Source organism: Rattus norvegicus, chromosome 16 (assembly GCF_036323735.1).
Source record: "Rattus norvegicus strain BN/NHsdMcwi chromosome 16, GRCr8, whole genome shotgun sequence".
In the NCBI taxonomy this organism is placed as follows: Eukaryota; Metazoa; Chordata; class Mammalia; order Rodentia; family Muridae; genus Rattus; species Rattus norvegicus.
Genome location: NC_086034.1, coordinates 83,625,789 through 83,697,677, shown reverse-complemented (window position 1 = coordinate 83,697,677; position 71,889 = coordinate 83,625,789). Strand labels below are relative to the sequence as shown.

The window sequence follows — 71,889 nt, the reverse complement described above, 5'->3', positions numbered from 1 at the left end:
TAAAGTCATCACAGAGAAAAGAGCCTTCAGTTGAGGAAATGCCTCCATGAGATCAACTCTAAGGCGTTTTCTCAATTAGAGATCAAGGTGGGAGGGCCCAGCCCATTGTGGGTGGGGCCATCCCTGGGCTGGTGGTCCTGAGTTCTATAAGACAGCAGGCTGAGCAAGCCAGGGGAAGCAAGTCAGTAAGTAATATCCCTCCATGGCATCAGCTCCTGCTTCCAGATTCCTGCTATGCTTGGGTCCCTGTCCTGACTTCCTCCAATGATGGACTATGGTCTGGAAGTGGAAGCCGAATTAACCCTTTCCTCTCCGACTTCCTTTTTGATCATGGTGTTTTTGTCATAGCAATAGGAACCCTAACTAAAACAACTCATAATTTTTTCTATTTCTCCTTCGCAGGGAGATCCATGTACCCTCCCTATACTCCTCCTCTTTACCTGACCTCTCTGGGTCTGTGGATTATAGCTTGAGTATCACTTAGTTAATGGCTAATGTACCTGTATGAATACGTACCATATTTGTCTTTCTGGGTCTGAGTTACCTCACTAAGGAGGATTTTTTCCCCTAGTTCCATCCATTTGCCTTCAAACTTCATGATGTCATTTTTTTAATGATGTCATTTTAAAAAAAATATTTATTTATTTTGTGTATGTGAGCACACTGTAGCTGTCTTCAGACACACCGGAAGAGGGCATCAGACCCCATTACAGACGGCTGTGAGCCACCATGTGGTTGCTGGGAACTGAACTCAGGACCTCTGGAAGAGCAGTCAGTGCTCTTAACCACTGAGCCATCTCTCCAGCCCAGGGTCATGCTTGTAAGCAGCTGAGTAATACTCCATTGTGTAAACAGACCACCTTTTCTTTACTCATTCTTCTGTTGAGGGTCACATATGTTGTTTCCAGTTCCTGGCTATTAAGAATGAAACTGCAGTGAACCTGGTTGAGCAAATGTCCCTGTAGTAGGATTGTCCTTTGGGTATATGTCCAGAGGTGCTCTGGCTGGGTCTTAAGATAGAGAAGCCACCACACTGATTTCCATGGTGTCCGTAAGAGTTTTCCCTCCCACCAGCAATGGAGGACTGCTCCCCTTGTTCCACATCCTCACCGGCATGTGCCTGTGTTATTGATCTTAGCCATTCTGAAAGACAAAAGATGGAGTCTCAAAGTGCTCTTGACTTGCCTTTCCCAAATGGCCAAGGATATCGAACATTTCTTTACGTGTTTCTCAGCCTTGTGAGGTTCCTCTATTGAGAATTCTCTGCTTGGGTGTGCACTCCATTATTTGCTTTTTTGATATCTAGTGTTTTGAATTCTTTATATATTTCGGATATTAGTTATTAGGTGTGATGGTGTTGGAAAAACTCTTTCCCCACCTTTTTATGCTGCTGCATTGTCCTATTGATGGTGTTGCTTGCCTTATGGACGCTTTTCAGTTTCATGAGGCCCCATTTATTGTTGGTTTTGGAGCTAGAACTACTGTGTTCTGTTCAGGGAGCTGTCTCCTGTACCAATGCATTGAAAGCTATTCCCCACTTTCTCTTCTGTCGGGGTCAGTGTATCAAGTTTTATGAGGAGGTCTTTAATCCACTTAGACTTGAGCTGTGTGCAGAGTGATAAATATGGATCTATTTGCACTCTTCTGCACGCAGACATCCAGTTTGAGCAGCAACAATTGTTGAAGATGTCGTCAGTTTTTTTTCCCCCAGTGTGTATTTCTGGCTTCTTTATCAAAAATCAGGTGTCCATATATGGTTGGATTACTGTCCAGGTCTTCAGCTTGATATCATTGATCAATGTGTCTGTTTTCATGCCAACACCATGCGGGCTTCATTACTGTAGCTGTAAAGCCCAACTTGAGATCAGTGATGGCGATCCCCCCAGCAATCTTTTATTGTTTTAGCGATCCCGGGCTTGCTTTTATCCATGAAGTCGAGAATTGTCCTTTCGAGGTCTGTGAAGGATCGTGTGGGATTCTGATGGGAATTGAACTGATCGAATCTGTAAAATTGCTTTTGGTAAGATGGCCATTTTCACTGTGTGAATCCTGTTGCTCCTTGAGCAATGGGGGAATCTTTCCATCTTCTGAGATCTTCTCCAATTCTTTCTGCAGAGACTGGAAGCTCTTGTCATACAGATCTTTCACATGCTTGGTTAGAGTCACACCAAGACGTTTTTGTACTATCTGAGGCTGTTGTGAAGAGTGTTTTCCCCTGAATTCTTCCTCAGTCTACGTGTCATTTGTATTATAGGAGGGCTACTGAGTTTTGTTTTGTTTTTGAGTTAATCCCTGTACCCAGTCGCTTTATTGAAAGTGCTGATCAGCTGTAGGATAAAAATTATGTCACTTATGTATTGTCATACATCTGCAAATAATAACACTTTGAACTCTTCCTTTTCAATTTGTACTCCCTCGGTCTCCTTCTAGCTCTAGCTAAAACGTCAGGTACTATATTGAATAGCTATGGAGAGAGTGGACAACCTGGCCTTGTTACTGATTGAGTTACTCTCTACTTAATCCCATGTTGGCTGTAGGCTTGCTTTAAACTACTTTTATTATGATGAGGCTTGTAGTCCTAACCTGTCCAGTACTTTTATCATGAAGGATGTCACACTTTGTCAAAGGCCCTCTCCGCGTCTAGTGAGAGGACCATCACACCTTAGAGTTTCACGTTTGTTAATTCAGTGTTGAGTAAGATGCTGGGCACCTGCATTTCTGCTGACAAAGAGATTTGCAGTGTTGTATCTTCCCCTGTGCTCTGTTTTTTTTTTTTTTTAATCTTATTTGTTGTTATTTTAGTCTTCCCAGGAGAAAGTTTTTCTTCTATTCTTATTTTAACAAACCGTTATCAAGAATGTGTGCTTCTGTGGCATTTCTGTGAGTTTTGAGAGCATATGGTTCTTTTCTTCCTCCCATCTATGAGGAGGGGCAATGGTATTGAACCAACATGCTCGCACAGAAGTCGCTGGTTTGGCTTGCTGTCATCTGTGTGGGAACTGCGCACATACACAAATCTGTACCATTGACACGCGTTGCTCATGACGTCCTCTGTTATCACAGCACGGAACGCGTGACTGAGTCTGTCCACATCGGTGAAGTCCAGCTCACAGGCACCCTTGCAGTCGCCCTTCCCACCGTTTGGTGATCAGCTGTGTCCGAACAGCTTCTGCTCACACTAGAACAAGCGGAGACAGAATGGAAACGTAAGAAAGGGGTGACACGGGCTGGAGAGATGACTCAGTGGTTAAGAGCACTGACTGCTCTTCCAGAGGTCATGAGTTCAATTCCCAGCAACCACATGGTGGCTCACAACCATCTGCAATGGGATCAGAGGGCATCTTCTGGTGTGTCTGAAGACAGCAACAATGTATACATTAAATAAATAAACAAACAAACAAACAAATAAGAAAGGGGTGATGTGGCCATAGCAGAGGCCACAAAGCAAGAGTAAGAGCAGCTAGTGTGTGGGCTCGCATGAGAAAGAAGAGGTGTCTGATGAACATGGCCCTTGAAGGCAGATGCGCTGAGGCAGAGGAGAGGGGCTCCTGAGCACACACAGGGGCCGGCCTGACTTTGTTGGCCCAGTCTACTCCCTCTTCCCCGCAAAGCCTGTTTACTGTCTACCGGGTGAATTCACACTCATTTCAGACATTTCCCGGTTTGTAACTGCCGTGCACATTTCTCCCACAGCCCCAGCAGGCACAGTGACACAGCAGACACTCCAATGGCACCCAGAGCAATGGGTTCCAGCCCCTGCCCAGCTGCCTCTGTGGGGAGCCTGGGCAGTACAAGCCTTTCTTGTTCCAGCTTCCTTATCTCACCCACGCAGACCCGCTGGGTCTTCCGTGCTCCACACTAATCTTGTCTTAAGCTGGTCTGTGCCGGGATCTGGCTGCCCCGTGCCAGGGCCCTGGCTGCCATCTGTATGGAATTCTTGGCCTCTCCATTGCGATGACTGGAGGTCCGCTCTGAGCCCCACATCTCTATCAGTTACTAAAGAGGCTTTTCTCACCCCTAATAAGCTTGGGGGATCGAGAGTGCTTCCTGCTGGATCTGTCAGTTCTGCATGGCTTTCTGTCTTCCCGAGTCCTCTGATTTCTGGTCAAAAGTCAATGTGTGGCAATAATAATCATAATAACCTTATAATGTTAGTAACGTAACACAGCATTTGTACAGGAACCCTTTTTATAATCTCCAGTTTCCACTGGAGACTAGTTTTACAGATGGGGAAACTGGACTCTGATTGGCTGGGAGCTGGGAGCTGACCGGAAGCCTGCCCACCACACTGCCACGCCCCCACTCCTATGCCTATCCTGTCGCCTGCAGTGGCCCAGTCACTTCGACAAGTATTATGGCTGATATAAGGAGGACACCTGGGGAAGGTCACTGCACAGTCGCCGCTGAGTTGGCCGGGCACGCTGAGAAAGGCATACTCTAGAGCTTGAATTTGGGTCAAGCAGTCTTATATCTTTGCTTTTTTTATCCACTGAACCACTTCACCTGCACACGCCAGAATTCTTTATTCTCAGCTGATGGAGGGGGGTGGGAAGTGGGGGACTTTTCCCTTCCTATGCAATTCCCTCCATCTCTCTCCTGCTTCAAAGGGCGTGGGGGGACAGAACAGATAGAGAGGGAAGGGAGGCCATGACAGTCTGCGTGAGTTCTGATGGGAATGACCCTGCAGATATTCCCATTGGCTCAACTTCTCCGAGGACATGGTGGAGAGGCAGCTCTGTCTACCACAGGCATACCCTGGGGTGAACAGTGTGATCACGACACACTGCATTCAGGCCTGATGAGCCTGGGCAGCACCGGAAACTCCATGGTTGCGCTCCAGCTTGACGCTCTAGATCCAAGGGAAGAGCTGGGTTCTGCCATGCGAGGCATTTCCGAGTTCTGTGTCCGTTACATATTTTCCCGTGGGTGGGTTAGGCAGCTCAGGGACGCAGGGTTTGTATCACTTCGTGGCTTGAGGGGATTCCAGCATCATGGAGGGGGAACGGACAGGGGAAGAGCCGTGGTAGCTCTCGGAAGCATGTAGCTAACTCCTCAGCTCACATCTTGGCTGAAAAGGTAGCAGAGAGAGAACAGGAAGTAGGGCGGGTTATAAAATCTCAGGGCCCACCCGAAGAGGCCCACTTCCTTCACCCAGGCTTCATCTACGGTCTTTGAAACCTGTTAAAACAGACCATCAGGGGGCGATCAAGGGTTCAAATGTCAAACCTGTGAGGCTGTTCCCTTTCATCCCAATTGCTCTCAAGAGCAATTTATCGGTTTAATTGTTTTTTGTTTGTTTGTTTGTTTGTTTGTTTTTCAAAGAACTGGCTCTTGGAGTCATCAATTTTTCTTGCTGTTTTTCTGCTCTCATCTTAGTTTAATCCCTCATCTTCATTATTTTCTCTCTCATTTCCTTCAGATGTGGCGTATGCCTTGTTCAATCCCCAGAAACGAAAGATCAGATCTGTGGTTAGGAAGCTCAGCTTGTTTCTGATAAAAAGAGTTCCTGGTATAGATCTCTGGTGTAACATTTTATATTTCGAATGCATCTCCTCTTGTCTCCAGTTAAATGTTTCCCACACTTTTTTTAGTATAGTAAATATTCACTTTAATTCAGTTCACAATATTTTCACTTGACTTTTAAAAAATCTTTTATTAATTTTTATTTATGAGTATTCGTAGCTGTCTTCAGACACACCAGAAGAGGACACATCAGCTGCCCATTGTTGGAGCCATCTCTAAGCTGGTGGTCCTGGGTTTTATAAGAAAGGCTGAACAAGCCATGGGGAGCAAGCCAGTAAGCAGCACCCCTCTATGGCCTCTGCAACAGCTCCTGTCTCCAGGTTCCTGCTCTGTTATAGTTTCTGTTCTGACTTATTCTGATGATGAACTATGATACGGAAGTGTAAGCCAAATAAACCCTTTCCTCCCCAAGTAGCTTGTGGTCTTGGTGTTTTCGTCACAGCAATAATAACTAAGACACTAGGGTGGGGGCAGAAGGTTCACACATGGCTGTGGATTTGATTATTGGCCTTTTCCAGGAGCATGTTTTGCTTTGTGAATTCTGAGTTCTTTGGATTCATGTATGTTGTACTGTGCCTTCTTGGTGACCAATGCTGGCTCCCCAACCCTGGTAACCATTCTGTCCTGCAGTTTACTTCACTTGATACTACACAAGCCATCAGACTTCCTTCCCAACCATGTTTGAGTCTTTTCCTATATTGTGTATGAGGGCCCAAAGTGTGCACACCCACCATGGTTCCTGTGTGGGCATCAGAGGATACCCTGTGGGAAATGGTTCTTTCCCTCTACCATGCTGGTTGGGGGGTTGAGCTCAGGCTTGGTAGCAGGTACCTTTTTAGATAGGCTATCTCTGGTCCTGTTTTTTTTTGCATCTAATGCTTTGACCCTCTGCTTACAGCTAGTTTTCTCACTTTACAGTAGGTTTCTTGTTGACAGCATATAGTTGAGTCTCTGTGGCTGCCCCACTTGGATATACTTTGCTAATTAATAGGTGAGTTTGTACTGTTTATATCCCATGCACCGTTGATATGTTTGTTCATTATGCTATTGTCACAGGTTTGATATTTGCTCATATCTGCTCTCTTGATCTCTCTAATCTGTTTTTATTCTAACTACTTGGGATTTTACTGAATCCTATCTTCATCTGTTGACTTCGTCACCACTTCTACCCTTGTGTTTTGCTTTTCTTGCTTTGAGTAACTGAAGCCGAGCTCTCCTGTGTCTCCGTCCTGCTGTCCTTCAGACCTGACTTGCTTGACTCTCAAACTAGGGCAGCCCCATTCCCCATTCTCATGCCTGCTCCTGCACCCTGAAGATTATAGAGGTTTTGTTGGTCTTCATAATTATGTGTGGTAATTCATTAAAGTAAAATTTCTCAGTAAGAACACTGGCCGCTCTTTCAGAGGATTCAGGCTCAAGTCCTAGCACTTACCAACAAGGCTCAAGTCCTAGCACTTATGTGGCAGCTTATTACCAACAGATCTAATACCATCTTCTAGCCTCCATGGGTACTATACACGTGTGTGGCATAGACATACATACAGGTAAAAACTCACACACATAAAAATGAAATTTTAAAAACCTCTCTCTGGGTTGTGTGTACATACATGTATACAGTGTGTATGTGTCAGTTTACTCTGTGTGTATCCTACTGGTTCTGTTCCCAAGTGATACTGTGTAGATTCTTATTTTGGTCCCTTTCTACTGTAGAAACCTTGTGTTCATGGTCATGAAGTATGGACATGGACACATGTGTTAAGACACACATGGTAACAATCAAGCCCTCAACCAGCCCATAAACAAGTGTATTACTTTAGTCAGAAACTCAGAGCAAAGGAGAATGACTGTCTCTAGAGGAGTGATCAAACAGCACATTGGACAGGCCTGGGCCCTTCCTTCAGATGCCACTCTCAAACATTTAGACCCCTTAGGACCTGCCGATCACACAGAGGGACTCTGGTAACATGGTGGCAAAACATAAGAGGTGAGAAAATGTTCATCTCTTAATCGGTCTCTTCCAACTCAGCCTCACGACGGGAGACAGTGTGAAGCCTTACTTTCTGCTCAGCATAGATTCCTGAATCAGATTTCCTCAGAGCAGCTCACGCTCCTGTATCAGCGGCTCAGTGTCTCCTTAGGGGGAGCGCTGTTCCTTCTCTGAAGAGTATGCCACAAGGACCCAGTGCCTATAGGAGTTCAAAGCCAGTGATGTTTGAAGGCCTGGCAACCCGGAGATGTGACCATCAAGAACAGAGACGTCTCCATGCAGGCCCCATAATGAAGGCCAGAAAGCAGTCACCAGGGCCTAGGGAAACGATGTGGTGTTTGGTGATGGTGTTTCTAAAATAGTGTGACAAGCTGCCTCAAAATAAGTATTTTTGCATATCTAGTGGAGAATCACATTTTTGCTATTTATTTTTATGTATTTTGATATGTTGACATAGTTACAGTGGTAATTGCCATCTTTGTGTATTTATTGAAAACCAGCACTAAGTCTGTATTTACAGGAAAACGCCATAGATGTGAGTAATAGCACAACTCCATGTTTGTGAACTGACAGTGTGGAAATCCAGCAATTATCACTACAGCTGTTTGTTAAAGTTGACAATAGATAAATAATGACCAGAAATCAATCTTTTCATTAAAATTCAAGAAACAAAAGATATGTAAAGGAATTTCGTGGTTTCTTTAAGAAGTCCAGGCCGTTCAGAAGAAAGCAGCTGTACATACAGTTTCCACTGCTACCGTTCAAAATGGTCTCTTTCCACAGCTGTGGGTCAAAATAAAAGTGTTATGTTCTGATCAGGGAGGAAAGGATGCAGCCCCCTCTCCTGCCCAAGGCTCACTGTCCACCTTTCTCCACTTACTTTTCATGATTAGGGAGCATGGACACGCATGCACATGCATGTGAACCTACATACATGTTTCAGAGGGATGCAGTCAAACAGTCTCGCACATGTCCACATACATTTGCATACATACACACAGATGTATTCAGACATTTTCACTCACATGCTCACACACATGTCCACATACATTTGTACACATGCTCACAGATGTATTCAGTCACACACACGATCACACATGTCCACATACATTTGCACACATACACATGTGTTCAGTCTCACATGCTCACACACATGTCCATATACATTTGTACACATGCTCACAGATGTGTTCAGTCTCACATGCTTACATACATGTCCACGTACATTTGTACACATGCTCACAGATGTATTCAGTCACACACATGATCACACACATGTCCACATACATTTGCACACATGCACACAGATGTGTTCAGTCTCACATGCTTACATACATGTCCATGTACATTTGTACACATGCTCACAGATGTATTCAGTCACACACATGATCACACACATGTCCACATACATTTGCACACATGCACACAGATGTGTTCAGTCTCACATGCTTACATACATGTCCACATACACTTGTACACATGCTCACAGATGTATTCAGTCACACACATGATCATACACATGTCCACATACATTTGCACACATGCACACAGATGTGTTCAGTCTCACATGTTCACACACATGTCCACATTGACTTGCATGCACACAGATGTGTTCAGACAGTCTCACACTCATACATACACGCACACAAAGAGATGCATTATAGTCTCAGGGACTCGTGGTGCTTGTCTCAAAGTGCACACCAGAATTATTCTGTCTACCCACAGGACCAACAGGTTTGCTCATGTCCTAGAAAATATCACCCAGACATCGGCAAAAGCCAAAGGCAAAACACAGGCTTATGTTTCAGATCCTAACTCCCCGGACGCACCGAGCTCAGTCATCTGCCCCTCACATTCTCTGTCGTGGGCTTTTCCAACAGAGCCAAATGCAGAAATCTCAATCACAGCCCAGCCAGGCAAAGCAAGCCTGACTTCCCTCCCATGCATCTAGAAGGAAAAACAGAACTTGTCGCTCTAAAGCAGCCATAGCAGAGGAACGCCACTGCCTGGGACACACATCTCCAGCATGGATGATATCTCTGGGTCCCACCTTCACATGCCCATCCAGAACCAGCTGTGCCTAGAAGGAGCTTGTTCAGGGAGATCCCAGTTTCCTGACTTTACAGAGAACACACCAGTTACAGCTGAGTTACACACCAGTCTCCACCTAAGGCCCATAGCCAGTGCAAGCCATCCCTCTCCAGCCGCCCCCTCTTCTCCCTACACACACACACACACACACACACACACACACACACACACACACGTGTCCTGTGAGTGTCTATCTCTATGCACAGACTTGGGACAAGGTAGTCACTCAGGCTGGAAGGACAGGTTCATCTTCACAGCAGGTCCCTTATAGGACACACAGGACTTTCCATTTTAAGGCTGGAGACGCTTTCTTCCTTCTCCTGTCTCCTTAAATGGTCCATGCTCTAGATAAACCACACTATCCCACAACAGAAAGACCACTTAGAAATTATGGCTTGAATGACCACCAGGACCAGAAGCACGTGAGCGTTCCCCAAATGGGCTGGTACACACTTCCTGCCTTCATAAGATGGTCCCTGGGGGGTTCTCCATGCTACTAGACACTGCGACAAACTCCAGTTGAGCTGCACCCCGGGAAGGCCTGTCTCGGAGGGGCAGCCCAAGCTGGGTTGTGAGAATGAAGGTGCAGGTAAAGAAAGGGACCTCAGGGGCTGGGGAGGGGGGTACATCTGTTAGCATAGCAGCGAGGTAGGTGATAAACTGTCAACCTGATCTTGGCGTGTGTCCACCTTAGGATGTGGTGGGAGGAGTCACTGCCCCTCTTAATCCAGCCATTATGGCAGGCAGCGGCCATTGATAGAGCATCCATTCCGGGCGCTGGATCTGTGAGTGGGGTGTGGATGTCCTGGCTTAGAGACACACGTCCTCAGCAGTAGTTCTAGAAACAATTTCTGCTGAAACCTCCTCACTTGTTAGCCTCGTCCCCGCTTCTGCTCTGCTTGTGATACCCGGAATGGGGTTCCTAGGCCACAGGACTTCAATTGCACCCCAGCTTCAAGTGGTTCAACCAAGCCAAGCCAGGGGGATCGGTGTAGCCAAGCACTTTACAACGATGGCTTCTTCAACTATTCATGCAGGGTGGAAGTGGGCGTTCTGTGTCTCCAGGACTACTGAATGCCTGTCTCTTAGATGGTTAGGAGAAAAGCACGTCTGTTTGTTTGTGTGTATGTATGTATGCGCTCAGTTAGATACGTGTGCTGTGTACAACTATATACACATTATATACCTCCTGGGTGTGTTTGTATATGTGTGTGTATACAAATCATATGTGCATTTAATATGAATGTGTATCATATACAAGTGCATGTATCCAGTTGTATATTATACACGCATGCATGTATGTATATGCATGTACATGCTGTGCACATATATTTATCCATTACACAAGTAAATGTACAGATATGCAATTATATATGTAAGTATATGTGTATATTTATCCATTATATATCCATGATATCTCTATTATATGCTCCTTTTAAAGTCTAGATAAAGGACAGGTGTTTAACTCACCATCTCGCTAGCAAATTTCCTAAAAGAATAAACAGAAATTCAGAACAAAGCTATCCTTCCGAGGAGTGAGCCTCCCAGATCACACACAATGACTCTACCCAAGCAGATTCCCCCGGGTCACTGGCCATAACTTCTGTGACCCTTCATCTCCACTTTGCCGCATACTGCTGGCTCATCCTCACTCTGGCTTTATTTGTGGAAAACCCTCTGCTAGCCTTTCTGGGTGTTTTTTCTGATGAAAGCAATGTGGGAACATAGCTGCCACCTTCCAGGGAGGTCTCTGAGGCACAATGGCCAGGAGCAGCAAGTCCCATTTCATTGCAATGTGTGATGAGTTCTCTGCAAGAGGGGCCTCTTGGGTCTGAGCAATTGTTGGCAACTGCTATCCTGAGGTGAACCGAGTCCCGAAAAGACACACTCGCATCTGGATCCAAGGTATCTGTTAGCATATCTGTCTCTGCAGACTTCCCTGGATCGGGTGAAGCCTCCCCGGATAGCGTGAACCTGTCTTAGTAAGAATAGCAGCCTGGAAAAGGGAATCTGATTGCACACTAACAAGGTCCTTTTATATCCAGGGTTTTCTGCAAGTGGAGGGCAAACTAAGGAGGAAGAATGCAAGCCCGGCTTCTCCTTCACTGGCCTCTTCTTTCCAGACCGATGTAGGCAGCAGCCATGAAGCTTCAAATCAATGATGGCCTCGTGGCATGAAGGTGGGTGCAGCTGGTGAGGTCTGGATGGAGGTGTTCTAAAGGAAAACAACGACTTCCTTATTTATAGAAGTACTTATTAGAGAGGGTGACTCCCAATGGGCTGGATCACTATAGACAGACGTTCACTTGCTCTGCCAGTTGTCAGTTTGGAATCCAACCTGCTTCCATGGATGTGGGAAGCAGGCTTATGTGATGTCAATGATTTAGACCGTCCATGGTGATACTCAACGTATCTGCTGTGGTGTCACGTAAGTCACAGAACACTTGGGGGCCCAGAGACTGTCAGACAGTAAACAGGACAGAGATGAAACTTTATCCTTTTATTTTCTAAGGTAGAAGCTTCTTCCTATTTCTACCTGCATGACTGTAGGTTTAGGACAACGCCGTCAATTTCCTCTGCTCAGGAGCCCAGTAGCTCAGCATTTATCTTAGGATAAGGGCTCCAAGAAGTTTCACCTTCCTGGTTCGCATAGAACCTGCGTCCTCCCTGTAAAATCTTATTTTGCGATTATTGCACTTTTAAAAAAAATCATCTTCGTGCCGCAAAGACGCAAAGTCCAAAATATTTCTGTTCTTGATTGTCAGCCTCCTTTCTGGGAGATGGGGGGAGAGAAGACAGAATAGACAAGTTGTTCTGTCGAATCAATACGGTGTATTATCACAGCAAGCTCATAATTCAGGCCACAATACCTGTGTTCTCGGCGCAGCGAGGAAGTCCGTGTGTTGAGAGGCGCTGCGGGCGACTAATAGCAATGGAGTCGTCCGGGCTTGTCTTGAGGCAGCAGGGCTGGGGCTGACGTCCACACACAAGACTGAGGCAAGCATAACTCCCCTGACAGCCCGGGTGGGTGTGGAGAACAGTTCTGTTAGAGGCTCTGCAGTCAGTCCACTGGGGCACTGAGGAAAGTACGGGCTTCTCTTGGGACAGGGACAATTTGGCTAACAGTGGCAGCCACTTAAGAGGCCACAGACAGGGCACCTCCCTCTAAGCCTCTAAGCATATCTCTCTCTCTCTCTCTCTCTCTCTCTCTCTCTCTCTCTCTCTCTCTCCTCTCTTCTCTCTCTTTCTCTTTTCTCTCTCTCCCTTTCTCTCTCCCTTTCCTCTCTCCCTCTCACCCTCCCTCCCTCCCTCTCTCCCTCCCCCACCTCTCTCCCTCTCTCTCTCCTCTGCTTCTCTCCCTTCCTCTTCCTTATCCATCCTCTACTCCTCTTGCCCTGAGCTCCCCTCTCTGCATGCCTCCCTGTGGATGGCACTGGTCAGTGTGGCTCCCTCTTCGGTCACCCGTGGCCTCTTTATCAGAAACAGCTTTATAACACAACAGAAGAGACCTCTGCTGCATATGCTTCACGCTGTATGCACAGAACAGACACGGAACCTGCGGGCCATTTAATGTAACGTTCAGGAGTCTTTTGCACACACACCCCAACCCCTCTGCAGTCTTTAGAACTTAACCCGCACAGTCACTCCCTGCGAGAGTCAACTGCAGAGTTGACTGTCCTCGGTGGAATGGCTCACTAAAGGTCACTGTAAAACTGCCAGGCTTCGTGACCCAAGTTTTATATCTGGGATCCAAAAGCTGGCCTCTGACTTACACATATATGCTGTAACATATACATATCCAGACACCTACTTAAGAAAGAAAAGAAAGAAAGAAAGAAAGAAAGAAAGAAAGAAAGAAAGAAAGAAAGAAAGAAAGAAAGAAAGAAAGACAGACATAGTCATGGCTATCCCTGTTATATTTTAGCTTTTTGAAACAGGGTCTCTTCATGTAGTCCTGGCTGTCCTGGAATTCTGTAAACCAGGTTAGCATCAAACTCACAGAGATCTTTCTGCCTCTGACTCTGCCTCCTGAGTGCTACGATTAAAGGTGTGTCCCACCATATGTAAGACATTTTTAAAGCAAAGGCAAAATGAGCAATGATCAGGTCGCCTGCCAGCCAAGACTTCGCATACACCCAGATTATGCTCAACCACGTGCCAACCGATCTCCCCTGCACCATTGTCTTGAGCCTTCCAGGCAGCTGCCATAGTCAAATGTCCCAGTCACTACTGTCTTCACATATGGGGCCCTTATGATGTCTCTTTGTAGGGACCAAAAAGGGATGGGGATGCTATATAAAACCATGGCTTCCAGCTGCTCTCCAAGCCCAGTGAGGTCCAGCCATCCTTGGAGGCTGAGCTACCTACCAAAGAGCAGAACACACTGCCTTAGCAGGGACTCAGAGGAACCCAGAGCTCTCTGCACAGGTCCCCAGCAGGGAAACTGCTGCTTCATGTATGACACTGTGGACAGGAAGCAGAAAAAGGTGACAGGTAGAGCAGGTTGCAGAGGGGGAGGGAGAGAGAGAGAGAGAGAGAGAGAGAGAGAGAGAGAGAGAGAGAGAGAGAATTTTCCAATTACAAATTACTGGATTATGGATGGACATGTCTGGGCCGTGTCTCACTTTCACACTTACCTGGGCAGTCTCCTGTTGGGCCTCCTGACCTGCCTCATGCCCGTTGACCAGCAGGACCCAATGCCTGGGACCACATGGGCCTCTCATATCCATCCACCCACTACCCAGAGCCTCCTCCATGTTTCCTTGGCCAGAAGCTTCCTGAGTTCCAGGCCCAGCAGCTAAGTGCTCCAAGGGTCTCACAGTCCTCGAGGGACTGTAGGAAACTGAAGAAGGGGGCCGCTGTTGCAGAAAAGGAAGGATTCTGTTGGCACGTGCTAGGGCAGAATCCAGTCTTGGGGGACACACATGGCCTACAGGAAGGAGTTAGTTTTAATTAAAGCTGCTAAAAGTGGGGCCAAAGAAACCGAGGTTGGGACAGAATGTGGTCAAAGGCAAAACTTGTCAGTCTCCTGTGTGCCACTGGTGTGGGGCAGCTGAAGGCCAAGGGCCTCCTGGAAGAGTTCCCAGCCCAGCAGGAAAAAGCACTGAGGGCACGCAAGGGGTCTTCACTGTTGTTTTCAGTCCCGCACCTCTGTGTTTCTGCAACCTCCCCCACCTCGCCTCAGAGACCACTGCTATCTTTGCACCCAATCTCCACCTCAAGATACCAGCTAAGCCATTTCCAAGCCATGCTCTACAGGAGAAACTGAGATCAACCTAGGGTTTGTGGTCCCTGCAGGGTCACATAGAGAAGCGCATCCTTGTCTGTCCGTCTGTCCGTCTGTCCTCCTCTCCTTCCTTCCCCCTCCTCTCACCTCCCACCCACTCCCCTCTCATTCCTCTCCCCCTCTCTCCGCTGTACTTCCAGGCCCCAGAACTTTCAGGCTCCCGGCCCTGGGAGGTCCCTGCTCAATTGAGATAAACACTTGCATTGGTTGGATGTAAATTATACCCATTTGGAGAAACTGAGGCTGTTTCTCCCTGGACCAAGACAGAATCAGGAATCCCATGAAGCCCCTGGAAATCAGGGTGTGAACCTAGCAGCTGAGATGCTGGAGGCCATCTTGGTTATAATCACAAGGTACACGCTGCTCCGGGGAGGGTGGGGGGCTAACCTCTGCTCATTTGCAGGATGCATGTTACTGGAAATCTGTTCTGACTGGAGCAGAAGATTCCCCAGCCCGTCCTTGGCAGTTTTAGGGGCTTTAATTTAATTAACTTTAAAAGGCCCAGAACATATTGGTAAAAGGTACTCCCTGGTTGCAGCCATAGGACTATTAAGAACCTGCCCAATTATGGGGGAGGGGCGACCCCTCGCACCTGGTAATTAAAATTGCTAATCACCAGCAATTATCCAGCTGAGCCTGGGCAGGGGAGAGACCATTTGACCCTTTACCCACTGAGGGAACAATGTTTGCCGTCCACTGCCAGGCGCTCAGCAAAGCTGTCCCCAGCCCCTGCCTATTAAGTGCCTCTAATAGGGAACCAACAAAAGAGGCTCGACATCTGCAGGACGACCCGGGCCCCAGGTCTGAGAGCACAGGTGCCGGCCGGCCATGGGGCTGCCAGAGAGCGGAGAGCAGGGAAATGTGTGTGTAATTAAAGGAACTGTACTCTGCAAAGCTGGCAGCCTAGGCCCAGCCCGCCAGGACCGCTGGTAATTAGGTCCCACCATTGGGGAGAGCCAAACCGGGAGGTGCCCTTTGTCGTCAAGCCTGGGATGGGGGCGCTTTTTTTTTTATCTTTTTCCTTTTAATGAATCTTCTCCCTGCTCCAGCATAAATGAGAGATGTCTGCTATAAAAAGAAGTCTGCTGAGAGGGTCTTAAGTGTGTAGCCTTTTGTTTGCAGTGAGGTAGGGCGAGTTCTACTCTGATTCCTGGAAGAGGAGGGAGGTTGTCGGGGAGGTTCACAGAAGGGACAACCATGACCAGTTCCTGGGACAAGTTGTATAACAGGCCAGGTTCCCACAGGGCTGATTTCTGAGGGCTCCAAGGTCTAGCACCCCTGTCAACCCTGTCATGGTGGCTCTCACCTATAATCCCAGCAATAGAGAGGCTGTCTTAGTCAGGGTTTTATTGCTGTGATAGAACACCATGACCTAAAAGCAAGTTGGAGGGGAAAGGGTTTATTTAGCTTACACTTGCAGATCACTATCCATTACTGGAGGAAGTCAGGGAAGGAACCTGGAGGCAGGAGCTGATGCAGAGAACATGGAGGCCGCTGCTTACTGGTTTGCTTCTTATAACTTGCTCAGCCTGATTTTTCATAGACCCCAGGACCACCGGCCCAGGGACGGCCCCACCCACAATGGGCTGGGCCCTTCCACATTGGTCACTTGTTGAGAAAATGCCTTAAAGCTGGATCTCATGGAGGCGTTTCCTCAACTGAGGCACCTTTCTCTGTGATGACACTAGTTGTGTCGAGCCAGCCAGTACAGAGGCTAAGGAACCAACATGAGCTACCTAGGAAGTTGGAGGCCAAGCTAGACTATGAGATCAAGTTTCAATGCATGAATGCATGAATGAATGAATGAATGAATGAATGTGTAAATTAATTTCCTTGGCCCATTCCTCAGATTCATAGGCTTTCCTGACTTTTGAGAATGACATGGTCAAAATTTGGAAGCATGTCCTGGGTTCTAACTACTTTGCAACTAAGAACAATGACAAGGAATTGAGTGGAAGTAGGAAGAGAGACGCCTAACTACGCAGGCGCCTGTGGAAGGACCGAAGCAGATGTGTGAAGGGTCAGACAGGGTCAGGAAAACGCCACTCTGACTTGGTACACGGCTATAATCCTAGCACTCAAGAGGTAGAGACAAGAGAACCAAAAGTTCAAGGCCACCCTCAGCAGAAAGCAAGCAGGTCAGAGGCCACTCTGGGATACTTGGGACGCTTCCTCAGAAATAAACGTATAGAAGCCGGGTGTGGCAATGAATGGCTTTTGCCTCAGTGGTCAGGAGGCAGAGGCAGGAAGATCAAATTGAGACAGTCTGAGAAGGACAAATATAATGTGGTCCCCCTCGTGCAGATTTTGCACAGATGCATGAAGTCATGTGCATACATGACATGCAGGAAGAAATTAAACATGGAAGAGCAGTGGGAAAAGGCAGCTTGCAGGGGGCTGCTGGTGGGAATGTGTTCTGCATACAACACATACTAGTATGAAAATCTAGAAATAAGTTTGAGGCTGGAGAGACAGCTCATCAGTTAAGAGGACTTGCCGGTCTTTCAGAGGACCGAGGAGGAGAAGCAGCAGAAGTCACTTGGCAAAACAGCGTAGGATCTGAGTTTCATTCCCAGCCTGTAAGTCTTGGCAGGACAGGATCTGTGGGCATAAGCTGTGCCCTCAAGTTCACATGGGCTCCCTTGCCGAAGACTCTGCTGATACCAGCTCTGAGTCTTGATCATGTTTTGCTAGGGAGTTCTGCGTTTGCGCCCCAAGACTGGCTTTACTCAGTGATGCAACAGGGCCTTGACCCAGCTTAGGTCAGATAGAAACTGAGAGAAAATACTAGACCCCCACTAACACTTGCTAGTCTAGTTATCTCTCCAAACTATCAAGGCCCCCAAAGGACACTAGAAACTTGGAGTATAAAATTGCCAAACAGTCAAGCTTGCCTGCAAGGTCCTGTAGTAGATGAGCTTTAGAATAGTCAGGATGAACCCCAGGGCTTTTGTTGAGAAAAATAAACCTAAGCCATGAGGGAAAGATAAGACCTAGATGATAAAATTATTCCCTCAAGAGGTTGGGGATTTAGTCAGTGGTAGAGCGCTTGCCTAGCAAGTGCAAGGCCCTGGGTTCGGTCCCCAGCTCCGAAAAAAAAAATTATTCCCTCAAATGGAATAGGAGTCACGTGTTGGCATTAACTTATTCTCTGCACTCAATGTGTTCACTTACCTTTCTGGCTAATATCTGACTTTGCAAGGTCATAAAGCCTTACTTTGGCCGACCTGAGTCTACAGTGTTCTCATTATTAAATGAGATGTGCTTTTTATAAAGTATGGATCCTTGTTTCTTAGAATAAAGTCCTTCTGAGCTTAGGGTGGAGCTGAGCAGTATAGCACTTGACTAGCCTGCCCAAGACCCAAGCTTCCATATCCAGCACCACATAAAGAAAGAAAAGCACCTAGGTATGGGTGGTGGGGGAGGGGCAGGTGTGAGTTGCCAGCTAAACTAGCCACATTTTCGCAGATGAGCTTCTGACAAGACACAAACAGTAGAGCTTCTCCCAAGATGACAGCACCAGTCCTCCTCATCAAGAGCAATTGCAACAGGAATTGTTGTCAGTGAGAAAATTTGAGCTTTCAAAGCCTGACCAAAGCCAGGGTGATAGGAATGGATATGACTTTTAATATCACATGACATATCAATATTTGGAAGCCCTGCATAGCCCAGCATGCTAGCAAAGTAGGTACTCCAAATCTAAGAGAGCAATGTATCTAACAGTATCATGGTTTAAAAAGAAGCTTTCAGATACAGTGTTGGATCCTGCAGCCACTAGCTTTTTAGAAGTTAGTACTGCAACACTTCGGTGTGTCATCTGCAATATACTTATTTGTCTGTGAAGCAAAAGTCTTGTCTATGGTTCACATTCTTCAACCAGAAGGACGCACAGACTCGGTCTGGCTTCTGTGAAGCTATGCACCTTGGAAGTGAAGGAAAATTACACAACTAACAGCTTAGAAACTTAAATTTTTCATAAGGTTCCCTTGTATAAGAGATTGTATGAGACAAAAGTAGTTTCACAGCTCCAGGAAGCAGACTGAAGGTTATGCAAGAGACATGACTTTCATGGTCACCACATTACTGCTAGAAATCCCAATAAACTCATTTATTCACCAAGCTAGACATGGGTGGGATCAGCTTTTAGCCTGTTGCTGTTGTCCTACCTGGGGTAAATAGACATTTATTCATATTTATCCAGGAAAAGTCACACAACAAAAAGCCACAATGAAGAACACGGGGGAGGTACAATGGGCCTCAAGACGCACAGTGGGATGGCTGTCCCAGACTGGCTCCCCTATCACAGTGTAGCCATGAGCCTTGGCCAGGACCCCAGTCCTCTACAGCCCAGTAACATCTTCACTAATGCAAATCCTTTGCTGGATTGTTGTAACAATTGTAAGTCAGACATGTAAGGGAGCTAACACAGTCTTTTGCTTTCCAGGATGTTCAAGATAGCTCCTAGCACAAGAGTCTTCTGCATTTATCATACATAGTCTGTGAAGGTGAGTGTGTGTGTGTGTGTGTGTGTGTGTGTGTGTGTGTGTGTGCGTGTGTGTGTGTGTGTGTGTGTGTGTATACATGCATGCACATGTATCAGGAAAGCAGAGAATAAATAACTGGTCTTCCAAAGTCCTTGGGAAGTCAATTGCTAGTCAATATTCGTGTGTGTGTGTGCGTGTGTCTGTGTGTGTGTGTATTCTATCATTTATTACCTATCTTTCTATCATTTACCTCTCCTATCTTCTATCATCTATCATCTATCATCTATCTATCTATCTATCTATCTATCTATCTATCATCTGCCTATCATCTATCTAAAGACTTATTACCAATCTGCCCCTCTCTGTAAAGGTGACCTCTGAGCCACTGAAAACACAGCCCTCAGGTTGAAAGAAGGGAAGTTTCTATGATGTCAGCTTCTTTGCGCTATGCTGGTTTTCTCTCTAGGCAGATGAGCTTTCGTTTCTGCTTTGCACATTTTACCGAACACTTCTCTAGTTTACCATTTGGAAAGAATGTGACCTCTGTTACGCTGTAGGTGTCCTTCAAAACACTCCTTCTGGGGGGCTGGAGAGGTGGCACCATAGTTAAGAGCACTAACTGCTCTTACTGAGGATCCTAGTTCAGTTCCCAGCGTCCACATGGTGGCTCACAACTGTCTAACTCCAGTTCCAGAGGATCCAGTGCACTTCTGGCTTCAGTGGGCACCGCATGGTGTGCACATACATGCATTCAGGCAGAAACCACTCATATACATAAAATACATGTATTCCCTTCTCTTCTTCAGATGCAGACTTGTAAGCCATGAGGTAGAGTAAAGCAAGCACACGCCTTTGTGTCTAATGCAGTTCCTGCCCTGGAGCTTCTCCAACATCCATTCCTTCCCATTATTCCTCTCTGCTCTACCAGACAGCTCAGGAAGACCAGAGACCCATCATGGAATAACAGTAGAAAAGCACAAGGTGTGACCCCTGCATGTTTCCTGGCTTCTGACGAACAGCAATGCCCACAGTTATGTCTTCAGGGATGGACCCCTGACTCTGAGGCTCCCCTGCTCTTATTGGCTACCTTCCAGAACAGAGTAATAACTCTACAGGTGAGTCCTACCCAGAGTGCTGGGCCCCCAAAACGAGGGACAGATTTGTCACCGTGAGGAAGAAGTGCCTTCAGATAGGCTCAGAGACCGATAACCTCAGGCAGTGAGCCTTCAGTGGGTCACATATGTCTGTGCCAGACCAGAGACTGTGGTTACTGATACCAGGCCATGTGCCTGCCTCTTTCCATGACCCCGTGAGAACGTTGGAAGAGCCATGGAGTGTCCCCGCCTGTCCCTCTAACATCTACAGCGATGGCTGAAGAGAAAATTCCCTACATTCAAAGGAACGATGTTCATAGCCCTTGCCAGTTGCCCATGGCACGTAGCCCCTCCATTCCCACCTTGGGCCTTGACCACCACACTTGTCTTTTCCTGGGGAGGCTCCTCAGGCTAAATGTGAGCAAACAGTCTAATTTCCAGCTCACTTGCCCTGCGTTGCTGTAAGATCCACAAGCCTTGCTGTGAGTCGATCATCTAACTTTGGGGAGTTCTTTTTAACCATGGTAAAAGTCCACTAACAAAAGTTACCACGTGGCCTGTTTGTAGATGCCTCATTCAGGACTGCTGTTGCCCGAGGGGACCTTGGACGTTGCCCTACCTCAAAGCCTGGTATCCATATCAGGCTTTAATTTTTTAAAATATCAGTTACACATGTGACAAGAGAACAAAGAAAGACAAGACCACAACTCAGGAATCAGTGATCTAATGAAGGACAGGCCCCTGTGTGCCCCACATAAAGGGGCACACACATCCGTTAGGGACACTCAGGACCACGCGGTGAGGTCAGTAGCAACTACAGAGGCCATTGTCGGTGGCTTGTTTGTCTCCCTTCAATTTGAGAGCTCCAAATACTGCAATGGCAGGTGGATACCACCATGCCCAACTTCAGAATCCATCCTTGGAGAGATTTATTCTTCCTTGACCATCACTGCTGACCTATTCAAAGGGAGAAAAAACACTTATGAAATTATGTTTCTATTTCATTCTGTTGCTGTCTCTCAGGTAGTGTCAAATGTCCCAGGATTGCTAGCTTCTGCACAGCATAGGCCAGAGTCAGAAGCTCACATGAGCAGAGAAGTCCCAGGTTCTCGTCTCTACACTGATTCATCCGAGAGACTTGTAGCTTTGGAGCCGTGCAGCAGTTCTGGATTCTTTCCCTAAGCCAAGCCCCAAACAGCTATGCTCATTCTCACGGTGAGCAATTGGTGCTTTGCATGGAGAAATCCACAAAGTCAGAGCTGGAGAGACAGCAAAGTTGGAAGTCCTTACCCTGAAAGAGTGAGAGCCTGGCCTCAGTGCCCAGAACCCATGAGAGAACTCCAGGTGTGGTGTTGCCTGGTTGTAATGCCAGTGCTGCAGAGACAGAGACAGGAGGATGGAAGCCTGGGGCTTTCTGGGCAACCATCATAGCCTACTTACTGAATTCTAGACCAATGAGATTCCTTGACTCAAAAATAAAACATAGAAAGGATTGTTCCTGAGGATGAACATCTCCATAAGTGCGTGTGTGTCTACACACACCTTCATACACACACACACACATAAACACACACACACACACAGAGACACACATGAGCATGTGCTTGCACACACGCACACAGATACACACAGGCAGATACACACATGAGCATTATGTGCTTGCAAACATGCACATACAGATACACACCTGAGTGTGTGCTTGCACACAAGAAGATGCGCACACACACACACACACACACACACACACATGCAGATACACATAATGGTCAAACCAGGCAGCAATATCACTTACGAGGGAGAATGAGATGGGCTAGCCTGCCTCATTCTAGTCAGGCAGCCTAGCCCTCAGTTCTGACTATGAAGCCCCAGCAGAGGCTTGACTGGCAGCACCAAACCTTCAAAGTAGGGTCGCAAACCTTAAAATTCACAATCCCACTGCCCAAGGCTCTTCTCACGGCCTGGTTCTGTAGAATACTTGGGGTCTCTATGCCACCGCTCTACCCAGACAGTGGGAGGTTGGACAATCCAGGCATTCAGACTGTGCCAGCAGTTGTCCTCTTGGATGACTCTTGGTCACATTCACCAGATCCCAGAGAAGACCCCAGCAACAGTGTCCTTTCTTCCCCATCGCAACCACAGTAAGACAGAAACCCCTATCCCTGTACATTTCTGCAGGGTTACATGGTGTGTCCCGTGGCTACATTAACTGACCCCTCCTTCTGGGGAGGCTGGGACACGGCACCCTCCCCTGGCTGTGCAATCCCTCCATCTTTCATCAAAGGCTACAGAGAAGCCACCCTCCACCCTGAGCTGGGGAGCTGGAGGCAATTACCTGTGATTGATAGCAGTAAATATGAAACCACATGTACCTCATCCGGGAGGCATGGGATCAGAGGCGCATTGTTAGTGGAGGAGATGAACGGAACTCAAGATAACCTTGGCAAATTAGACATATGTTAGCATGGATCCTTGTCAGCAAGCAGGTTACAAATTACAGGCATAATGTAGGTCCATAAACTCTTCTAATGAACTGAATGGCAGAGGTAATCCAGTGCGGAGCATACCGCTTGACCTTCCTCAGAAGTGAGCCCTGGGGCCCCTAGCAGGCCGGCAGCTGATGCGTTGTGAAGTGGTCGCTAATACTTCCTCGGAGAGCTTGTGCCACAAGAGGCAAACGGCCCGCTTCTTGGTCCTTTCTGCATTTTTAGGAAACCAAAGGGCCCATGTGGAATTCTGTTATTTCATAGTTTTCGAGGGCCTGCCCCAGGACATGATCATCATTAACGTTCTTCTCTCTCTGTCACCCTGCTGACCCTGCCAGTGCATGGCTGCCCGAGCTCCTGGGGGCTGTGCATTTCAAGGTGGTTACTGGGCAGCATGGAGGGTGTGTGTGTGTGTGTGTGTGTGTGTGTGTGTGTGTGTGTCTGTGTGTGTGTGTCTGTGTGTGTTGGGGGGCTATAGCCAAAGGCTCTGTAGCCTAAACCAGGAATGGAGCTGTTATTGCACACATGAGCACTACCCATGGTAGCACACCATGACAGTGAAGTGAGTCTACAAGCAAATGTAAGGTGCAAGAAATAACTCCAATGCTTCCCGGCCCTTTCTGACAGAGGAAGGGCACAGTGGCCATCGGAACGATCCCCCCGACTTCACTACACACCCTAGTGTACTTGTGTGCAGGAACTGGCAACTCTTCGTTACCCAAAAGCCAACTTTAAATTCAAATGGGGACACTGAAGGTAGCATGCCCTTCTGTGAACTACGTTGACATTCTTTGGTTCTTATTCAAATGCAGGCAAAGCGAGCAGAGTATGTGCCAGAGCCAACGAGTATATAATTGTCACATGACACAGGCATAGCTGCCGGTACCAGGGTTAGAACTCGAGACGTTTGCAAATCTACTGCCTTTGTGTGTTTCGGGTCTGCTAAGTCCGGGTGTAAATGGTAGCGTGGTGCACCTGTTTGCAGGCTGCTGCAGCCCTCTCTGCCTGCTGAAGATCTGCAGCTCACGATTCCTGACAGACATTTGGCAGCTGCAGGTTTTACAAGGCAGATCCGAAAGACAATGTTCTCCGGTTACAGATGAAGGCGTTTAGAAAAATCACTGTTGAAACGAACCCCGGTGCTTCCTAGTCTAGTCTTAGGCCTTCCTAAGCCCTAAAGGAGACATCTTCTCAGTACCTTATGCTTAGGGAACGTGGAGAAAGAGGAGGAGGGAAGAATGCAAGACCTGGAGGAAGGACACTACAGCCCCTAGAATTCTTAGAAGCATAGGGGAGGGAAGTTGAGAGGTCAGGCCAGGGACCAAGACCATGGCTCAAAGGATAAAGTGTTTGCTGTAAGCAAGAAGACCAACGTTTGATCCCCCAAACCCATGTAAAAGTCCTGTGCACGTAGGTAACTTCAACGCCGGAGGGTCTGGAAGAGGCAGATCTCTGGAGCTCAGTTGGCCAGACAGCCTAGCAAATCAGTGAGCTCCTGGTTTAGAAGGAGACCTCGAGGAAGACATTCAACTTTAACTTCTGCCCCCATGTGCACACACGTGTGCATATACAGAAACACAGTGCAACCCCTCTACTCACTAAGCACAGCCCAAACTTATATTGGACCTTGACCTGTAATGTGGTTCACAGGCCACAGCCCCAAGACTCAAGTCCAGGGGACGTCAGGGTCCGTGCTCTCCTCTGAGCCAGCATTCCAGCATGCCAGGCAAGGGATGTCCATCAGGTGTCTCAAGGATCCTCTGCATTGGTCTTGCTAGCACAACTCAGGTGCTTCTCAGTGATAGACAAGGGGATTCATTTCTGATCATGGTTCCCCTGGCCTGAGGCAGGACCACAGGATCCAGACATCCACTTCCCAACAGACAACCTGTCTGTCTAACATCACTGAGCTCAAGACCACATTGAGTCATTGATTACTCCACAGGTGCCCAGAAGATGAAACTGGGCCCTCCTACAGGCCATCCTAGGCTATCCATGTCCTGACCACCCCACTGTGGCCACAGGAATACTTCCTTTGTCTCCTCCTACCTGCTGGCCCCTGGGGCATGGTCAAGCCAAAGCAGCTAGGATAGGAAGACCTTTTGGCACTCCAACTACATCTTGTCTCCTTAGCTCTTAGTGTTCCCCATATGTGACACCATCTATTGAGAGTGTCTCATGGGGCTCCTAACAGTAAGCCCTCGTGTCTAGGTGTGATGGTTTGAATATGCTAGTCCCAGGAAGTGGCACTATTAGAAGGTGTGGCCTTGTTGGAGGAAGTGTGTCACTGTGGGGTGGGCTTGGAGACCCTCCTCCTGGCTGCCTGAGGATGCTCAGTCTGTTCCTGGCTTCCTTCTGGTGAAGACGTAGAACTCTGAGCTCAAAGGGTCTTCCTATCCTAGCTGCTTTGGCTTGACCATGCCTCAGGGGTCAGCAGGTAGAAGGAGACAGAGGAAGTATTCCTGTGGCCACAGTGGAGTGGTCAGGACATGGATAGCCTAGGATGGCCTGTAGGAGGGCCCAGTTTCATCGTCCTGTACCATGCCTGCCTGGACGCTGCCATGCTCCTGCCTTGATGATAATGGCCTGAACCTCTTAACCTGTGAGCCAGCCCTAATTAAATGTTGTCCTTATAAGACTTGCCTTGGTCATGGTGTCTGTTCACAGCAGTAAGACCCTAACTAAGACACCAGGCCAAGCTGTCACCTTGAGCTTTCGTCTGCCATTGTGGTAGCACGTCACAGCCAGCTCTGCCATACTCTGTAGCTTGGATCCCTAACATGGCCGTATTACCAATACAACAGGCCCACGTGCCCTGTGCTTGTCTAGACCCAGGGAAGAGGAGCAACGGGACCCAAGGCTCTTTCACCCTCCTTACACAGGCGTATCAGGGGCAGCAGATTTCGTGGCTCAAAATAGCGACACGCTTCTGCCTCTCACAGCCCTGGACTCAGCTCCTGGTTCCAACCGGAGGTGGTGAGGGAGTCTTCGTTGCCAGGCTGAGCTGGGATGTGCAGCAGAGTACTTGCCATCCGTCAATCCTCACCACCACCCTCTGTCTGTCTAAAGGACAGAAGCGTTTGCTCCTTGCTGTGGTTCAGTCCATGTTTGTTTGCACCCTCGGTCTCTGCGGCCCTGTGTGCTGTGGACAGCAAGAACGTGGGCTGCTGCTTGGGCGAACAAAGTAGGAACGTTCTCTAGAGGTCTAGGGGATCTGGTCTCTGCCTGCCACTAGTACCGTGGGGACAAAGGCTGTAGCTGTTAACTAAGCATGCCCAGTGCTTCTCCGCTCTCAGATTCTCTCACTCAACCCCAGGAGGCTGTCTGCTGTGGCTTCTGGGGTGAGCCTGCAAGCTGGGGGAATCTGGAAGGTTCCAGGTGTTGACGACAAGTTTAAGGATGTGTCCACTGGCTTCTCAGAGAGCAACAGGGCAAGGGGATGGGAGTGGGATGGACAATGGGGGGCAGCTCAAGTGCTTGGAAAGGGGACCTTCCTCAGACCCTGCAGCACCTGCCACCTCCACAGGACACTTAGAACTCTTCAAGGTGGTGGGGTGACTCACACAGAGGAGGCTGAGAAACGCTCTGGACAAGTGGATTCATGCTGCTGGTAATCTGACTGCAGCCAGAATCTCACAGTACCAAGCGGCCTCCTCACACCCAGGATGGCACCAGGGATACCGGCAAGGCGTCTCAGGTAGTGCCTGGAGCCGCTAGTCCTCCCTCAGAATGAGACTCTAGGCAACATTCAGCTCACATCTGCCAAAGGTGAGGTTTCCTTGTCTGTTACCTTAGAGTTTGACGAGCGGTTTGAACAGCTCCTGAATTTCTAGCCATGTAGCGACTCCCCGTAAAGGACGACAAGTTGGTCCTTTCTTTCTTCCAAAGACTGCAGAAACAGTTAACCGCTCAGGGAAACCACAGCCCAGTCATGGAAGGCCACCTATGGCAGTAGATCTGAAGTATGAATAGCTCTGACGCTGTGTGTGTAGACATCACATGTCTCCATGCATGGCTTCCCGGGGGATCCCTCCCTCCCTCTGCGTGCAGAGATAGTCTGTGAGTCACTCCTCCAGCACGGAGAGCGAGGAGTGCCAGTGACACTCAGCAAGCATGGCCTATGCTTGCTTCGACTACCATCTTCTGTGTGCCCACCGCCATGCTGGATACTCGAAACACCAAAGTGTGCACTACTTGGAAACCAAGTTTGCCGTTGTATATCGGGGTTAAATTCCCACCTTAACTTTGAGGTGTTTTCAGGTATGTTGACTAGTGAACCAGGGAAAGGGAAAGGACCTGGGTGAAGGACAGTAGTGACTCCACTGGGGACATGGCTGGTGCGGTAGTGACTTTTCTGCTACTGTGATAAAACACCATAGCCGGAGCAACTCCTAAAATGAAGGGTTTGTTTAGACTTATGGTGCCAGGGGGATAAGAGGTCATCATCGCAGTAGGAAGTGTGGTAGCAGGCACACATGATTGGCTGAAACAGCTGGGAGCGCACAGCTTGAGCCAAAAGTAGGCTTACACACACACACACACACACACACACACACACACACACACTGGAGAGAGAGAGAGAAACACACACACACACACACACTGGAGAGAGAGAGAGAGTGAGAGAGAAAGAGAGAGAGAGAACCGTACACACACACACACACACACACACACACACACACACACACACTGGAGAGAGAGAGAACCATACACACACACACACACACACACACAGGAGAGAGAGAACCATACACACACACACACACACACACACACTGGAGAGAGAGAGAGAACCATACACACACACACACACACACACACACACACACACACACTGGAGAGAGAGAAAGAGAGAGAGAGAGAGAGAGAGAGAGAGAGAGAGAGAACCATACACACACACACACACACACACACACACACACACACACACACACTGGAGAGAGAGAGAGAGAGAGAGAGAGAGAGAGAGAGAAAGAGAAAGAACCATACACACACACACACACACACACACACACACACACACACTGGAGAGAGAGAGAGAGAGAGAGAGAGAGAGAGAGAGAGAGAGACTTTTGAAGCTTCAAAGTCTGCTCCCCGCAAAGCCACGCTCCTAAGCCTCACAGGCAGCACCATGCCCTGGAGACCAAGTGTTCAAATGCCCGCAACATCTCATTCAAACCATCGCATCCAAAATCCGCATCTTTGGAGGGCAAGGGCTTGCCCCATGCCACATCGAGTTATAAATCAGCAGATGAATCGAGGGGTGCTCCAGATCTGTCCAGAAAATCCAGACTTCTGGGGACGTGCACAAGCAGCCCCAAAGCTGAAGCAACGACTCATTCACAACCTCCTCATGCACCAGCTTCCCAGAGCTGTCGAGCCCCTGTGTTCTGATGCCATTGTGCAAACATCCAGGGGTTTGGCTTTTAGCATAAGAGTCTCAAGGAAGAACCCACCAAGAGCATATGTATACCCATGAAGCCACAGAGCATCTATCTGTTAGATGCTTCCCCCATGGCCTGAGGATGGCTGTCTCTATGAAAGGGCACCAAGATGGACGCTTCATCAAAATACTCATTTTCCCCAGGGAATTAAAAACTTATTTCAGAAATCCATATCAGGAAGACCTCCGAAATGCACATTGCCCTGCCACTTCTGCTGATGTCCCTGTCACACAGGAGCAGGAGGACCCTGACTGTCCACCACAGCCCAGTGTGCAAGGCTTTCAGAAGAGTGAGATCTTCAAATGCTTTCAGATGGTTCACATCTGTGGGCAAGAGGACAGAGGCTCCCAAGAATACAAATAGACCAGACCTCTTTGTGGGTTTCATCAGCCATGACCGTGCACCCTGAGGCCTTCCTGGATGGGGCAGCAGGACCTCTAATGCATTCTGCATTCTTACATCAGCTAAAGAAGCAGCCAGCCTTAGCAGAAACCAGGGGCTGGGCTTCCAGAAGTAATAGCATTCAAAAGCCCAGCCAGGTAGGGTCAGGTCTGGTATAGTCCCATCTCTGCTGGTATCCAGCCTGGAGCTGCGGAGGAAAATGTTCCCAGGTTCTCAAGATCAGGGCTAGCCACTTGCAGTAGTCACCAAAGCCTAGTCAAAGAACAAGCCCCCCAGGCCTGAGATCTGTGTCAGGGACGTAGGATGAATGGCTAGGAGGACAGCAAAGCTCCACCTGGTGACCCCAGGACAAATGGGGAACAGCCCTGCATGGTCAGAACAGTAGCCTCAAGTAGTGATGACCAGGGGTCCACCGTCTGTGGCTCTGTCACAGGTCCCTAATGCCAAGGTCTCCCAGTGACAACAGGAGGAAAATATTCTTCCTTTGAGTCTGGTCTCTGTAGAAACTTACTCGGAGCCCAACATCATCCCCATTCCACCTCCAGCCCAGCTGGCCTTCCCTGGGTCACTTGGCAGGACATGAAGAAGCAAGTGACACTACACTCAAGAACCTTTTCTTGGGGCTGGGGATTTAGCTCAGTGGTAGAGCACTTACCTAGGAAGCGCAAGGCCCTGGGTTCGGTCCCCAGCTCCGAAAAAAAGAACCTTTTCTTACCTCACATCCCTTGAGGGTCTTGTTTCTGAACACCACCTGGGGGTGGTGTCTCACCAGACAAGAGGAACCATGAGAAGAAGTCTACATGAAAGTGTAGACCATGAGTTTTCAACCTGTGGGTCATGCCCCTCCCCCCACCCCATCCCCGGGAGTCACATATCAGATATTTATATCTACGGCTTATAACAGTAGCAAAATGACAGTTATGAGGTAGTGGCAAAAATAATGTTATGTTTGGGGGTCACCACAGCATGAGGAGCTGTATTGAAGAGGCACAGCACTAGGAAGGTTGGGGACCGCAGTAGAGAGTATGAAGAGGGACAGAGAGTGACCACCTCGTAGCCCTCGCTGTCAAGGCGCTGCTGAGGTATTCCTACAGGGTGGTCTCAGGACTGAGTACGGAGCCTGGCAACGGCCTACGCTCCCAGAGACTTTGGATGCCGTTCTCGGGCTCGAATCTGTGGCCTGAACGGGGTGCCCTCTGCCGTTCACAGGTAGATGTGGGGTGGGGAGCTGAATGCTTGTTGACATCTGTCCACAGGTCAGCAGTAGGTGAGGCGTCCTCAGAGGCACCACACTCTTCAGGCCAGCCCTGTACTGGGAGGTGGGGGAAGTGTCCCTGAACAGGTTTGAGAAGAAAGGAAAGGATAGGCAGCCAACACCCAGGCCTGTGAGGTTCCTGGTTGGGGGCAGCGCCAAGCCCTTTCCCTGCTAACTTGGCCCATGCTCACTGCTCTCCCCTCAGTGTTTGCCTCAGTGTTTGGGTCACTCTGACAAGACACCAGACTGGGACTACGTGAAGGAGCTACTGCTTGACATTCTGAAGACTGTAAAGTCAAGATCAAGGTCTTAGCAGATCCCATGTGCGTGGAGACGTAGTAGAAGGGCACAGGGGTCTCCCAAGTCACTTTACAGGGGCACTAACCTCTTACATGGGGCCCTATACCCAAATGCTCATCTGAAACAGATCGCTTTCTGGAGGCCCCGCAATGCCACTCCCCTGCTGTTGTGAGGATATGAACGGCTCCTCTTCCAGGGCTTCTGCTATTTCCTTTCTCTGCCAGGTAGGACTCCTACTGGTCCCTTCTTCCTCCATCTCTGGCTGGCTAGCTGGGGACAGTATGCATCTCTGGGGACCAGAGGAGCAATCCCCAGACCAGGGTCATAGCGTCCAGTTTCTTCAAAGCTAGCACAGCATCAGACAACTGCTAGACAGCACTAAGTCCCACCCCTGGAGCAGTGTTTCTCAACCTGTGCGTCGTGACCCCTTTGGGGGGTCAAATAACCCTTTCATGGGGCTCCCATATCAGATATACTGCATATCAGATATTTCCATCATAATTCATAAGAGCAGCAAAATTACAAATTACATTATGATGCATAGCAGTAACAGAGTTACAGTTAGGAAGTCGCAATGAATTAATTTTCTGGTTGCAGGGTCACTGTAACATGAGGAACAGTATTAAAGGGTCACCACACTGGGAAGGCTGGGAATCACTGGTCTAGATACTGGACCCCGAGAATAGTACATCATCATCCTGTGGGATTTGCACGGCAGAGGAAAACATCTAAAAAGAGCCTCAGGCAAAACTATGGTGGGATTTAATTCCTTTCACAGAAAAAAAAAAGATTTGAAAACTAAAAAAACAAAGCTTTAATCCAGTTTGCATTTCAGTGAGTTTATAGCCTTATATAATTTCTTTCTCTACGGATGGTATGGCAGAACCACACTGGCCATCTGCAAAGGACTCACACTTCACTTCAGAGCACTTGCCCAAGAAGAGTCAGACCCGTGTTCCACCCGATTCTAACACGAAGAATGACGGCACTTTGAAGACCCAAGTTAATTTTTCAATTGCATGCTATCACTCCAGATAAAGGTAGGTGAGGACATACAAGCAAAACTGCCTGGGCCTTTCCACTGTTAGATGAGGACCGCACACAGGGCCCCATGGCCTTGGGTTTCCTACAGCCTCAGCTTCTCAGGTCCTGCCCAGCTGTGCCCAGGAGCTAAGAGCTGGGCATGCACCCCAGGCTCTATGCCCAGCACCCAAGAGCTGGGCATGCACCCCAGGCTCTATGCCCAGCACCCAAGAGCTGGGCATGCACCCCAGGCTCTATGCCCAGCACCCAAGAGCTAGGCATGCACCCCTGACTCTATGCCCAGAAGCTAAGACCAGGGCATGCACCCCAGGCTCTATGCCCAGCACCCAAGTGTAGGGCATGCACCCCTGACTCTATGCCTGGCATCCAAGAGCTGGGCATGCACCCCGGGCTCTATGCTGAGGAGCTAAGAGCAGGGCATGGAAAACATTGACACTTGCCCTTGGTCTGTACCCTGATAAGCTTGGGCACCAGTGAGATCGCGAAATGAAATTAGCCTGGTGTTCTTCATCCCAGGGAGAGCCTTACAGCTCTACTGCTCTTGTCCTAATGGCTTCCTCACCGCAAAGCCATCTCCAAGACGTGGAATTAAATCTACTAGTGTAAATCGATGGAAAGGAAATCAAAACCAAAAGGCTGGGTTGTTTTTACCGCCCCGTACGAGAGAAGTTTGTATGGAGCCCCCTTGCTTACCTGGAGACATTCAGCATGGTCAGGCACACTCATGGTTAAAGGAGCCTTTGAGAGCAGAGGCTAAGATTGACTACAATGGAATTCCAGTTTAGTCTGCTCCCCTCCCAGAGGGACTAGATAGCAGAATGAGGACACAGTCTCACCGAGTGCTCAACCTCAAATGGAGATGCCGGAGTAGCGCCTGTCCCCAGCCACATACCTTTGTGTCTAGAAGCTTTAAATACCCAGAGCCCCAGAAAGACAGTCAAAAGGAATATGGAGGCTTAGAGTGGAGTGCTGCAATGTTAGGAGCCAGCCCATATCTGTGCACCATGTTCAGTAAGCCTGTGGGGGTCCCAGGGTCTTGGGTTACTCTCTGCTTTCCCATCACTTCAGACCTGCCCATCCTCCACAGCCCCGCCTCCAATGAAAGCCATTTCCTAAGTTAATTCATTCTGAACTAACCCATTATGAATTGCTAATCTTCCCCCGAAGCATGTAATTTCTCCCGTGTGTGTGTGTGTGTGTGTGTGTGTGTGTGTGTGTGTGTCTGTGTGTGTGTGTGTGTGTTTAAATGTGTGTGGGTACAAGCGTTCAGGTGCATGTGAATATCGAGACCCAGAGTTGATATCGAGTATCTTCTTCAGTTGCTCTGCACTTTATTGAGGTAAGATGTCTCACTGAGCCCAGAGTCCACTGACTCCATCTGGTCTACCTCTGCTTATCTAGTGTCCCACCTGGCCAGGATTTACACGGGTTACAGGGATCAGAACTGTAGTCCTCAAACTGACAAGACTGCTTTATCCACTGAGCCATATCCCCAGAAAGCACGTGATTCTTACGTGACCCCACACAACCATTTCAAGCAAACGGAGCAGTTTTAATGGTGAAACTTCAACCACTGGAGCCTATGAAAAAAGCCCGCTCTGAGTCTCTGTACTCCAAGGAGCTGTGTACTGTGTCGACATCTATGGTTGGTTCTGTGAACTGCAGAATCACCACTGAGCTTGCACTCTCAGGTCAGCAGGAACCAGGGCAGGCGGCCGCAAACCTTCCTGGTTACCTCCAGTGAGTCCTCCAGTCCCAAGGCTGCAGACTCCTGTCTGTCTGTCCTGTTGTGGGAATAGGAGTTCCCTGGATGCAGCAAGAACTGACGGGGGTTCTGGGTGTTGTTTCGGGAGGAAGAGAGCACAGGGCCCTTGTGCCATCCTGTGAGGTTAGCCAGCAGGTCCTACAAGGTTAGCCTCTGTTCACCATGAGGCATGATCAGCAGGCAGAACAAACTTTCCCAAGCTTCTCCATGGGACATTTGAGGAACTGGAAACAATCTTTGACCGATGGGAGAAAAGATTCTACCCTTTTCCTGTAACCTTGGAGTTGGGTAAAGTCACCCGAGGAGCAGAAAGGAGCTGGAGAAGGGATATGAAAGAAACCAATATGCCAGACAAGAAAGAAAGGATATGAAATATACATCTGTGTGTATGTGTGTGTGCACCTGTGACATGAATGAGTACATATGTGAGTGTGTACATATGTGCGCAACCATGTGTGCACACATGTGTATATATTACGAATGCATGCACATATATGCATATGCATTATGAATGTATGTGCCCATGCATGTGTGAATGCATATGCATATATGTACATGTATGTTCATGTGTGTACAGGTATGTTCAAGCATGTGCATGTACATATTATATGTATTGTGAACATCTGAGCCTGTGTATGTATGAATGCATGTGTCTGTCTGAATCTCTCTGTGTATGTGACAAATAGCTGTCCCTCTGTGTTTTGAAATGTAAGATGTTTTGAAAACTGTTCTTCCTCTGGGGGTTGGGATCTCTGTGCCTTGAGAACTTCAGCAACCTTGGCATCTCTCTCACAATGACTTCAGGAAGAAAGACACATCATGTGTAAGGTGGAGTGTGGTCTAAGTGTAACATCAAACTTTAGTCGAAGTTCCGGTCCGTCTGCTGGGCGAGGCTCGGCCTGCAGGGGACACATCTCGGCATTCCCTGCGTCCCCTTAGCCCCACACACTTGCAGCACCTTTGTTCTGAGTTTTAAAGAACCCTGACTAATTCACTTTAGCAGCAAGCTAATCCTACACTGTAAAGCTAAGTATAAAACAAGTGACGCTCTCAAAGGGGTGACAAAAATGAGCAGGGAGGGATCATTAAGTGCTCGTTAGCTGCATGTCGTCACGTTAACTACGGGGTGTAACACCAATTTTCTCTTCTTTGTCATTTGCCAACACTATCCCCCTTCATAGAGCAGTCTGGCAACGAGAGGCCCTCAGCAGCTGCTCGCCCTCCTCTGCCCTGTGGAGGCCCCTGAGCTTTGCCTCCATGGCCAGGAGCCCCAGGCAGGGAAGCCACGCCGGACCAGTCACTGTCAGATCTGCTTGTCCAGGGAAATTGTCACAGGTCGGGAGAAAGAAAACCCTCTAGGGCTTCTAAGCCACACTGTGGATCTGAATTCTTTTAAATATTCTTTGGGGGATAGAGAGGTGGCTCAGCAGCTAAGAACTGTTTGCTGTAAGCATCTGCGCTGGGCAGCCCACAGCCCTAGAGTTATCTGGAACTCCAGTTCCAAGACATCCGACCTGCTTCTGGCCTTTTTGGGGTCTTGATGTTTATGAACTCTTCCAGGCTCACATACATATACATAATGTCAAAAAAATTAAAATGTGCCACAGTAAGTGTGCATGTGTGTGTGTGTTCCTATGCCTGCAAGTGCACATATGTGTATGCATGCATATGTGCATGTGTGTGTATGTACGTGTGTGTGTGTGTGTGTGTGTGTGTGTGTGTGTGTAGGCCAAAGTTCAATATTGGATGTAAGGCCTTAGGCAACTTTTACTTTTGTTGTTTTGAGAAAGGGTCTTCAACTAGGGGCAAGGGTCGCCAACTAGAGCAGGCTGGCTGGCCAGCAAGTCCCAGGGAGCTGCCCTCTCTAATCTTACAATCCTCGAGATTGATTACAAGCTCCCACCGCCGCGCCCAGCTTCTTAAATGTGGTTCTGGTGGACAGAATTCAGGTCCCTTTGCTTGCAAAGCACTTTATCAGCTGAGCTATCTCCACAGCCTTCCACTCTTAATCCTTCATCACTATTAGTCCCAATAACTGGAGGCCTGGCATTCTGAGTCAATGTTGTAACCCGCAGAGGACATCTGAGGGGCTAGCGTGCTATGTCCTGTTTCCCACAGCTGTTGGGCTGGGGAGAGGGCTGAAGCTCTGTCAGCCAAAGCTCTGAGTGAGCACTTTACCATCAGCTGCTTGAACTCTGTCTGTCCTTCTCGTTAACGACGTTCCAAACACACACACACACACACACACACACACACACACACACACACACACACACACACACACAGCAAAACAAATCACAAAACTGACTGGGAAGATGGCTCAGTCAGCTAAGCCCTTGCAGCAAAAGCAGACAGACTGGAGTTCAGGTCCCCCAGTAGTAAAAGGCAGGGTCTATGGTCTCCACACAGAGAAGCTGGGATAAGAGGTTCTGGAGGTCTCTGGTCTGCCTGGCCAAAGCAGTGAGGTTCAGGTTTAGCAAGAGACCCTGTCTCATTAAAAGAAAGAGAGTAACTGAGAACACTTGGTGTCAGTTTCTGGCTTTCACATGTGTGTGTGAGCACGTGTGTGCATGCACATATATAAATACATACAAGAAAACTGAATTTAAGCTCTGCTAACTGAGCCTTTCTCTACAGTAATGCTCTACCACCAATCAGTTGTCTGAATAAAGATCTGTGTGTGTGCATATGTTCCTTTTGTGTTTGTGTACATGTGTGCGTGCACGTGTATGCTAAGCCAGAGCACAACCTCAGGTGGTTGTGTCATTCCTCAAGCCCTGTCCGCTTTTTTTCTTTGTTTCGAGTCAGCGCCTCTCACCAGAGAGGCCAGGATGGCTGGCCGGCGCACCCCAGCGGTCCCCCTGTCTCTGCCTCCTTCCTGGTGCTGAGATTGCAAGCGAGCCTGCACAGGCAGGGTTTGGTTTGCTGCTTTTAAGATGGGTTCTAAGAATGGAACTTGGATCTTCTTCGTGCAAAGCAAGCAGTTTACCAAAGAAGCCAAGTCCCCAGCCCCAGAGTGAGTGCCTCTGACAGGTTTTTATCTACTCTCATCTCCCTCCCTCCCAACTTTCCAGTGGTCACTAAATTTTCTCAACAGTGTCTTCCCTTTCAGCAGAAACACTCCATTGTGCGCTGCACACCCATGAGCTGTGCCCTGTGTTTTAGTGAAGGAAAGGCTGTGGTGACAGGCTTTGCGGCCTTGCGACCCACAGCTTAAATAAGGACACTCTGATGGCCACAGGGAACTATCACCACTCACCCTGGGATGTGTCCGGGTAGTGACTGCACTTAGTTTTGCTAAAATGTCTTTCTGACAGCATTATCGAATTCCTTATTTGAATTTTTAAAAAAAGCCAGTACTGGCTAGCACAGGTCTGACCACCGTGAACACGCCTGCTGGCTGCTGGGCTCCGTCTGAAGCAGTTCCCACCCTGGTGGCCCTGGGTGTCTGCCACAAGTCATGTTGGGTGGTGTTGAACTGGGGGAGAAACTGACCACCAATCCGATGTCCAGTGAGGTCAGCGAGAGCTCTGAGCCTGCCGGAAGCATACCCCATGAATGAGTGAGCAAATGCATGGAGTCAGAAAGGCTTTCCCTGCTCAGCAAACCATTCCCTGTTGCTTCCCCCTCGATGTTTCCATCACCAAGTACAGGAGTCCTTGGAACAGAGAGTATCATGGTTGACTGAGGTCACCACAACCTTATTACAGAGACCACGGGTTACTTAGCAATTCTGTGTGGACTCCCTTGTGAACCTTCCTGGAGGGAATAGGTTACTGGTTACAACCCCACAGTGACCCAGCGAGATAGAGCTGGTCCCTTCTTCCTGCTGCAACATCTCTGTGATGGCCCCACATCTCTAGGATCCTTCTGCAAGGCTCCAGAACTCTCACTCTGACACCATGCATCATCCAGGGAGCTCTATTTAAAGCTCTCTAAAGACAAAAGTGAAGACGACAATTATACAGGCTGCCGGGACCAGGGGAAGGAGCTCCAGAGAGAGAAACTCAGAGCCAGTAACAATGTAACACAAACAGCTCCGCAAATAACAGAGCAATTTCCAGCTAATAGGACAGAACACCTGAATCCATTCACATGCCTGATTAGACACCAACAACGCACACCCATAGAGGAAGATTATAAGTTGTAATATGTCTTCCCAGAAGCAGCGTCTTAACCACTGTTTGTATACTTCTCCAATTACATTCCTTTAATTCTTTCATTTAGAAAACAGTTTACATTATAATAGCCGGCGTCACTTCTGTTTTTAAAACAATTGGTTGCATGTATATTGCCAAATTATGGGTCTGTGGGATATTTTCATAAGTGAAAACAACACAAAAGAGCTTGGAGAAGGAACTTTGGTTGGGAGTCTGTGGCCTGAGGGCCTGCAACGTGAAGGGAACACCCATGCTTGGCAGCCCAGCACTCACAAAGGGGCACGGTGGAAGCAAAGAGACCCTGGGCTTTGGGCCTGCCTTGCCATAATCCTCTTCTGGCCAAGACCATGAGAATATACCAGAACCAACCTTGAGAAACAGGCCATCCGTGTCACCCAAGGTGAGAGGTGATGGCCAGAGTGCATGAGAATAGTTAAGTGAGCTTGGTTCAGATGCCCCACTGAGGCCCACTGAGGCAGAGCCTATAAGTTGAAGAGATGCCCGATGCTCTCAACGCAGTGAGCCTCTACACCACAGTGTTAAGGGGAAACAGTGGCTCGCCCAGAGAAACCGTGGAGTTTGGTTAAAGAAGACACTGAGACTCAGACTTAGCACCATGTCCAGACCATTCATTGGGATTCCTGAGCCCTGAAGTAAAGCAGGCAATCAACTACTCAGGAGCCTTGACCACAGTGAACATGGTCTGACTGGAGAGCCCCTACACTTGAGACGTCTCCCCCAGGAACACCCTTAAGCAGGAAGGAACTTCTGTTGGAGGGAAACTAAGGCAGAGGTCACTTGGCTTTTCTCCCATGGGTACCATGCAAAAAATGAACTTACGTAAGCTTTAGAATGCAGAGGGAAGCAGGAGGCAGGCTGGGATCCCCAGGAGCCATCGGTCTGCAAGGATGCTGGCCCCATGCCCACAGACCATGACCCGTAGTGGGAACCTGGATGTTTTCTAAACTGGCATCCTTCTGTATGCCTATTGCCTGAATCCCCCATAGTAAATACATATTAAATTCTTTATTAAAACAACATAATGCCCCCAAAGTACTGTCAGTGCTAAATGTCCGAAATAAAAATGACTATTTTCTTCCTTCTTTCAACTATTCTGAAGTCATATATTTCCAAAATGTTGTAGCAATATAGAAAACCTGTTTATTAAAAACAAAATAAGGACCATGGAGTAAGAGAAATGGCCAATGGTTAAGAGCACTGGGTGTTTGTACAGAGTATATGGGTTCAGTTCCCAGCACACACACAGTGGCTAATAACCATCTGTAACTCCAGTTCCAGGGGCTCTGGCACCTTATTCTATGGTGCGCGATCCCAGCATTTGGGAGACAGAAGCAGGAGGATCAGGAGTTCAAAGCCATTCTTGGCTACATACTGAGTTCAAGGTCAACTTCGCATACATGAGGACCTACCTCTAAGTTTTTAATTTTAATTATAAGGTTGTTTTTTAAAAAGAAATACCGGTATTTGCCCCTTTCTCCTGGAACCATCTCAGAAAATGCAGGGACCAGATGCCAGGGACTTGTGGCAGTCTCTGCACTGCACGGAGGGTGCAGCAGAGGCCGGCATCTACGTGTCCCAAGCCAGACATCTGTTAAAGTCTGCGTCCCATGAAACGGGTATCAAAGGATTAATTTTCTGACTTTCCTCCGATCTCGACACCTCTTAAAAACATCCACACAAAGGGTAGGACGTGTGGAGTTCTTGCTAAAGGGCAGCAAGGATCAGAGGAAAATTTGGAGGACCAGTCCTGAGATTTGAATCCCCCAAAAAGCAACCGCTGACCCTGACTGCCTTCTCCCCATGAACTTGGTGCCTCTGTAAGCAGACTGGCTCTGTGGCCCGAGCAGCTCACACACCCTCTCTGTGCAGCTCCCTCGAGTCTGGCTGAGCCTATGACTTGTCTGTCCGATGGATGTGCACGTGTGAGACAGGAAGGACTTGTCTTCTCAGCAGTGACCAAGCTCAGTGTACCGCCACAGGGCACGAGCCCGGCCGCAGCAGGTCAGCTGCAGGAAGCCACACTACACTGTTCATCCCTGCAGAGCTAACCCACAGTTCCAGTTACACATCAGTTGCTTTAGGGGACCAGGTTTTGGGTGACTTCTGGAGTGAACTGGGCCAGGTTTCCGGAGCTTCTTGAGCCATCCCTGAGCCTAACTCCTCATGGTCAACGTAGAGGGATCCACTCCCATACCAGGATCTGGCATCGGAGTCCCTAGTTATACAGGTAGCAAGTCACGACTGCACCGCTGACCAGGTTTGCCCTCTGGTCATGCCTGCCCTTGTCTCTAGTCATTTAACTGTCACAGCGAGGAGAGATGTGGCCATAGACCTAGACCCTATTCAGACCCTTCCTTAACTCATCGGGCTTAAGTCATGACATGTGTAAAGTCCCCAGGGCTCTGTGTCTCCCTGGATGTCTGAAGAGCTAGAATACACTTCTCCCTCTCTGAGGCTGATAACATACATCTACCAAGAAAGCCTCACACGCCATCAACTGCCTACGGCATCACACAGGGAAACAAAGCCCACACAGGGCAGGACCCCGGCTTGCTTCTTAACCATGTTCTCACAGGTCCACAACATAACACATCCACTCTAATGGTGAAGGAACCCAGGTTATGCCCCGTGATGATGTCACAGGACCCCCACATTCCACGTATCCAGGAGTCCAAGGCTAGGGAAACTGAAGCCCTTCCAGGGAGGGGCTCCTCCTGTAACTGGAGGACCATGGCAGCGAATAGGGGAGCAAGGACCTTCTTATCCGTTTTCCTGCTGTGCTGCTGGCAAGTCACTGAGCTACATCCAGTCAAGACAACTTCAGGTAGGTTCCGTGGGCAGAAACCTCCGGCCTGGAAGCCTCAGAGGGAGCGTTCTTCTTGTGCTCCCTTCCTTCGTTGGAACTCGGGGAGATGGAGAGAGGGGAAGGGCTCTCCACCTTTGAACACCTCTCATGCAGGAATGCCAGGGAGCAGCCACTTTCTGTTAGCCTAATGGAAATGTTCTAACTCTTCCCAAGGTAGAGGAAGAGAGCCACCAACCTCCATATGTCCCTCCTCCGTGTTTACAACTGCACGCTTTCGAACTTGTCGTCATACCTACATACATGTGTGTGCATCACAAACATGTAACATGTACACACACATAGACATGTACACATACACACATTGATACATGTACACACCAAGTGCTCAAGCATGTGCACGCACGCATGTGCGCACACGCACATACACACACACGTCCTTTTGTGTAATACTTAGCACGGTCCTGATGTCTCACTACTCTCTGTGAAGCAAATAAAGTATATTTTATGCCTGTTCTTGTCACCCTAACAACATCAACACTAATCCTTTAGTTCATTTAGTACCAGAGGAAGATACAGTATTCTTGGTGCTTGTTAATGATGGCCAGGTAGTCAGATGTGCTTGTGTGCCCCTTTAATCCCAGTACTGGGAGGCAGAGGGAGAGACGCAGAAGGCCAGAGAGGCAGAGGGGCAGAGAGAGAGGTAGAGAGGCAAAGAGGCAGAGGCAGATCTCTGGGTTGGACGCCAGCTAGGGCTAAATTAATCAGGGTAGATGCCACCATGGTGGTTCATATAGGGAGTGCGGTTCATGTCCCAGGAAGGACAAGAAAGCTCCACAGCCTAGGACCAGCCAGAGTGACAGAAGTTACTAGGAGGTCAAGCAATTCTTTGCTTGATGACTTAAGGGTGTTCTGTAGGCAGACTGGTGGTCAGTGGGGGAGGGGCCGTGTGGAATTGCAGGAGACCTGTCACTGCGGAGGGCTTCCTGGGGCATGACTCTGTGGAAGGCTAAAACAGAGTCTAGGTCAGGCAGGCTTAGTTAGAAAGACCTGGCCAGAAGCAGGCTGTGGAGCCCCTCCTCACCCTGTGCCTTTTGAACAGCGTGGTAGCTCTGTGATTCCCCCTAACGGGATTTGCGGTTGCACAGCCAGGGATGTAGCTAGGACAATTTCTAGGAAAGGAAAAGAGAAACAAAACAATATCTACTCCTTCTCCTCTTCTCCTTCTCCCTTTTCTCCCTTTCTTCGTTTCTCCCCCTTCTCTCCCTTTCCCTTTCTCTCCTCTCCTCCTTCTCTTCCTCCTCCTTGTCATTGTCCATGAAACTTGGGCTTCTCTGGTGTCCCCTTGAGAAACAAAAGAGAAAAAAAAGATGAACAAAACAATACCTACATGCACAGATGTTCAAATGCTTGAAATGAACCAGAACTAGAGCCTGGTGGTCCACACCTCTGATCTCAGCATTCGGGAGGCAGAGGCAGGAGGATCAGGAGATGCAGAGCCCTGTAGAAAGGATTCCTAGTGACCGGGCCAAAAGCTGCTCAGGCCAACAGTGAGGGTGGAAGTGGCCCCAGCAATAGTGTGAACATCCACCTTGGTCATGGCTGTGCCCGAGAAGTGCACACAAGTGACTCCGGGGTCCTGAGTTTCTCCTCCAGATGGCCCTTAGCGGTCATCAGACTTCAGTTGTCAGCAGTGCCAGGTCAGGAGAGAGAGAGAGAGAGAGAGAGAGAGAGAGAGAGAGAGAGAGAGAGAGAGAGAGAGAGAAAACAAAGGCAGCTGGGAGAGGAAGACTGCTCATGGGGGAACACCAGAGAAGTCCAAGTTTCATGGACAATGACAAGGAGGAGGAAGAGAAGGAGGAGAGGAGAGAAAGGGAAAGGGAGAGAAGGGGGAGAAAGGGAGAAAGGAGGAAAGGGGAAGGAGGAGGAGAAGAGGATAAGGAAGAGGAAGAGGAAGAGGAAGAAGTTTACCTCCAGGTCAGGAATGGAAATAGAGGGAGTTGGGGGGGATTAGAAATGGGAGAGGAACCTCAGCCAAATGCTAAAGTTTCCCATCAAGTCCTTATTTACAACCAAAGATCAGCAAAGTGATGCCACTCCTGACTATAAATTCCATCTCCCTGGCTTCTTCCTGCTCGTTTGCAGAAGGGCAGTGTGAGTTCAGACTTGACCCTGTGATCTGGGTGGGCTCTTCTGGTACTTGACATAGGGAATCCCAGATTTGGCTTCCCCAGACTTCTGGGAGGCTAAGTGCCACCAGCACTGGGCTCAGTACAAATCCTGGCGATGGGGATGAATTCCCCTCTTCTGTGAGGTTCCCAGACTACTGAGAAGTGTGACCTTTCCACTTGTCCACAAGATTGGGACCCACGGGAGCCAGGTGCCAGGTGGGATGGCCCAGGCCACAGTCTCATCACCAAATGTCTTCTTCAATTACTATCTGCTTTATTTTGTAAGAAAGGTTATTCTTACTGAACCTAGATCCCATTAAATTGACCAGACTACTTAGCAAGCCCACGGATCCTATTTCAAGTTCCTCCCAAGCTCTGGGGTTACAGACATGCGCCACCATATCCCATGTTTATGTGGGTCCTGGGGATTTGAACTCATGTTTCTTCAACAAGAACTTTGCCAACTGAGCTAGCTACCTGGCCCAAGAAGAATAGCAACGTGGGGCTGGACAGATGGCTCAGGAGTTAACATTGGCTGCTCTTCCAGAGTTCAATTCCCAGCACCCACACGAGACAGCTCACAACTGTCTGTAATCCGAGTCTCAGGGGATCTGGGACCCTCTTCACAGCCTTCCCTGGCACCAGATGTGTAAGGGGTTCATAGGCGTACGTGCAGAGAACACACACACACACACACACACACACACACACACACACACAAGGTACTTTAAAAATAAAAAGAATAACTTCTTATTGGACTTAGGTTAATAATACACGGCTGTAAAATAAATGTTGACAGAGATTCTAGTGGACCAGATGAAGAGAATATAATATAAACGCTTCTGGTTTTATTTGTAGAAGTGCAATTATAAAGGGCAGGAGAGATGGCTCAGCAGTCCATGTTTGCTGTTCCTTCACAGGAGCAGAAATTGGTTCCAAGCACCCATGTTGGGTGGCTCACAACCACCCAGAACTCTAGCAAACACCCTTTTCTGATTGTCACACACACACACACACACACACACACACACACACACAGAAGCTGGGCGTGGTGGCACAGATGTCATAGAATTCAGGAAGCAGAGGCAGATAGATCTCTGTGAGTTCAGAGCCAGCCTGGTCTACCTCATGAGCTTCAGAATAGCCACAGCTCTGGAGTGTGATCCTATCTCCAAAACCAAACAAAAAGGATGATTTCAAAGCTTCTCTGAGTTAGTGGACAACTGTCTTTGAACATGCAAAACAAGTACTAAAGCACTTCTAATGCTTCGGACAGACTCTCTGAAACCACCCTTGACCCGAGAGTATGGGGAGGTACTCGCCATGGTCTGTTCACTTCAGGGACCCATCTGTTTCTTCCTCTATCTGGAAAGGCACCCATTAAGCAATCTTGGTGCCATCAACAGTCTTATCCTAGTCTCTTGGTTAGAGTCCTGAGGGTCCTTGAAGAGAACCTTGGACTGTCGGTGACTGCCCCTGCTTTCAGGAAAGCATCGGAGCAAAGCAGGAATCGTCTGCAAAGAACCCAGGCTCCGTGGTGCCCTGCCACAAGCCCACCTTCCGCGGTCAGCAGGGCGAAGTGTCGTTCTCACGACCTACAATGTTTAATGTCAGTGAGTGCAATTGACGGTTGACCACACCGTGCAGGGACGGATCGTGGAGAGTAAAGACAGTGCAAATCCCCGGAAATCTCACACATCTCATGACACCTGACGTATCTTCACAGAGGGGTAATACAAAGGGTTCGGCACTGCTTACTCCACAGAGCCTCCCCTTGTGAGTTCACATAGCAAGTAAGCTAATTAGCTTAAGATCTGTCTTTCACGCGATGACAGAACGAATCCCTAGAGATTTTCCAAGGGGCCTCTGGGAAATTTCAAAGTTAGCTTGTGGTCAGGAAGGCTGCCTTTAGACTTTAATTTGAAGGTGTCAAAAAAAATGTCAGGAGCTTTGAAGACTTGACTGAGATCACAGGTTACTGCGAAACAGTGCTGTTACCCATCAAACCAATGACGAGATTTTCAAGGAAAATAGAGGAAATAAGATAGTTGTTAACGGCAAAAAATAACCAACCTTCGCTCTCAATACCGAGAGGGCTCTGCTTTCTTAAGTAATAAAAAGTTTGAAAAGACAACACGAAGCACAGGAAATTATTTTGGTAAGAACAGAGCCTTTGTCTACAGGGGAGGTTACTCAACAGGTAAAGAAAACACTTATAATCTCTTATTAAGAGGAGGCCAATAGTCCAAGGGGCTCTGTCCTTTGAGCGGAGAGAAGCAGGGGCCGTTCCACATGGCCGCACACCTGATACCGGAGCTCATTTCAAAACCTCACAATGGCCATCCATTTACACGGCCTGGCCATAGGAGATTAGATTTCTCTCTCTTTTTCCTCATAGACCCTTTACACCTTACCCTACCCATTTGGGCTTTTTGTTCCTTATTTTTTTCTCCTCTTTATTAAATAACTTTTAAACTATTTATGACAAAATGACTTTCTTCTTTTCCTAACAATGGCTGGTCCTTCCCGTCTCTCGGCTTCCCTTATCAAAAACTGACAACTTTCACTGAAGCCTGCTTGCAAAGTAAGTCTCTCCCTCCTAGGAGTCAGAGGAGGTTTAATCACATACATAAGTAGTGATTTCAATGGAGAACACTTAGAAGCTATGAATTATTGGTCCCATGTTGGCCCTTGGTGGCAGGCGTCCTGGATCTGGATCTCCATCTTACAGAAGCTTAGGACCCATTACTGTAGCATTTTACTGGGTGTGGGTGCCTCTGTGTGTGTGTGTGTGTGTGTGTGTGTGTGTGTGTGTGTGTGTGTGTGTGTGTGTATGCGCGCGCGTGCATGCACATGTATTCACAGGCGTGTGGAGCTCAGAGGACAGCCTCAGGGCTGTTGCCTTCCGTCTCATGTGGCCTGGAGCTTTATCATACAGGCCAAGCTGGCTCACGGACTGTTCAGAGTCTGCCTGTGTCTGCCTTTCCTCTCTCCATTGCTGGGGTTATAACCTCATGCTGCCATGCCTGGGTTTTTCCGTGGGCTCTAAGGGGACTTGAACTCAAGTCCTCATACCTGCAAGGGAAGCACTTTCCCAACTAATCCATCTCCCCGTGATTCTTAATGTGGCAGAAGCAGCGTGCTTATTAACAGACCCAAATATATTTAGTCTCTCTGTATGTAAGAGATAAGAGAGCCCGAGTGTAAATGTGAGCTTGTGCCTAACAGCGAGAGTCTCAATAGTTTGGATTATTTAGGAGTTCTACAAAAACCGTACTAATTGTGGTAGCATCAGGCTGGTTAGAAATCGTCTTTATGTAGCATCTTTCTTTTTCTAACACCCAGAGCCCAGACTGGGAAGTCTCAGATGTTCGCAGAGCGTCATCACAAGCCATAGAACTCAAAGAGTGTTGAGAGAGAGAGAGAGAGAGAGAGAGAGAGAGAGAGAGAGAGAGAGAGAGAGAGAGGCAGGCTTCACGAGTAGGAGGGAGCGCCAGTTTCTCAAGGCAGCATTGAGTTTCAGTGTCCTAACCATCGCTCTCTCTGTGACCGTGACAGCCTTTAGGGTTTCACTGTCCAAAGGCTGTCCTCCACCTTTGCTCGCTTGCTTTTCTCTACAGGATTTTTGTTAATATCCAAGATCGTGGGGTTGGGGATTTAGCTCAGTGGTAGAGCGCTTGCCTAGGAAGCGCAAGGCCCTGGGTTCGGTCCCCAGCTCCGAAAAAAAGAACCAAAAAAAAAAAAAATACCCAAGATCGTGACAGCCCCAAATGTTAACAGCCACAGTCAGCACTGGCCTGGACAGGATAGTCTAGCCTGCTTCAATATTTGTACAAGGGCAAGTGGTCTCCACAGTCCAACAATGGCGTGAATTATGTCAACATTTCTACTTTCCTGTTAGCTTCTGAAGAGCCAGGGCAGGGAGGGTTTAAGGTTGGCACAGGAGACCTGTCCTCGATGATGTGTCTGCTATCACCATGTGCCCATGCCTATGTGCAGCTGCCCAGGCTGAGAACACTCAGCAGGTATCCACTGAGGAGCTTGCAGCTGCTGCTGTTACTGCTGCCGCCGCCGCCGCCCCCACCTCCGTGGAGGGTCACTATCATTTCTTAAGTCTTATGACATCGACATCTTCTTCAGCTTGAGACCAGGCTGAGACCTGAGGTTTTTATAAGCCTGAGACCTGAGTGAAATCTGGGCGACTCTCAAGGTCCTCCCAGCTTGAGACCTGGTCATAGCCCAGTGTGACACTCAAGGTCCTCCCAGCTTGAGACCTGGTCATATCCCAGTGTGACACTCAAGGTCCTCGCAGCCTGAGACCTGGTCATAGCCCAGTGTGACACTCAAGGTCCTCCCAGCCTGAGACCTGGTCATATCCCAGTGTGACACTCAAGGTCCTCCCAGCCTGAGACCTGGTCATAGCCCAGTGTGACACTCAAGGTCCTCCCAGCCTGAGACCTGGTCATAGCCCAGTGTGACACTCAAGGTCCTCCCAGCCTGAGACCTGGTCATATCCCAGTGTGACACTCAAGGTCCTCCCAGCCTGAGACCTGGTCATATCCCAGTGTGACACTCAAGGTCCTTCCAGCTTGAGACCTGGTCATATCCCAGTGTGACACTCAAGGTCCTCCCAGCCTGAGACCTGGTCATAGCCCAGTGTGACACTCAAGGTCCTTCCAGCTTGAGACCTGGCCATAGCCCAGTGTGACACTCAAGGTCCTTCCAGCTTGAGACCTGGCCATAGCCTAGTATGATCCTCGGGGTCTTCTTGAGTTGAGGGGCCAATGAAAACAGTTTCCAGATTTCCCTGAGGATAACCCAGGTGACCTTATCTCATCCTAGAGGTGCTCCCGCTGCCTGTCAGGAGAGGAGCTGTGCCTGCCACAGTGTGGGTTGCTCACATGGAAGTCTTGGCCACTGAGAGGGACAGCAGTTCAAATGACCCTCACAGGGGAGACGAGTATCTACTCAATTAACCGAAGCGAACTTGGAATCCAAAAGTGAACTCCATGAAGCCAGAGTGTGCTGATGTGGTAACCGAGAGGACATCCGAGCGTCCTGACCCTCGTGGGCGCATGACTCTCCCAGGGAGGTGGCAACAGGAAAAGTACGGTAGAGCAGCTACACTTGACAATGCAAATGAACAGGCACAGACGACAGGAGCGTACACACCACGCATGTGCACACGGCTGACTCGCACAATGCTCCCATTGTGATTACGGGACAGACACGAGATGAAAAGAGTATTTTTAACAAAGTGCTGGCGCTGCGCAGCTGTACCCATTCGTAATGAACCATTAATGCCTCGCGCAAAGAGGAACTGTACTGTTTGTTTGGTTTACCAAGGTCAGCACACTGAGAAGCAATTGTCATCACCGCCGCAGACCTCCTTACATATTTCCCATTGTTCTGAGCTGTGCAGATGAACACATTGGGATGCAGATTGTCCATCATTAAAGCCTTTGAGAACAGCTTTGTCACTGGTTTAGCCGCAACTTTAGTTCTCCCAGACAGAGCTCTGTGCCTCAGAATGGAAAGGTACGGTCGCCCTGCCTGCCATCTTTGGGGGTCCCAGGACCTGGGACTGGGAGAAGAGGCCAACCTTGACCTCATACTAAGAGATGTACCAGACCAAGGGACATCACAGTCCCTCATAAAGAGAGGTCATGTCAGAAGGAGGGAGTAGTAGCGGATGCTACAGAGAAGAGGCCGGTCCTCAGAATTCCCATGGTGGCCAGATATAGACAAACCCCATCTGTCCAGCACACATCACCAATAAGAGCCCTGGCCCTGGAGACAACAGCCATCCAGAACCCTGGAGCCCACTCATCACAGACTCCACTCCTCACCTGCAGACACACCAGCCTGGAGGGCTCTGCTCATGCTGGAGGGATGAGGCAACCAGTCTCTGGTCTGCCCCATGGAACCCCGGGTAGCACAAGAATGTGCAGGGCCGCCCAGGGCTCTCAGAGAAAAACGTGCATGAGGTGTCTTCACACAGGACAAAACAAGTATTTGGGTGGCGACACGGGAAGCCTAAACCAGGGGCTGGGCAAGTGCTTCTCTTCACTGGTGCTGAGCTGGGCTTGGGCTGCTCCGGTGGTGGGGGTCTGAGGCTGGAGCTTCCTGGCCCCATCCAGACAGTGCCACCAGCCATGCAGGAGGCAAATCAAAGCTCCCCACAAAACAAACTGTGTGGCCCTCTTCCTTCTTTTGTCCCTGTGATTGAGCTGAGTTGTCCCTGATCATGGACACTGTCTTACGATCCTAGAGGTGATTCCAGTGACCAGGAAGGCAGGTTCTACTCAGAGTGCCAGGGGGAGTCCTGGTTTCCTCAAACACTGCTGCTCCATGGGTAACGCCTTTCCATCTTCCATTTGAGAAGCTCAGGTCCCAGAGGGTTTCCTCAGACACCATGGGAAGGAGCAGCACTCCTCGCTGGGTCCTCTCTGTAGACTAGTAGACTCTGTAGAGTACACACAAATCCGTTCACAGAGAGGTGGGTGAAAATGGAAGTCTTAAATTATAGATTGTTATCCTTTCTCCTCCTCCCCCAGGTCCAATCACTGAAGGCGTTTTCAACTCAACAACTGAAAACATACCTGAAACCTTAGGTAAGACTCCCCACATTGAACCTGGTGTGCGGAGAGAGAGTGAGTGGGTGCTTCTGCCCCCAGTAACCTGTCACCAATTGCAGACACTGGGGAGACGGGCTCGCTCTGAGGCGCCAGGGTTACATTCTCCTACTCTGGAGCTTAACTGCCAACACCAGGGTCAAAACTTCCCTACAGTGTGAGTACCACTGAGCTGACCAATGCTGTCCCTCTGAGATGGGGAACGAGTGTGTACAGGCAGCACCACCTTTTCTGGTATCCATATTGCAAAGAACATGAAAGGGGCACTAACTCAGCTACAGCCTATCTGAACCAGGCTCTAGACTGGGAAGGTTGCCCATGGACTCCAGGTAGCCAGCTCTCCAATGCTGCTCCTGGTCCAAAAGAAGCATTGTGATGCAGAGAGAGAGAGACTATTTCTAGATGCTGCTTGCTTAGCTCCTGCCGGGGTCCTGTACCATACAGGGTACGTTATAAAAGCCACAGGATAAACCTGCCCCAAAGACCATTACAGAAAGACCATTGGCAGTCAGAGATGTAAAGAAAGTCTTTGGAGATTATGTCTGACTGAGAAGAGAGTCGGATTAAGAGTGTGAGTTTGTTTTACAGCCAGGGGACACTTGTGTTAGAGGCGTAAGAGGAGAGGTCGAAAGAGCACAGTGAACAAAGTACAGCCACACCTAGGGAAAAGTAAGGGAAGGTGCCCACTCGTATTTGGGGACAGAGACGGGATAGAATGACAGCAAGGTAGGAAGGATAACCATAAACTATGTCTGGAGCCAAACTTTTCTGCGTGTTGTTTCGGACGGCGTATTTGTCAGCGCTCTGTCCCCATGAGGTAATAAACCCATGAAAAGGTTCCCCCGCCTCACACTCAGTTTATGGAGCTTCCATGCAATGACTTGTTAGCCTTGAGGCTTTGGGTCCTGTAAGGAAAGCACAGATGTCATAGGTGGACTGAGGCAAAACACCCAGGGGACACTAGGGGACACCAGGGCACACGCAGTGACCTACAAGCCCCTTAGCACAGCTTACCCAAAGATTCCATCACTTTGCAGTGGGGGTCACCCTGGGAACCAACCTTTTAACACAGGAGCTGTGATGGCCGCTCTTGATCGCCTGCTTAATTAGATTGAAGAGGCCTCTTGGATCTGAGTTTAGCACATCTCTAAACCCGTGAGGGAACTCCAAAACCAAGTGGATCCCAACTGCCGTGATCACTGAATGATTTAATCTACAGATGGATTCTAAACTTGAATGGGCTAGTAGGAAGGGCTAGAATTCTGAAAGGCAGGACTGGTTGAAGGAAATATGTCACTCTCATGTGACTTTGGGCACAGTATCTTGCCTTGTCCCCCTCTTGCTGATGCTACCTGATCTGCTTCCTTCTTGACCTGACACAAGTAACTCCCGTCAGGTGCTCCTAACCACCCTAAAATTTCGCATCACCAAAGGCTCAGAATCCAAGGTGTCAAGAGCTATAGATTGAAACTGCCCTCTTGAGTCAAGGTAGCATGTCCCAGGAAGAAAACCTAACATAGAAAGTTGTTATCAATGGCACGGGGTCATTGCTGCCTTGGTGCTATGATGCTTTAGGCTCTGGAACTGGTTTGTGTGGGGGAGGGACTGGAAAATCTTGAAGAGTTGAACTAGAGAAAGCTCAGGATGTAAGCTATATACCGGGCGAAATGAGCGATTCTGTCAGGAGCTCAGAATTCCAGGACAGAATAGGAATGTGGACAGTGGGGGCCAGGTGTGCTGGGTGGGTTTAAGCCAAATTGACACAAGCTAAAGGTATCTGAGAGAAGGGAACTCGATTAAAAAAAATGCCTCAGGGGGCTGGGGATTTAGCTCAGTGGTAGAGCGCTTACCTAGGAAGCGCAAGGCCCTGGGTTCGGTCCCCAGCTCCAAAAAAAAAAAAAAAAAAATGCCTCAGTAAGATCAGGCTGAAGGCAAGTCTCTAGGGAATTGTCTTAATTACTGATTGATGGGGAAGGGCCCAGCCCATTGTGGGTGGTGTCATCCGTAGCTAGTGGTCCTGAGTTCTATAAGAGAGCAGGCTGAGCAAGCCAGGAGAGCAAGCCAGCAAGCAGCACCCCTCCACGGCCTCTGAATCAGCTCCTGCCTCCAGGTTCCTGCCCTGTATGAGTTCCTATCTTGGGTTCCTTCAGTGATGGACTAAAATGTGGGAGTGTGAGCCAAGTGAACTCTCTTCCTCCTTGGGTTGCTTTTGGACACAGAGTTTCACCCCAGCAATAGTCACCCTAACCCAGATGCCAGGCTTGTGAAGTTTCATCTGGAAATGAAGACCCCATTACGAATTGTACTGAAGTCTGTTATCCTCACCAAAATCTTGCCTGTCTTTTGCTCACATCTTGCAGCTTTGTGGGAAACTGAATTACTGAGCTAATTAACCCAGCAGAGGAAATTGTAAGTCAGCCCCACTTTCAGGCTATGGCACAGAACTACTGCATGCTTTTGGACAGGTTTACAGTGAGAAACACGAGAAAGGGCAGGGCCAAAAGGCTTGAAAACTTCGCAGGTTGATGAGAAAACCTTGTGTGACGCTGTGGACAGGGAAAGCATCATTCTGAAGAGTCTGGCTATCAAAAAAGGGGCCAAGGAACTCCGATGTGCCGAGGACTGTGTAGGAGGTGGCCAGATCCATCCAACACTCAAGGCTTGAAAGGGTAAATGAGTTTGAGAAAACAATGTCCCTAGGTCATACAGCTCACTATGGGACTGCCCCTAGGGCACAGAGATCACTATCGGACTGTCTCTGGGGCACAGGACTCACTGTGGGGCTGGCTGAGAAACTGCTTTCCGGTATTCACTTCACAGTGCTCAGTCACCTAACCCTAACGTGCGAATGCTGTGAGGATCCAAGTGAACCCTATTGTTGTTCAAATTGGTAACGTAGCATGGCTTCATCTCCATGATGCTGGCTTTGTGGGTACACAGAATGCAAGAATTACAGTTTTGAGGGAGCTCCCAACCAGATTTCCAAAGAAAAGCCTGAGAAGGTGGGGCAGTGAGTCTCAGGGTCACATTTCATGAAAGAGGGCAAATCTGTGATTATAAACTTAAGTTGCAGTAGAGACCCGGGAACATGGGACATCTGCCAATAAGAGACAGAGGGAATGAGTACAGGTGACCCAAGAGAGAAGCCATGTGGGCTGCCAACAGCCAGGCCATAGGGACACAGCCATCCAAGCTCTTTTGATCTCAGGGAGCACTACTTGCCCCAGATGCCAGGGTGGATCTACAGAACTTAGAGTTCCGCTGTGGCCTTGTTTAGGGCATGTTGTCGTCTCTGCTGTTTGGCTGTGCTCCTGTTTCGCCTTTGGGAAGGGAAATGCTCATTCTGGGCCACTGCAAATGAAAGCAACTTACACATTTTTATGGAAACTCGGAGCTAAGAGCCGCCTTCAGCCTCCAAAGTCTTCCTGCTTGGACTTTAGAGCAACGCCGAGACTGTAAAGATTGCAGGGACTCACGAGGACAGACGGACGTATTTTATACTAGGAGACCGACAAGAACTTCTTACAGGTCAATGGTGGAATGCCGTGATTTAAGTAAATGTGTTTGGATGTGAAGTTGGCACGGGATTTGTTTGTCATGGGTAATCTTAACCGTCAGATTGACGGGTCGAGGCTGTTGAGAGAATTCCTTCCTTAGGCAGACAATGCCTTACCCTTCCTCATAAGGTTCCAACACAAACCGAAGCTGGACTCTACCAAAGTTCACCCAGAGGAGGAAAGGAGCTGAGTTGGCTTTTTATGGAACATGGGTGAGGGGTTCCTAGCAGAAGTCTCCAGTGGCCACAGAGCAGCACTGAGAAGTCTTCACCTGGGGTAGATGGTGGCTTCTACTACTCAGGTAGAACTAGCGTCAATGTACCTTATCATGGATATATATACATATATATATATATATAGATAGATATATATATGTATATATATATGATAGATAGGAAAGATAGATACATAGATAGATAGATAGGATATATATATATGATAGATAGGAAAGATAGATACATACATAGATAGATAGATAGATAGATAGATAGGAAAGATAGATGGATAGATATGATAGATAGATAGATAGATAGATAGATAGATAGATAGATAGATAGATAGGATAGATAGATAGGATAGATAGATAGGATAGATAGATAGGATAGATAGATAGGATAGATAGATAGGATAGATAGATAGATAGATAGATAGATAGATAGATAGATAGATAGATAGATAGATAGTATATACTCTAGCATCTCCCCAGGTCTCCAGTGGCCATGTGCAATTACTGCAGAATTGCATGCAAGTGGCGAGAGGCGTGACTGGATACTGAGCTAAGACAGCAGTGGCTCTTGCCACCCCTCTTCCCATGAGGGAACATCAATAGTCAAGGCGCCCAACCAAGAGCCATTGCGAAGATGGTGGCTTGGTCAGATGTTTTGCTTGGAGGGTTGTATCCTACAAGGGACTAGGAGATTGGTGAGGCGCACCCCTGTGTGTTGTGAGGTGCATTCCCAGAGATGGTTAGACCATGAAGGACGTGTTACCAGGACTCCTTTCGTCTGCCAGTGGACTCCAAATTTGAATCGATTGTTGGGATGTGGTAGAACTGTGCTGCGTGCGGAAGGCGAGGCATGAAGTGGAGGGAGTAGGCTAAGGGATCTCCTTCCCAACTTCCTTCCTGGTGCTCTTCACTCTGCTTCCCAGAGCCATGATGTGAACAGCTCTGTGCATGCCTCGATGGACCAAAACCTCTGAAGTTGGGAACAAACTCTCTCCTTCCTCCCTTGAGTTGCTCCTAGGGTATTGGGTCACAGAGACAACAAATCTCACTAAACCATGAGTGTGGAGCCATTCAACATCCAGGTTACATCAGGGGCAAGACTTGGGAAATATCTAGACGGTGTCCACTTCCTGGAATGATTTAGGGAGGCAATGCTCAGCCCATCCAAGATGAGGTTCTCCGGAGAAGTCACTAATTCCTTGGGTTTCTGTTTTCTACCTACAGTGTTCATAGGCTGCGTGAAGTATAAACTGTGCCTAGGGACATGTGTCAATCCCCACCAGCTCTAACATGTCCTTATATGCTTTCTCAAGATGAAATTCTAGCCCAAGATATTTTGGAGCCAAGAACTTCAGCAATGTCTGCAACAACACCACGAACAAGATCGCCAACACAGACAACAGTACAAACCAAGGAACCAAGCAAGTATACCCCCTTTTACTGCTATAATGGCGTGGACTCCTAGACATCCAAGGTGTTGACTATATGACTGTATTTGAGCATTACTTGAACCAGCTATGGATAAATGAGACAAGCTGTGGTCTGAAGCCAAAGAAGGGGTCACCTCCAAAACACAGGTGGCTTGCTTCTCTCTAGGGTGATCTCTTGAGTTATATCCATGTTCATTTTGGGGTTCAGCTTGTGTAGAAACGCAGGCTTACAACAGGAACTAGATCATTAGTCCACACCATCTCACTGCATTTCCCTACAGCTCCTGAGGGGGCACAGCCCCTCTCCTACACCATAGACATGGTAAAACTAAGGTCCAGTATATGATGTACCCAAGACCAAGAAGAGCAGTGGATGTAGACAAAGTAGACACTTTGCAAAGCACAGCTCCACACACAAGATTATACAAACAGATGGTGTAATGGACAGTGGCCAGGAGAGATTTGGGTTAAGAAGTCCTCAGGCTCCATGGGAAATGCGTTCAAAGGCAGGAGGTCTCGCCACTTCTGGGATTGTTTTTTACATTCAGATGTGACTAGATTTTTAAGGGTTTGCTCCCTCCACATCTGCCTAGATATAAACCACTGGGCTGAAAGTGGCTGGATAATGTCTGGCTATTTAAATATTAATTTCCCAATGTACAATCTTCAAGTAGGACTTGAACACTCTGCCCAACTCTTCCAGCCCAACATTGTAAATTAGGGTTTAGCTCCCTGCCCCAAATGCTCACAAGTACGAAACAAGGAGATGCTTCATGGTTTTTTTCCCATCTTCTTCATCCAAGATGCTGGTATTGAAGAAAACTACCAAGAGGAAGCCTTTGAGAACTACCACGAGTTCCTGGAGAATTTAGAACACTCATCTAGGAAGAAGGCGAAAAGTGACAATAATGGTAAATGTGATCTAGTGTCTCCTCTGCTGAGATTAGAGTCACCAGCACCAGATACACTTACAGCCACCAGCATCAGATACACTTAGAAGTTACCAGCATCAGTCACACTTAAAGCTACCAGCATCAGATACACTTACAGCCACCAGCACCAGATACACTTACAGCCACCAGCACCAGATACACTTACAGCCACCAGCACCAGATACACTTAAAGCCACCAGCACCAGATACACTTACAGCCACCAGCACTAGATACACTTACAGCCGCCAGCATCAGATACACTTAGAAACTACCAGCACCAGTCACACTTAAAGCTACCAGCATCAGATACAGTTAGAGTCACCAGCATCAGATACACTTAGAGCTACCAGCATCAGATACATGTGACAGCAGCTTTACCTGAGTTAAGTAGCCCTGCCCTGAGGCTGAGCATCCCCCTCCCTGCCCCGTCTCTGCCCTCTACTCTGCCCTCCTCAACCAGCAGAAAAGTCTTCTCCCAGGTGTGTGAAAGCTAGGAGTCAAAGAGAGACCTTGCTACAGACTTCCAGCCAAGTCCCCTCTCCTCTTTGGAAAAAAGAGAGAGCAAGACTAAGGCTCTGGGAGACAAGAAAAGCCTCCTTCTAACAGAGGCAGTGCACACATGGCTCTGAGAAGCTTGGTGTCCAGGGACTGATAGAGCTCTTTTGCCCTAAATCTTAGTTTAGCTTATTTTAGATTAGATTAGATTAGATTAGGTTAGATTAGATTAGATTAGGGTTAAGATTAGAAAATGAACATGTGTAGAGTGTAGAACTTAAATGGGATAATCTGAAACGTGACTCACATACAGAACCAGACCAAGGCTCCAGAGCATCGTGGCCTCTGGCATGGGGCAGAGGAGGTCATCAATACATACCCCTGTGCCCACTCTACAGATCTGTCTGGGCCCTGGGTCCTGCATTTACCACCTGCTTCTCACATAGCTTCTCTAAGTCCTAGCCTCTGGTGTTCAGATGGATCTAAGTAATAGTTTCACAGTGTAAACACGAGCGTGATTGTATTTTAAAATGAGTGTTTAATTTCCTTGAGCTTGTTCACTTAGAGGTTTAAATAAATTGCCTGAAGGTTAGGTGTAGTGTTTGCCCAACAGCAATTCTTCTTTTACTTAATATCATTTAGCAATTAGGATTCGGATCAAGACAGAGGGCACTCCTTTCTTACTCAGGATCCTCACACAGTTACTCATGTTGGGCAGTAACGCCAACCACGCCTGATGATTACTCTCGCACAGAGTTATTTCTTCCTGTGTTGACCTCATCATCCTAGACTTGGCTTCAGGAGCCATTCCTGTTCCTCGTCCACTCCAAGACTCTTGAGGCTTCTCTGATGCCTCCTTGCCCCTGCCTAGCTTTTTGATAAGCTCCTTTTGCTAAGTCAGTACCCCTAGAAGACCAAGAGTGCTTACACTCCTTAGCAAGCCAAGCCAGGAGGCGCGCTGAGAGACTTGGCAAGCAGATGCAGCTACAGTGAATGGCCTGGAACTCAGGGATTTCCATACATTGGAAAGGTAGTCAGGGACAGCTGAGTCAAAAGATGAAGGCAGGGGGCCCGTGCAGTCTTCACACAGTAACTTCTTAACGCAGTTTCAGATAAAGCTCAGAAGGAGTGGAAGCATTTCAACCAACATCTTAAAACAAAAGCCCCTCAGTGTTTACCGGTAGGTGTAGCATTCTGAAAACATTCCCCGTTTTTTCCCGTGTTCTTCATTAAAGACAAAAGTGCAGTTGAGAATCTTCATGGCCACAGTTCTCAGAATAAGCTTGAGTCCATAGGAACTGTCCTTCCTGCCTGTCACTCAGGAGCGACATGGGAGGACAGCATGATGTGAGGCAACCAGCTCCTCACAGCCTCTCCTGTGGCAGGGGGGTGCGCCCTCCCACTCTCACAGGGAAGGGCCTCAGTTGCAATCCTGTCCTTAAGAAGGACTTTTTGTTTCCTATTTAAAGACCACTCTCCTATTGTTTTTGGAAATCTGCTCCTATTATTTGTCTTATACTGGTTAGTTTCTTGAGTTTTGCTTTTGTTTCTTTTGTTGTTTTTTTTTTTTGTCTTTAATTTCGAAGTGCGTTTTTAGTGGGTTTTATTTGACCCACCAAACCAACCAAGTCTGATTTGTTCACCTGCTGTGGATTTTTTTAACTTGTCAGTTGACTTTGTTTTTAAGATTTATTTTAGCTACATGTATGTGTGTTTTGCCTTCATGAGTTCATGTGTGGGAGCCCACAGGATCCAGAAGGCGGCAATAAATGCCCGGGACTGGAGCTCTAGGTGCTTGTGAGCTATGATGTGGGTGCTGGGAGCTAAATCTAGGTCTTCTGCAAGATCAGCAATAACTCTTAACTGCCGGGCCGTCTCTTCAGCCCCGATACGTTTACTTTTGATGATGTTCATGAATGTTTTTTAAGCAACCCCCCCAAAACAACAACAACAACAAAAACAATCCACCATTTTTGTGTGGTCATCATGGATAATATTTTGTTGTTTTTAATATAGCAGCAGACTGTATTTATATATTATAGACTATATTGTAGTACATCTACTTACAGATATAAATTAAGCTATATTTAGTCAAGAGAAGTTGCTGTTTTTCTGCTATATTCTTGTCACTTCCTTGGCCCATATGCTCTTTGTTTAGGAATTTATCTCTGAGTAGTGTGCTCTTAACTTCATCTCTTTCACCTATGGCCACATACGCATTGTAGCATGACTTACGCAAGCCCGTCCCGTCGCAGTTTGCAGACCCACACTTACAATATGTCGCATCCCCAGATGTGTGCATGCCCAGATGTGTGCCTGTTTTTTCTACCGTGCGCATGTCAATCGTTGAAGCCAGAGTTTCATTCAGGTCTTCAGTCCCTTGTTCTTCTGGGGTACATCCCTTGTTCTTCTGGGGTACACCCCTTGTTCTGGGGTATATCCCTACTTTTGGGGTACATCCCTTCTTTTGGAGTACATCACTTCTTCTGGAGCACATCCCTTCTTCTAGGGTACAGCCTTTCTTCTTCCCCCTTTTTTTTTTTTACTGATTGTTCTTGCATTTTTGGAGGGGTCTAATTTCCTGTTTTAAAAAAGCCTGTAAGATTACTGTAACTGCATTACTTTCTAGAGAATAATTGAGGAAAAAAATAGAACCTTTATGATATTGAATTGTTCTTTCCAAAAATACGTGTAGTCTCCCTATTTCTCAAGTTTGCCTTTGTATATTACAGGCGCACTTTTAGTTTTTTCTTTGTGTAGGGTTTTCAGGGTAAGTTTATTGATAAGTATGCAGTCTCCTTCATCTGTATATAAGGGAGAGGTCTTCTCTACTGTTTACTGTAGCTGACTTTCATCTGTAAAGGATTTTTTTTCTAATATCAAATCATCCTTGCATTCCTGGAATGAGCTGCACCCGATCACGTTCAACATTATCTTACAACAGATTGAATTTATCTTGCCAGTGATTTATTAGTATTTCTGAATCTAAAGGAACAAGTGACATTAGTCTGTGGGTTCTTAAATTCTGTATCTGGACAATATTGTTAATCGTCTTGGGATTTTTCCTTCTTCTTTCTTTCTTTTTTCCCTTTCCTTTTTTCTTTTTCTTTTTCCTTTTCTTTTTTTATGACTCTCTGGGAGCATTGAAAACATCTAGCTCCATCGGTCGGTGGTAGCACACACTTTTAGTCCCAGCACTTGGGAGGCAGAGGCAAGTGGATCTCTGGGAGTTTGAGGACAGCCTAGTCTAAAGAGTGGATTCCAGGACAACCAGGACTGTTACACAGAGAAACCCTGTCTTGAAACAAACATAAACCAAATAAAATAAATAAATAAGAAAATATCTGGTTCCGAGATTTATTAGAAAGGACTTAATCTGGCACCGTCTCCCGAGGTAGTTCTGGGATGACTTTATTTCCTTTAGAGAAATATTTCTTAGCCCAAGTGCAATTCCTAGTGGCCTGTACTTCCTTGGGAATTACCCACCATTCCTAGCTTTTCACCTGTGTCTTTGAAAAGTCTTTAGAGTGTCTCAAGACCTATGCCATCTCATTTGTCTTATTGTTTTTCTATTTTTACATCTTTGCATCTTTTGTTTTTCGTGCCCGACCTTTCTCCCCCTCCTTTGGTTATGACACAGTAGTTCGTCTCACTGGCTACTTCCCCAGCGGTCAGGGATTTGACACACTGACCCCGCTGTATCCTGATCTCACCGCTCTAGCATCCCTGATGCTTTCTTTGCTTATGGCTGCTCAGTCTTTGCTCTCCTGTTCTTTTTCAGGTTTCTAGGCTTGAGTGACTCTTTGATTAGCAGTAATTGTCTAACACCGTTCACTGTTTGATGAGCCCCACAGACCCTTCTTCATGCTTGCCCATCGCTTCTCAAACATTCTATCATGTTAGTTTGTGGCTCCCTTCCAACAGAAACTGGTTTCCCAGTAAAAATATCTAACTGCTTTAAAGCACCATGCGTAGCTCCATTATATCATGTTTGGGATGCATCGTTTGCAGCAGTGCTGCCATATGAAGTCCCTCGTAGCCGCCGAGCACATGATCCCACAGTTAAAAAGAAAACCTGTACCCTAATGTCACCACATACCCTAATGACACCACGTACCTAATGTCACCATGCACCCTAATGTCATCGTGTACCTAATGCCACCATGTTCCTAATGACACTGTGTGCCTAATGCCACCATGTTCCTAATGCCACCATGCACCCTAATGTCACCATGCACCCTAATGTCACCATGTACCCTAATGTCACCATGTACCCTAATGACAACATGCACCCTAATGCCACCATGTACCTAATGTCACCATGCACCCTAATGTCACCATGTACCCTAATGTCACCATGTACTCTAATGTCATCGTGCATGTTGCAGCTCCTACTTTATTGCTCAAATGTTTTGGTCCCTGCTCTCATATTTATCCACTGAATCTTCTCTGGGGAGTGATGATGGTTATCACGTCAGAAACGCCTTCTGCCTACACCTCCCTGCACTTCTGTAGATTTTACTTCCTAAGGGCACGATCTATTGTCCTACACATACACTCTCATGGGCGTTTTGTGATCGCTATGATTCCAGCTCTTAGTCCCGAAAAACAACTGTCTCAGTGCTTACGACTTTAGGGACTGCATTTTGCTTTCTCTGACATGAGATTTGCTCCCTCTACTCTCTGGTTGTCTTGGTTTGTCTGATACATTCTTGTTTGTTCTTCAACATTGTAATTAATTTGCTTTTTCCTTTGTTAAAATGCATATATGATGAAATTTGTCACTATAATCATTTTAACTGTACAGCTCAGTGGTATTACATACGTTCACAATGCACAAAATCACCATTGCCATCCCCACAGTTCTAGTTGTAGCCATTAAATAATACCCCCCTGTTCCCCTCCCCTATACCCCCTGGAATTACCAATCCGTGTTCCTATGAAGGTGTTTGGATAAGGGACTTGCATAGCTTTTGTCTGTTTTTGCAGTCTGCTTATTCCCCCATACAATGTTCTTACAGTGATCTGTGTTATACTAGACCACAGTCTTCTTCCTTTTCAGTGCCGAATGACTTGCAGGTCATATTTTCTATAAAATGTGTGATTTTTAGAATATTCAAAGAACTAAAACTTAACTTAAACAGTCCAATGCAAGATTAATGAAGGACTAGAATATACAGTTTTCCAAAGAAAATATACCAATAGATAGCAGCTATAAGCAAAGACACCACCACCATTAGTTACCAGGACATGGCAATCAGACGTGCAGTAACCTGGGGTGACATGAGAATGAGGCTCCATGTGCCATCACTGCCTCAGGATATGGAAGCTGCCCCGAGATGGACAAGGAGCTGGATATGGAAAAACAAACAAGCAAACAAAAAACATGGTGCTGTAGACAGCTGAATGGATGAGCAAAGCTGATGTGTCCACATCTGCCTTTCAACCACTGAGCATCTCTCTGAGTGTCTCTTTAGTGTACAGCATGTGCTTAGTTCTTACCCTCCAAGGAAACTGTTCTGAGGATTAAGGAACACGTCATTTCCATCAGGGCCGTGACTGATAACTGACTATGTTGAGTCTAAAAGAAGGCTGGCCAGTAAGAGACGAGAACCTGTGAACTGGGAAGGCATAAGGAGAGAAAGAGCCACACGTGCGTGATCCGGTTCTAAGACACCTTTGTCATGAAGACAATAAAACCAATCAATTAAATCACGAGCTTTTACTCACTTCAAGAGAAGTGGAGATGGAAAGACACACGGCTCCTGCTACACAGGCACTTTAATGTATCATTCAAACACCAAAGCAGGGAGGGGTAGGAAAAGAGAAGGAAAGGGGAGGGAAGGAAGTGGGAGGGAGAGCAGGAAGGAAGGAAGGAAGGAAGGAGAAGGACAGAGGGAGGAAGGGAGAATGGAGAAGGAAGGAGGAGGGAAGGAGGGAGGGAGGAAGGAAGGAGAGAGGGACAGAGAGAGACAGGAAAGAAGAGGGGAGGGAGAGAGGGAGAAAGGAGGGAAATGTGTAAAAGCAACAAACGTATGTCCCCGCAGCGCAGGGGAACAGCAGCAAACTGTCTTAAGAGGACATATGGGGCGACGTCACGGTGTGAAGGCGGGTAGTCATGAGTTACTGCTGTGTAGCAAGGGTATGGCCAACACTAAGGGTTCAAGGTGAGTCAGCAGAGATTAAATGGAATTTAAAAAATACTAATGCAGGGGAAAAGGAAGAGGAGAAGAGAATGACTAAGAACAAGAGGAGGAAGGAGAGAAAGGAAGAGGAAAGGAAGAAGAGAAAGGAGAGAAAGGAGAGGCAGGAGGAGAGGAAAAAGGAGAGGAAGGAGAGGAGAGAGGAAGAAGAGGAAGGGGAAGAAGGAGAAGGAGAGGAAAAAGAAGGAGAGGAAGAGGAATAATCATCACATCTGGACTGTTCTCTGACTTAAGAATCTCATTCTCACAGCAGCCGCGTGTGAGACAGTCGCCAGCACATGTATTGTTTCAGCCACAAAACCAGCAGCAAACAATTTAGAATAATTAAACACACACCCCAAACACTCTCTGGACACAACAGAAATAAATGAGAATCAACGGCGTGAAGAGACGTGGGGAAATTGCCTAAATATTTGCTGATTTACGCAGCGTGCTGCTCAGTGACCCGCTGAGCGATGAAGTCAAAAGGGGAATCTGGAAATATTTTTAATTGAATAAAAATAGGAAGGCTTGCTGAAACGTTGAGTGGAAATGTATTGCATCAAACGTTTGGACGGAGATGTTTAAAATCATTCATGCATGAGAGAAGGAGTGGAAACAGAAAATATGGAGGTCCCGCAATGCAGAAGACGGAGGAAACAGCGGCAGCCAGCTGAAATGTGGTCTCTCGTCGTGGTCCAAATGAGGCGTGGTCTCTCAGCACAGCCCAGATGAAGTGTGGTCTCTCAGCGTGACCCAGCTGAGGCGAGGGATCTCAGTGTGGTCTGAGGACAGTCTCTGTTGTGAGCCAGGCCTCGTCAGTGCTGGAGGAAGAGTAGGACTATGAGATGCAGAAGCCGGCTTGAGCACAGACACGGTAGGTGCGAGGACATACCCTAACAAGTATTCCCCAACCAAAGCAATAACACAAAGTTACCTCATGATGGCCCAGTGTAGCGGAGCAAGATCTCCCCGTTGATTCTATGCCACTGTTTCATTAATGACGTTCTCCTCATCCTTGGGCCTCAGAGGATTCAACCAACTGGGGACCAAAAATAAGCACCCAAAAGAATGTCGTCTGAACTGAACACACGTAGGCCCGCCCCTTCTCTGTCACAGCTGCCTCATCAGCACAGAAAAGTATTTGCACAGCATAATGTATCGGTGGTCATAAACCATCAGGGTGTGCTTCCAAGTATCGAGAGAATCGTCAGCGTACACACAATGCCACACGAGTATCTTTGAACCCGGGTACCAATGGGCATTCAGGAACCACTCTCCTGTAGAAACTGGGAGCAAATGTTCCACTGTCTTTCCCTCTGATCTAAGGCAAGACTTTACACCTCTTAAGCCATGACATTCCTTCCCTTTAGTCCAGAGAGACTGTGTGCTACATCTAGGGTGACGGGGTGCCCGAACCCTAGGGTCCTCTAGACTGCTTAGGGGAATGGCTGTGTTTCAAGTACAAGTGAAATGACAGAACCCACAGGGCTGATACATCCCCAGTGATCTGCAGGGCAGGAGGAAGTGTTAAAATGGGATGGAAACTGACCTTGTGTTCTACACCATCCTTCAAGAGGAAGGGTCGAAGAGGACTACAACTCCACCCGGAGTCTTCCTCGCTCCAGCGTTGGCTGTCACCGGCTTGTCTGCCTCCCACAGACAGATCGTGTCACACCTTGTAATTTTTAGAAAAAAAGCTAAACAGGAGTGAGGCAGCTCCCATGTTAGCTTGCTCCTTAAAAATTAAAAGAGCTGTCAGGTGGAACTCGGGGCCACGAAGATAGGAAAGATTCTGTTCAAACTTCCTATCAGTGCCTGCTACTCTGGGGTGTGAGTATCCTGTGAAAATGGCCTCCTAAGGGAGCTGGGAGCTCTTCCCTGCCTCCGGAGACCCTGACACAGCACGGGCTTGCTGACAGGCTAAGTGAATGAATAGCATTCACCCTGAGGGGCAGTTAGGGCTCCAGGGACTATGGGGTTAAAGGCCAGGCAGAGACACACACCTGTACGAATGTGACAAGGAAAGAAAGGTCCCTAGACTCACTGCCACCAAGGAGAGACAGCTCCACTCTGTGTCATGAGACCCCTGTGTCACCCCTGTGTCATCAGGAGCGCACAACCTTGTCTGAACAACCAGGAAGTGGCACACTGGGAGGAGGCAAGGCCCCAGTACCAACACAGACCCGGGAAGGCCTTCTTCCCTGTTCACTGAAGGTAAACACAGCAGGAACTGGAACAGACCGGCTCAGACAAGGAAACCCAACCGGTGGCAAGTGGTCTTGTCTTGAGATGCAAGGCAGGTGGTTTCCCCTAGCTCCACCCTCCAGCCTCCAAACTACCCAGGACGGCTCATAAAACCTACTTAGCTGGCTCCAACATGTACAAAGAAAGGCAAACACTGGTGGAATGTTTGTTTCAGTGGCAGGAGAGTGGATTTGGGCAAAGCATGGCTTTCTTACCCTGAATTGAACCCAAAGAGAGTGGGTTTGAGCCACTGAGATCCCGGGTATCCACCAGGTCTGGGAAGCTCTTGCAGAGTCACCTACAAAAGGTGACAACCACTGTCCTGGCACTGAAGTCAGGGCAGCCACCAACTTAGAGGGTCCACACTGTCCTCGTCTACACTGGAGGCCACTGGATTCCTGGGAGATTGTTCTGTGCTCTGCATTTAATCAAACATTAGATTTAACATGGCCTGCTTATCAGTCATGCCTGTGTTCCGGGGTAGTCCTAATAAATTTCCACATATCGCGTAGTTTAATTCATAGAAATACATTCTCTGTTATTCCCAGAGAATGAAGTCTGAAATGCCAGAATGGGTGGAAAGGTTGTCCTGTGGCCGTCCTTGATGTTCTGTGGCTTTGCGCACATCCCCTGATCTGTTTCCTTCCTCCTCCCCCAGCATTCTCCATGTGTGTCTGTGGCCAGATTTCCCATTTTCGTAAGGGTACAGTCACAATGGAGTAGGGCCAAACTTCTCCTCCAAGCCAGTGATTCTCAGCCTGTGGGTCACAACATCCTTGGGTTTGCACGTCAGAATATTATGATTCATAAAACAGTAGCAAAATTGCAGTTATAAACTAGAAACAAAACTTTACGGTTGACAGTCGGCACAACAGGAGGGACTGTGTTAAAGGGGAGGTTGAGAAGCAGTGGCCTAAGCCTTCATCCTAATCAATGTATCTTCAAAGAGATCCTGCATTTCCAAGAGGGCGCGTCATAGATTCCGGGTCAGCACCCACACTCTGCTACAACTGTGATTTTCCTCATTTTTCTCACAACGTTTTGGAGGTTGGTTTTTTTGTTTTGTTTTGTTTTGTTTTAACTGCTGATTTTGTTGCCATAGAATAAACTCAGGACTTCATTAATGCCGGTTCTGCCCTTGAACTGAAGTCTCAGCCTGGGTTTACAGTTTCTAAAGTTAAACAGAAAAAGCACCATGTTGTGCTTCTCCCTCAAGTATGATTACAGTGTGTGTGTGTGTGTGTGTGTGTGTGTGTGTGTGTGTGTGTGTGTGTGTTACATATATTTCTTTTTATTCCCACAGAAAAGAAGAGTTCAAAGGATGATGTGTATGAGAAACTGTCTGTTCTGGACAGAATGATTGAAAACCCAGGACAATCTGAAGGCAGCCTGGAGCTAACAGGCAAGTGGCCCCTCATCAGCCAGTCCCCTGCCTGGCTGAGCTGCAGTAAGAATGTCAGCTGCAACTGAGGCTCTCATATAAACTGGAGTATTATGGGGCTGTCTGAAGTCCAAGGGGTTCTAAGCCAAGTCATTGAGGGGCTCCCTCCATTCTCAGCCAAATCAAATGTGTGGTTCCCTCCTTTCCAAAAAACAGGAAGGCATGGTCCCAATCACTGTGCTTGATGACCTGTCCCTTCGTGACCAGGACATCTGTTGGGCCTGCTTCTCACTTGGGACGGACACCTCCCCTGGGAACTGAGTTCTGCTCCTCACCCTCACGTGGCGAGCCTTGCCCCATCCCACCCCTGTGGCTCTCTTTCCCATTTCCGGTGTGAACTGAGAGGAATGGACTTGGCAGTGGGACCGAGGTCTCAGCAAGAGCAGAAACCCTCACATAGGTTCAGCCTGGGTTTGAATCCCAGCTTGGCCATGATGAGGACCTCACACAGATCCTGGCATGTCCTGAGCTGTAGTTCTGGACACTCAATATGGTGCAACTTCGGCTCCCTCCTAGGGGTCAGGATGGAGTTGAGTGAGGTTGCAAGGTGTGAGCCTGGCTCCAGGGGAGTTCTCAGGACCCATCCTGCTGCTCCTGGGGGAGGGTCCCAGCTGCTAACAGCCAGAGAGAGGTGACGAGAGGTGACACACTTTACCAACACCATAGACCAACAGGCTCTCTTGGACTTGAGGTCATTTCCCAATGGACCTGAAGGGCTCTGTCCCTTGTGTCAATGTTTTCAGAGCTCATTGCGACAGCATGACTGTCATAGATCAGTGAGTGATGGCTAACTCTTTTCCTGGGAGGCCTGGGGGTTTTGATTCTGCTTTACTTTAATGAGCTGTTGACCCTGTGCAGGGTCTCAACGGTGACCCTCAGGGCCTTTGGAGGAACCTGATATCACCTCTAGCCCTTTCCCTATCATAACCGTCAGAGCTCCCCACAGGCCTTCCTCCATCCCCAAGCATCATCCCTGAAGAAGGATCCACAGGGCCCCAAACTCACAGGCTTCTGTCTGGAAGGTCCTTTCTTCCAGTGTGACTCAGGGGGCCACTCAAACTGGTTACTCTTGACCAAGGATAGGTGAGTGGCAGGCTGGGATCATGGCCACCTGGTCACTGTATGTCCCTGAGATTCTCATGGTGACCCCTAGAGAGTCTAAAGCCTCTGATGCTTTAAATGGAGACCCTTCCTGCCCAGAAATTCTTGCCCACTTGGGCCACACAGGAAAAGCTGGGCTGCTTGTTCTCAGCTTTGCTCAGGAGCCGAGGGGTGTGGGGCACAGAAATGACAAGAAAATCTCCTCTTTCCAAACAGAAAGCATCTTTTAGAAGAGGACCAAGCCCAGGAGGACAGCGTGGCACGGGCGTTCCTGAGCTTAAAAAGACAAGGAGCCACGGGAGAGCTCCACACCACCCACCCTTAGGGAATGAATGCACTCACTGATACCCATTCTTAAAAGAAAATTGCTTTTTCCACATAACCCTAAATTGAGTCCTTTAGGTGTTGAAGGGTATGGGTTCTGCAGGGTTCTGTCTCCTTTGTAAATCACCACAGATGGGATTAGTCCTACCACATCCTGGATTACATCTGTCTTCAAAAGGAGAAAGCCCTTTGGCTTCATCCATTTCCCCACAATGACACCAAAACCAGCGAAAAATGTGGCCTCGAGGTGTCATTAGGACTCAGCTGTGCTCAAGCGTCCACTGAGAGCTCCTCTGTGGGGCAACTGCATAGTGTTAAAAATTAAATTCACATGCAAAAGTGACGTGCACGAGCTGAGCTGGCTGCAGTCAGTCAGCACGGAGTGTGCCTCTGGGGTGAAAGCCTTCAGAGAATTTGGACCTGACCATACAGCACTCACGGGAGAAAGCGTCACAGTTATGGTGGCACTTATGGGCTCAGCTACCCTAGAGAAGAACTGCAGCTGGAGTGGCCCCTTGCAGCGCACCGCAGTCGGGGTGAGATGTTGAGAGAGATGATTGAAAATCATCATTGAAATTTACCACCTGGCCGAATAGGGCAGATTTTTTTTTTCACTCAGAGCATGGAAGGTGAGCTCGAGGTTGGATACGCAGCCAGCCGAGTCCATTACACAGGTTAGGGTTCAACACAGTTCAAATGCTAGCTGCTTGCTTGACACCAATAGAGGTGTGTCGAAGTTCACAGAGACACTCACCCCTCAGTTCTGCCAGTTTATCAAGGTTCCTAACCACCAATGAGTTTTTCTCTCCCTGGTGGATTTAAACCTTTATTGTTACACAATGTCCTCTTTATTGTTACACAGTGTCCTTTATCTGTGGAGCTCCATCTTGCCCTGCATCTAGGAATGTAACCCAGCCACAGTCCCTATCTATGTATCTATCTATGTATCTATGTACCTATGTATGTATCTATGTACCTATGTATCTATGTACCTATGTATCTATGTATCTATCTATCTATCTATCTATCTATCTATCTATCTATCTATCTATCAACCTGTATCTGTGTATCTATCCATCTATGTATCTATGTACCTATCTATGCATCTATCTTTCTATTTATCTGTATCTATGCATCTATCTCTGTATCTATGTATCTATGTATCTATGTATCTATCTATCTCTGTATCTATCTCTGTATCTATGTATCTATGTTTCTATTTATCTGTATCTATGCATCTATCTATCTATCTATCTATGCTAACGTTTTCTGGTTTTCTGTCTGTCACCCTCTCCTCTGTAGCCTATTCAAGGCGTAGCTTTTTAGGTGCTATGTAGAACCCCTTTGGCTTGGAACAGGACTATCCAACCCACTTCTGTTTAACAGGATCACATGCCGGATGTGCTTGTTTCGACAGCTTGTCATTTGTATCACACACTGGAATTTTCCTTTCATTCATCTCATTTTGATTAGGCAAACATTTCCTTCCCTTTCCCCCACATTACGTCGTTAATTACATATTTTGTCGGTATTTCGAAGGTTGTGTTAGAGAATATAATACGCATCCCTGAGTCACTGTGATCTAACAAACCTTCAAAATAACGATGAATACATAATTAACAATGCAAAGAAGGATATGCGCCAAGTGGAATAACTCCGTTTAATAACCTTCGTCGGTTTCTCATATTTTAGTAATGCATATACTTTAAATGCCAAAAATAGCAGTTTGTGTACTTGCTAGTCATGTAGCTCTTCCCACAGGCCTTCATTCCCCTTCGAGTCTACTACACACATTCAGTACATGTGAGTAGCATGTGAGTAGCATTCAGTGTGGTCCACCAGGAAAATTCTCAGCTTTAAATGTCTGGGAATGTTTGCTTTATCTTGTTTTATCACTTTCTGAATAATGACTCCACTGGGTGGAATCTAGTCGAGGATCCACAGTGGTTCCATCACTCCTGAAGCCCAGGGTTGCCCTCACACGCTGTGCTGTCACAGTGTGTCACAGACAAGTTAGAACACTGTGGCAGTTGGGGTCCTCTGCATTTTCACCCCATCCCATCAACATGATGAGCCTGCTGTGCCTACTGCCCTCCTCCTGCATGGGTGCGAACCAGATTTGGGCCTTGGTCTCTGGACTACTCACCTCCACTCAGGATGACCACTAGGGACTGAGTAAATACCCTAAGAGGACAGACAGGTCATGTGGCAGGAGTCACTTCACACACACACACACACTTTCTTTGGGGATCTTGGCACCTGGAATCCTGAGTGTGAACAAGCTTGAATCACATTGCTGCTCCTGCCGCTGCCCTGAGCCCCTGGGAAACTAGCAAGCCTCGGGAGGTAGGTCCAGTGTCAAGTGGGCATCAGTACGTTCCCCTCCTGAGGCTCGACCCTTCATGGCTTGTCTTTGTAAGACAGACAGACAGATAAATATTAGATTGATAGATGATAGCTGATAGCTGGTAGATGGATGATATACATTTATTACACAGTTTTCTGCTTTCAGCAGAATGACTAGACCAGTACAAACCCGTTCCCCATTCCAGAAATGGGATTCTATATTGGCCCTAGTAGCTCAGATAGTATTGACAAATAATGAAAGAAAAAAAATTCAAAGGAAAACTCCTGAGACCTGGCTATTTCCATTCCTAAGAAAGGGGCTGATGTAGGGAGGGGCTGGTGTAGGAGAGGGGCTTGTATAGGAGAGGGGCTTGTGTAGGGGAGGGGCTGATGTAGAGGAGGGGTTAACCTGGGGGGGGCTTGTGTAGGGGAGGGTCTGATGTAGGGGAGGAGCTTGTGTAGGGGAGGGTCTGATGTAGGGGAGGGGTTAACCTAGGGGTGGGGCTGATGTTGGGAGGGGCTGAGGAAGAGACTCCTTATAAGTGATATTCTTTTTAACCTGGCTCCCCTGAAGGGGAGCACTGAATTACTTCCTAAAGGGGAATAGATTTCCTTGGGTTCACTCACTGACTCCCCACCTTGGACTACAAGAACCAAGAGTTTCCTTGTCTAGCAGGCATTATTCTTCAAGCATCCTGAGACTGTGATGGCTGAAAGCTAGGCGAGATGTGCTGTAGTGCTTGCTCAGTGTTCCCGGGGGGGGGGGGCGGGGCGGGGGGTTGGGGGCAGAAGGAAAGGATGCATTACCAGAGCTGCTGCAGGCCAAGCTCACAACTGTGTTGGGGGGGACGCTGGCAATTCAGAGCAGGGAGGATCCTGTTTGACTTGGTTTGTTGTGAATTTGTCATTGACTACCTACATCCAAGAAAAGTGGAAGGCACCATGATAAGCAGAGGAAGAGTTTCTCCCTGCTCCGATGCAAAACAAGTGATTCCCAGGTACAGGAGATCAAAGGGCATGGTGCGATGTGTCGATGTGTCTGGATTTAGGTTTCTCCTTTAACTGTGTAAATGGATTTTAACTGGCTCAAAGCAACTGGTTGAGAACTCTGGATTACAAAGCAAAGCACAGATACTGTTTGATTTATTTACAATGTGTTCCATCCCCCAAACCACCCTTAATCGGGGAATAAGCTCCTTCCACACAGCACAGCTGACCAGCACAGGGCACAGCACTCAAAAGGTATACATCAGAGTCCCATGGTCCCTGTGCCCCTAGAGGGTTGTACTGTGTATTGCCAGCTAAGGAAAAATTCAAAACTCAGTATATAGTTCTTGCTGAACGTGTACCATAAACTCAAAATGTCATAAGTCCAAAGCCATCAATATGCAGGCATTTACTAATCAAAGTATCTTCCTGATGGTATGCAGACATGATTGCGATGGTGGGCCTGGGCTCCACTCCTGCCAGCACAGCCTTACTCAGGGCTTTGATGCACACACTCATTTGCCACAAGTGCACACAGAAATTTCTTGGCAACCCAAGTGTCCAAGGTGTATGGGCACCCACTTTGCCAGGTCTGTTTAGCATCATCGATGATTACAGGTCCGGGTGGGTTTGCAAGTCTTCATGGCTATGATGGTTAATCTCCATAACGTCTCGGGATCTAGAGTCACCATGGACACAGATCTCCGGGAATGTCTGTAGGGCGCTCCCAGAAAAGGCTCAACAGAAGAAGTAAGATTCACGTTAAACATGGCCAGCTCCAGCCCGTGGCACAGAGGAAGTGAACTCAATATCAGCACTCATCTCTCTCTCTGAATGTGATGTGGATGGTGTCTCACCACAACAGCAGGTTACACCAATGATTCCAGGAAGGGTGAGCATGCAGGTATCCATTGCGGGGCCTGGAAGGGGCAGCCTCTTTAACGAAGGCTGCTGCTTAGGATGGGTGAGTGCTGTGTCCCCATTCCCTCATCTGTTTGGGCTTCCCTATTGACCTGCACTGGAAACAGCTCCCCACAGAGTCAAATCCATCTGTGGGGCAGGGCGGGGATGGGAGGCGCCCTGCCCCTGGCTCTCACTGAAGTGCTCATGGCTTCTTTCTGGAAGGACTTTTCTCACTGTGTTCTCAGTGAAAAAAGTGAAAGCCTTCCCTCTTTCAGGGATAAAGGACATGGCCCAGGGGGCACCTTAGCCTGCCTGGCCACTGTCCCATTGAGGGCTTCTTTCATCTGGCTAAGCACACACCCTACACACACACACGGTGCAGGCACATACTCATGTGCACACTCCCTGCCCACACACTCTGAGCTTCGTGCATAAACAAACCCCTCAGTGCTCCCTTCTGTGATACATCCTGGACCTGCCCTCTCAGACTTCTCAGGAGGCCAGCGCTCACAAATCCTGTGTGATCTACATAAGGCCAGCTTTGGTGTGGCGCTGTCTCCTGCCCTCAGAGACATGCCCTGTTCAGGGCAAGGCTCAGGATAAGCTTTCTGAGCCAGAGATCATGTAAGGCTCTGCAGCTCAGCTCTGGGACAGGACATGAAGGTGAACGGGCCTGTGTCTGACGGGCTTTATTTCAGCCGACCGAGTTGAGGAGAAGCTGCAAGCGTAGCCAGCTCTACCAGAGTCCGGGAGCTTGCTCAGATAAAG

The 71,889-nt window shown here is 48.0% G+C and overlaps 1 protein-coding gene and 1 long non-coding RNA gene across 2 annotated transcripts; both read left to right on the top strand.

Annotated features, from left to right (window-relative positions):
- The first annotated feature begins 1,812 nt into the window (after window positions 1–1,812).
- LOC120097560 (uncharacterized) lies at window positions 1,813–21,457 on the top strand. The gene is made up of 5 exons (XR_010058763.1): window positions 1,813–3,206; window positions 11,647–11,781; window positions 19,333–19,393; window positions 20,301–20,487; window positions 21,034–21,457. It is a non-coding gene; the product is annotated as an uncharacterized LOC120097560 (long non-coding RNA).
- Window positions 21,458–40,008: 18,551 nt separating this feature from the next.
- Window positions 40,009–66,943, top strand: Spaca7 (sperm acrosome associated 7). Its single transcript, NM_001399279.1, has 6 exons — window positions 40,009–40,164; window positions 48,872–48,928; window positions 54,046–54,153; window positions 54,966–55,073; window positions 65,323–65,421; window positions 66,778–66,943. Exons 1-6 carry the CDS (start codon window positions 40,071–40,073, stop codon window positions 66,789–66,791), a joined length of 480 nt encoding a protein of 159 aa, NP_001386208.1. The 5' UTR covers window positions 40,009–40,070; the 3' UTR covers window positions 66,792–66,943.
- Window positions 66,944–71,889: the final 4,946 nt, after the last annotated feature.

Bases quoted from the DNA above. Each gene is read 5' to 3' on its own strand.
- Spaca7 (NM_001399279.1), top strand. From the start codon at position 40,071: ATGGCAGCGAATAGGGGAGCAAGGACCTTCTTATCCGTTTTCCTGCTG. The intron at 48,929-54,045 runs GTAAGACTCCCC...TGCTTTCTCAAG, and splicing joins AAACATACCTGAAACCTTAG to ATGAAATTCTAGCCCAAGAT. The intron at 55,074-65,322 runs GTAAATGTGATC...TTATTCCCACAG, and splicing joins GGCGAAAAGTGACAATAATG to AAAAGAAGAGTTCAAAGGAT.